The 71,302-nt window shown below is 37.7% G+C and overlaps 4 protein-coding genes across 5 annotated transcripts; 2 read left to right on the forward strand and 2 right to left on the reverse strand.

Annotated features, from left to right (window-relative positions):
* Positions 1 to 4,070: 4,070 nt before the first annotated feature.
* LOC107039932 (nuclear RNA export factor 1) lies at positions 4,071 to 8,197 on the forward strand. The gene has a single exon (XM_015259794.1). The coding sequence runs from the start codon at positions 4,096 to 4,098 to the stop codon at positions 5,761 to 5,763; it is 1,668 nt and encodes a 555-aa protein (XP_015115280.1). The 5' UTR covers positions 4,071 to 4,095; the 3' UTR covers positions 5,764 to 8,197.
* A 758-nt stretch (positions 8,198 to 8,955) lies between these two features.
* On the reverse strand, positions 8,956 to 17,722 carry LOC107039970 (integrator complex subunit 1). The gene is made up of 3 exons (XM_015259849.2): positions 17,502 to 17,722; positions 17,213 to 17,416; positions 8,956 to 15,177 (listed from the first exon to the last, which is right to left on the reverse strand). The coding sequence occupies exons 2-3, from the start codon at positions 17,379 to 17,381 to the stop codon at positions 9,116 to 9,118; spliced, it is 6,231 nt and encodes a 2,076-aa protein (XP_015115335.1). The 5' UTR covers positions 17,382 to 17,416; positions 17,502 to 17,722; the 3' UTR covers positions 8,956 to 9,115.
* A 196-nt stretch (positions 17,723 to 17,918) lies between these two features.
* Positions 17,919 to 24,486, forward strand: LOC107039949 (vesicle-fusing ATPase 1). The gene is made up of 4 exons (XM_015259822.1): positions 17,919 to 18,004; positions 18,271 to 18,359; positions 19,616 to 21,469; positions 23,002 to 24,486. Exons 1-4 carry the CDS (start codon positions 17,993 to 17,995, stop codon positions 23,276 to 23,278), a joined length of 2,232 nt encoding a protein of 743 aa, XP_015115308.1. The 5' UTR covers positions 17,919 to 17,992; the 3' UTR covers positions 23,279 to 24,486.
* Positions 24,487 to 25,317: 831 nt separating this feature from the next.
* Positions 25,318 to 48,264, reverse strand: LOC107039948 (ankyrin repeat domain-containing protein 50). 2 transcript variants are annotated; one of them, XM_015259821.1, is made up of 8 exons: positions 46,314 to 48,264; positions 43,303 to 43,476; positions 43,030 to 43,200; positions 37,995 to 38,306; positions 34,216 to 34,537; positions 33,785 to 34,031; positions 28,853 to 30,229; positions 25,318 to 26,251 (listed from the first exon to the last, which is right to left on the reverse strand). In XM_015259821.1, exons 1-8 carry the CDS (start codon positions 47,925 to 47,927, stop codon positions 26,083 to 26,085), a joined length of 4,386 nt encoding a protein of 1,461 aa, XP_015115307.1. In that variant the 5' UTR covers positions 47,928 to 48,264; the 3' UTR covers positions 25,318 to 26,082. The 2 variants fall into 2 exon arrangements, with proteins under 2 accessions (XP_015115307.1, XP_015115305.1); XM_015259819.1 differs by having other exon boundaries at positions 42,982 to 43,200.
* Positions 48,265 to 71,302: the final 23,038 nt, after the last annotated feature.

A 71,302-nucleotide genomic window follows, 5' to 3' on the forward strand; every position in this document is an offset into this window, starting at 1 on the left:
AAAAAAAATAGAAAAAATTCTGAACTTTTTCATAGAGGGTTTTTAGATTCAGAATGAGTTGTAAAAAGTGGAAATTACAAATATCTGATTTGCTGTGGCAAATTATCTATTAGCTGTCATTTTCCATGGTGGATAACAAAACGCTAACTCCTCATGGGAAGTGACAGCTAGGTATCTCAATTTTCAAAACAGTGGTATGTAGTCATCTGCCATTTTTATGTGACAAAAGTGTGATTAAAAAATTCTCCAAAATATTTCAACTTTTTTCAAAGAGCCTGTTCCGTAATAAATGTCTCTGTGCAGTGTGGGAAAAGATTTACAAAATCAGTCTTCCCCCTGCATGATATTAGGTGACAGGCCGCCATTTGTCACCGTAAATCAGATACATTTTTCAATGCCTTGTTATTCAACTTATTCTGAATATAAATTGAAAATGCTCTGCTCTACGCTGTGCGAAAAAACAACTTTTTAGGCACGCTTTGCGTGCCTAAAACGTCTCTTTTCCACACATTTTGATGAAATAGTATATTTTGTTACGAGTGCGGAAAAGTGTTTTTTGGCTCGTGGGAGGTTTATAGCACGAGCCGAAGGCGAGAAACACTTTTCCCACGAGTATCGAACAATATTTTTCATCACAATGTGTGGAAAAGGGAAGTTACTTTTTCGCACAGCGTGATGAAATAGTATATTTCGTAACGAGTGCAAAAAAGTGTTTTTTGGCGAGTGGGAGGTTTATATCACGAGCCGAAGTCGAGTGATATAATCCCACGAGCTAAAAAACATTTTTTCACGAGTTACGAACAATATTTTTCATCACAATATGGCGGAAATTGGACTTTTAGGCACGCGGAGCGTGCCGAAAAGTTCACTTTTCGTCACAGCGTGATGAAAAATATTGTTCGATACTCGTGGGAAAAGTGTGTTTTGGCTCGTGGGAGATTTATAGCACGAGCCGAAGGCGAGTGCGAGTGCTCTTTTCCGCACTCGTAACGAAATATACTATTTCTACTTTTCTTTCGATTATTCATTCATAATTTTTCAAAACTTCTGCATGATGCAGGACTTAATTGACAATTTCAGATGACGAAAGATGAAAAAAAACCATCGAGATAATGTTCGAAAGATAGTACACCCGGGCCTTAAGACGAAAAATATATTTTTTAGAAGGGCTGAAAACTTATTGTAGTTCTTTTTGGCCTCGATTAGGATAAATATCTCTATTTTGAAACTAGTGGGGACTTTCTGAGTAAATGTAAAATCGATGTATTAAAAGATTCCACCGAAATAGAACTCACATAATGTACTATTTTATTTATTTTTTTGTTAAAGAATTATGAACATAAACATATGTTTATATTCATAATTCTTAATTATCAATTTTGGTAGCTGTATAAACCAACCGGTTTTGTGCTGAATAATATAAAAAAACGACGTTCTATTCGTAATTAACAATTCAATTGCTTAAATCGCTCTAACACCCAAACTATGGGAAATAGACAAAAATTATCCAATGATATTTAATTTTGAATTTGATGATGAATAATGTTTGTCTTTCGTCAGTTTCGCATATCTGTTCAAGATTTTGAGATATGAGCAATGAAAGGATTGTGGGACACAGTAAGAGCACTGTGTCCGGTGCAACTAGTTTATTGCTCATATTTCGGAACCTACAAGAGACGAAAATCACTGTTAGAAAATTACACTTGAAATTTCAAATGAAAAAACTTGAAAGTTTTAACAACGATAAAGTTACATGAACTTTCTGTAGCATTCTATATTGAGAAATCAGTTAATTTCTTGAATATTCAAGTAATTCTCGATTTTCAGGTCCATACGGCACTGAAAAACCCAGATAATATTGAAAATTCAGACAATAACTTCTCTGAATTTTCAATCCATTGAAAATTTAATTGTGGCTGATGTTAAATTTTCACGATGAGTTTGAAAATTCAAGCTTTCATTGAAAAATCAATGATTATTTAACATGAAAAACCCAAATTTCTTGAATTTTCAAGATGGATGAGAAATTTAGCGAACGTTTTGTGACTTTCCATTGTGACTTTCCCATTGTGACTGAAATTTCAGTAAATTATTAACAGTGATTATATCTTATCGATTTCTACACAATTCATCATTTGAAAATTTTTGTTTACCTCTCGTAGTTTAGGTGCTAGGGGGATTTAAACAATTGAAGTATTAATGATAAAGAACGCAGGTTTTTTTAAATAACCGACAAATTCGGAATCAGCAACCCAGAAAACATAAATTCCAAGAGATTCGGCGACTCCGATACAGCTTGATACAAGATTAACTCCAGCGTATGGACTACGGTGCGTAGCCAGCCCATTGAATCATATTTAGAGGAGTCGCAATGCCTAAAATTGATTGAAAATTGTTCACTTGACGAACCGTGATCACATTTTAATGTTTAAAAAAAGAATTGAGCATTGTGCGATCACACGAGTGGTCGCAAGGGGTTAAAATTATTTCATGAAATCAGAAGGGGGTGCCCATTATGGTCTGAACCAATAACTGCCCGACCAATTCCTGTTTTTCTTATTCATTCCGAAAAACCAGAATATTTATAATTAAATAACTGACAAACTTCTGGGTCAATGTCTTCCAAAAATTTGCAATGAATAAAAAAAATTAAATCACATTATTTCGCAAAAAGTAATGGTCTTACTGATGAAAAACCCTCATTTCAATGTTTTGTTGATTCATTAAAAAAGTGAACAACTGCTGAGTCACTGTTTTCAAAAATTTCCTCATGTGTACTTATCAATGGCAATTTAAAAAATTCAAATCACGTCATTTGGTACGAAGAAATCATCCCATTTGTGAAGAAACGTCAATTTTTGACACTTTTTCACGGATTTTTTTGCAAATAACTAAAACACCGATGAGGCGATTGTGCAATCTAATCAGTTCAGGCAATCTAATTAGTTCTCAATTTGATGGAGATGCATCGATTGCAAAAATAAGCAGCGCGACAGAAGCCATTTGACAGATTGCATATGACTGCTGCTCTCCAAGTATTTTTTTATCTTCTGTTTTCATTTCTACCAATTTCATTGGTAGTAGGCTTCTGAATGGATCCTAATGTATGTTTTCAGAAATCCTGATGTGAAAATGAATGTTGAAATATAGATGCGTTAATTTTTTTTCTCAATATTTTTGGTCGATAACCATTAGTAGATTCGATTATTGGTCGAAGAACCATTGGTAAATTCGATTATTATTCGGTAACCGCCCGGTTGTCGATAACCGTTCGATTCTTGGTCGATAACTATTGGTATATTCAATTATTGGTCGATAACCATTGGTAAATTCGATTATTATTCGATAACCGACCGATTGTCGATAACCATTCGATCCTTGGTCGATAACCATTGGTATATTTATTCGATTATTGGTCGATAACCATTGGTATATTCGATTATTATTCGATAACCGACCGGTTGTCGATAACCATTCGATCCTTGGTCGATAACCATTGGTATATTCGATTATTATTCGATAACCGACCGATTGTCGATAACCGTTCGATTCTTGGTCGATAATCATTGGTATATTTATTCGATTATTGGTCGATAACCATTGGTATATTCGATTATTATTAGATAACCAACCGGTTGTCGATAACCATTCGATTCTTGGTCGATAACCATTGGTATATTCGATTATTGGTCGATAACCATTGGTATATTCGATTATTGGTCGATAACCATTGGTATATTCGATTATTATTCGATATCCGACCGATTGTCGATAACCATTCGATTCTTCGTCGATAACCATTGGTATATTTATTCGACCGGTCGGTTATCGACCAAGAATCGAATGGTTATCGACATACTGAACCCGTCGGCACCTGAATCGACCATTGAGCCAGGCATACCAATCCCCTTCCTTACCCTCCCAGCTGATCACAAAGACCCCTGCCCAAAATTCTCTCCACCACGCGTCACCCTGCAGTCCCACTCCCCTCGCACTAGTGTTTCCGTTCACCGAAACTCCAGTGACACTCTCCAAATCGCAGGACAACGAGCCCCATCAATTGCAGGTGATTGCAGGTACACCCCACAATAAAACATGACGAAAAGAGCATCAGCAGCAGTCGCCGCGGCCGCAGCAGCCGCAGCAGCCTCGCAGGATGTCAACTCCACTTGGGAGCCGCTCAGGCTGACCCACCTGAAGCCCTCCTTCAACAGCCAGGAGCTCGCCCTGGCAGCTCGCCAGGACCTCTGGCACAAGTTCATCATCTTCGACGCGGGTAATTACGAAAACGAAGCAGTGATGGACGCCATGATCTCCGCGTGTCGCCCGGAGGTTCTCCTCCCAGTGATGTACAAAATCGAGGACATTCGCAACGGCACATTCCTCTCGAAATGCAGCATAGCAGTGATAGAGTCCCTGGTCCGCCAGGGCCTCCAAATCTGCCTCCCCGACAATAGAATACTGAAGATGGACATTGTCCTGGGGTTCATAAGCATGAACGAGCTGCAGATAAACCCCCACAAGATGATCACCGAGGTCCTGGTGAGCAGGTGGGACTCCCTGAAGAAGGTCCTCAACCTGGACAACTTCAAGACCGACAAGGGCCTGGGGTCCATGTACTGTCCCCTGTCCCTGCCGACAGTCTTCGTCTTCGTGCTGAGGTGCGCGAGAATGAGAATTGGAAACTCTCGGGAGAAATTCGAGAACACTCGACTCCCAGTTCGCGAGCTCAACCTCAAGAACAACAAGCTGTCAGGGGTGATGCTGTACGAAAAGGCCCTCAACTACACTTTAACAAAACTCGATCTGAGCTACAATAAAATTGAGAACGTAGAGTTCCTCAGATACTTCTCAGAATTCAAGATCACTGAACTGTGGCTCGATGGGAATCCCCTGTGCACCATCTACAAGTCCCCGGAGGAGTACATTCAAGCCGTTCGCAAGGTATTTCCACACGTTCAGAAGCTGGATGGAGTCATAATTGATATTGAGCAGAAGCAGGCAATACCGGTGACCCAGCCCTGCTTCCTCCTCGATAATTCGCGATTGAGTCTGGTGAAGCAATTCGTCAGGCATTATTTCACTCTGTTCGATCAGAAGGATCGAAGTGTTCTCAACGGTTTGTACGATGCTAATGCTTATTTTTCTACTACTGTTGGACACATCGCGAACCCTCGGCATCGACAGCTGACGAAGATCATGGCGATCAACAGGAATTTTCTGAAGCTCGTGGACTACTCCAGGGGGTACAAGTACCTGCTCCAAGGGCCTGACCAGATTATCAATACTTTGAGGCGTTTACCACCCACTTATCATGATTACAAGTCCTTTTCTATTGATCTGATGCATCAGGGGGATCACCATCTGGCTGTATCGATCCATGGGGCATTCTTCTATCGAGAGTTTCCCATTTCTCTCATGTTCTCCAGGACTTTTATCATTATTGAGAAGGATGATAATGAGTACAGGATTGTGAATGATCAGTATCACATTCAGAGCGGAAACTCGACGGTGGTGGAGAACAACGACTCGAAATTGAACTTGAATAGTGTACCGTCGTTCGAGCCCACGTATCTCAGTGCTAATGAGAAGGACGATCTTCTTAAATTCTTGTGCAATGTCACTACGATGAATGCACAGTTTTCAGAGCAGTTTTTGGAGAAGAATAATTGGGATCTGCGAGCTGCTATTGTTGCGTTCAAGAAGGCTTACACTGTCAATGATGTACCTCCTGAGGCCTTCAAACAGGGTTACGGATATTGAATGGGATTTAATTTAATCACATGAGGTGGTGAAACTTTGCGCAATGTTTAAGATCGATTTGATGAAGAATATTCCGTTAAAACCACGGCCTAGTGAAATGTAACTATTTTTTATTTCGAAAGCATCCAACGTGATGAATGACAATTTTTTATTAATTTTTCATCATTTTTTTTGAAATTTATCGTTGAGGCGTTATTTTGAAATCGTAGAATGTGACAAATGAAATGATCATTAATTGATTTCATCTTAAAAAATGCCGTTTAAAATAATTTGTGTTTTTATTTCGTCAGATATGGTTGGTAAGATGATCTTGAATTTTTGTGCAGTTTCACTACATGACGGCATAGAAGTAGTAGTTAAGTAATAAAGTAGTTTTTGGAGAAGAATAATTGGAGTCTGCGAGCTTCTATTATTTCTTTCAAGGAAGCTTACAGTGTCAATGATGTACCTCCTGAGGCCTTCGACAGGGTTACGGATATTGAATGGGATTTAATTTAATGACATGAAGTGGTGAAGCTTTGCACAATGTTTAAGATCGATTTGATGTAGAATATGTCGTTAAAACCAGAGTTTGGTGAAATATGATTTCAATTTATCATTGAAATATTCATAACCATTTGGTATGTTGAAAGCATCCAACATGATGAATGAATTAATTTGATTCAGTCGATCATAGAATATTTATCACTTAGTCGTTATTTTGAAATCGTCGGATGTGACAAATGAAATCAGTAGCGAAGTGGTAAAACGGTTTAAGTCTATTTTGACAATTTGCCAGTTTTCAATGAATATCTCAGAATCGAAGGGACATAGCGAAAGTTTTGACACGACCTTTTCTATAGCACTCAATTCTCTCTACAAAAAAGGTCATTACAAAAATTTAGTTATCTGCCTTAGATTCGGAGATATTCCTCGAAAACTCAGATGCGAGCTAAGTCGAATTGAACCATTTTACCACTTCGCTACTGAAATCTTTATCAATTGGTTCTTAATTTTATCTTACAAAAATGCAATTTGGTATAATTTCTGTTTTTATTTCGTGTTTTTATTTTCGTCATAAGGATGATCTTGAATTTTTGTGCAGGTTCACTACATGAAGGAACAAACTTAAGAGTAGTTTTTGGAGAAGAATACACTGTTAATGATGTACCTACCTCCTGAGGCCTTCAAACAGGGTTACGGATATTGAATGGGATTTAATTTAATGACATGAAGTGGTGAAACTTTGCGCAATGTTTAAGATCGATTTGATAAAGAATATTTCGTTAAAACCACAGTTTGTTGAAATATGATTTCAATCTACCATTGAAATATTCATAACTATTTGTTATTTTGAAAGCATCGAACGTGACGAATGAAATGATTTTTTATTAATTTGATTCAGTCGATCATAGAATATTTATGATTGGGATATTTGTGATTATAGTCAATGCGACAAATGAAATAATCCTTAATTGATTTGATCTAAAAAATGCTATTTAGAATAATTTCTGTTTTTATTTAGTGGTTTCTTTCTCGTCGTAAGGATGATCTTGAATTTTTGTGCAGTTTCATTGCATGAAGATGCAGTGTTAAGAGCAGTTTTGTGGAGAAGAATAATTGAAGTCTGCGCGCTGCTATTATTGCCTTCAAGAACGCTTCCACTGTCAGTGATATATTCCCTGAGGTTTTCAAATCGATTGACTGTTTGAAGGAAATAAATTCCAATCACATGAAAGGGTGATACTTTGTACAATATTTAAGATTGATTTGACGTGGAATATTTCATCAAAACCAGAGCTTGGTGAAATATTCATTACTGTTTATTATTTTGACATAATTTTTTGTCAATTTAATTCAACTGTATAATATTCCTGGGTGTAGTCAATATATTCTAATGGATTGCTTATTTTTGAGCCATGAAACGCGACCAATGAGATAATAACCAATTAACTGATATTAAATGAGACGAAAATTGTAATTGTAATTCAACGTTGTGATTGTAATTTCAAATAGGGGCAAGTTCGAGTAAATGAACTTTTGACGTTTTTGTAGTAGTTGTAAAAAGACATAGCTGAATTTTCGAGTAATATCTCTGATTATAAGAGGAATAACGAGATTTTCATAATCATGATGTTTGTAGCTCTACTTTTGCTCTACAAAAGACTTGATATTTAACTACTATTTTAGGTACGATTATTTCTCGAAAACTCAACTAGGTGATAAGCCCATTCACTGTCTAGTTTAATTATAACTGAAAATTGTATATTTTGATGCAATAATTATCTCATCTTATCAAAACCTGGATGGATTATTAACGTGAAAAAACGAAGTGTTTATTTCGCCCCACTCTTGCCTAAGAAGCGTATTTATAATTCCTTCAGGTTTCCCTTTTGGAAATCCTGAATTACCTGTACATATATGTATTGAATAAAACTCAATTTTCTACCAGTGATACAGAAAAATTCAAGCTATAATTTTCTCCCATCATTCCAAGCTTCTGGGTAGTTACTGATCGATTAATTGAATTACGCTTTTGCAGAGTTGCCCACAAGGAACTCTGTGGATTAGTAGAATTAAAGGGAGATTCTAATGATTTCTAAAAGTTCTCCAATTGAGAAATTACATTCATGAGAACTTTTCCATCAGTGTAACCAATTAAAAAAATGTCAATTTACCCACCGAAATAATATTCAAAAAACGCAAAAAATCCAGTTTTTAACTTGAAAAATCCCTTTCGTTCAATTTTTTAAGTTCCATTTTTTAACTTAAAAAATCGAACTTTAAAAAGTGAGTGGATCAATCATGTGGACCAACCATCATAACTTTGAAACTTGACCACAAAAAAATATTTTACATTGATAAAAAAAAGTTCAGAGATTTTGTACTTATCCAAAGGACTTTTTAATTGTAATTTTAAATTTAAAAAATGGTATTTATAATCTAGGTTTCCACCAGAGAAACCCTAGTGTTCCCCTGTGGAGATCTCAACAGTTCCATTATACTATCAATGTAGAACTCCAAAATCGACAATTTCTTCAATGACGTGATTTTCTCCACTGCAACAATCTCTAATTAATTTAGGAAGAGGCTACGAAATTGTTTTTGAATAAAATGCAATTTATCATTTTAATTAAAAAACCCAATAATATCTAATTAATTTAGGAAGGGGCTACGAAATTGAGTTTGAATAAAATGAAATTCATATTTTTAAATAAAAAAAATTGTATTCATAATTTAAGTTTCCATCAGAGAAACCCATAGTCTGTACATATATATATTGAATAAAAATTAATTTTCAACACAGATATATATAAACCCCCGTCATCTTTAACTCTCTCCCTCCGAATTTTCCTACAATCACCAGACTCATTCAGCAGCCTTGCTGCGTGTTCAACAATGCAATGCTCTTATTAATATGTGGAATAGTATTGACATTCGAGTTGACCCCCAATTCGAACACTTTCTGCATGAGCGGCAACGCATGTTCCTGCATGCAGAGAACGATGTCCGGTAGCCTGTCAAGAGCTGACATGAGAACATCAGACCTGGGGCTGTCAAGACACCTCTGAAAAGCCGAGAGAACATTGAGATTCGGTGCAGGTCGATGTTTCAAGGCCCTCGTGATCAGCGTATGAGCCAGAGTCCTGATGTTCCCCTGTGGCGACACCAGAAGTTCCGTTATACTATCAGTAAAGAACTCCAGAATCGACGGTTTCTTCGACGACGTGTGCTCGATCTCCTGAAGTGCCGAGAACACGTCCTCCCCTTGGATCTTGGCCAGTGTGGTGATGAGCCCTGGGTAATGCTCAGGATAATTGGGCTCGACCCTAGTGGTTGGAGGTCCAGTGATGAAAATCTCCTCGCCATTGGTCCCCTCCCGAGGGCCTGGTATCGAAGTTATCAGTGATCTCAAGCTCGTCAGCCCTGGGAAGTACCCCTGCAGCTCCCTCAACGTGGGAATGTGCTTGTGCAGGTACTTGAGAGCCCTCTGGGCCCCATGGGAGATGTACCCCTGCAGCAGACCCACCAGTCTATTCAAAAGTGGCGTCAACAAATGATGATCCTTGTAAGGCCCATAATTCTGGAAGCATTGGAAGTAGTTCTGAAGAGTGTCTTCCAAGGCGTCCCTGTGCTGCTCATTAAACAGATAAGGCTGGAGCAGCTCCAGCAGTCCCATCACCTGAATAAACAAATTCAGATGATGACCAGACCGAAACTCGTTGTACTCCAGGTAGCACCTGCCCATCAACGACGAGGCAAGCATTGGCAGCTGTCGAAGGACCAGAATGGGGTGGACAGCTGCCATTTTCCTCGCACAGAGTTCGAACTCTTGGGACTTTGCTGCCCACGACTTCTGCCTCGGGGTGGCAGCGAGCGCTGTCAGCAGAGAATGGCTCATGGCATCCAGCACTGAGCCAGTCCAGTCTTTGATATTAGCCCCAGCCACGAACTTCTTCTTTTGAGATGGGTTCAAGCACGTGATGACCTTCGGTATCTTCATGTACATGTGCAGGAGGAACTGGTGGGCCATGTCAGACTCGACGGCATTGCTGTCGTACATCATTCTGTCTGCTAGGTAATTCACAACGTCCGACGTGAATTTCTCCTCTGTCGACACACAATGCTGGAGTAGATCGAGCCTAGTCTCCATCTGAGTCAGAGCTACGTTCCTGCTCTGTCTGTCGTGGATAATCACTGCCTCGGCGACGAGGTACGCCACCAGGGTCAGCAGTTGCTTCTCATTCAGGAGGAGAATGTTCTCGGGGACGTAGTGCTTCGGGGTGAACTTGTCACGACCCTGCCACAGCTTTGGATTGCAGGTCAGCGCCCAGAGGAAGTCGAGAACAGCCGTGGGGTCGTAGCCGTCGTCGCACTTGTCCAGTAAATGCCCCACGCACTTCTGCAGAGTCGCCCAGGAAGCCCTGTGGGTCAGCAGAGTCAACAGATAAGGTCTGCAGGCGTGAGAGTTGACGACAGTCTCGTCGATCTTCAGGTGAACCCTGGTCTTCCCAAAGAGTAGCTTCATCTGCAAGGTTGGACAGATGCCGATGAGCTCGGGCTCCACAGAGGCCAGCCAGTCAATCAGGAGGCCTGTCCTGGGCCTCACGAGACCTTCGTTACTGTCATTCACCAGGAGTCTGGCCATTGCCTCCACCAGGAGATCATTCTTCTGCTCTTTCAGGCAAATGTCCAGGAGAATCCTCCCCACACTCTCCAAATTCAGTGGGTCTGTGCTCTCCAGGACACTCCCAGGGTCTCGATTCTTCGTGTAGACAATCAACTCCTTCTTCTTCGGGACTTTCTTCATATGAACATTCGCAAAGTCCCGCAGAATGTGGAGAATCGGGGCCTTGATGTCGCCGATGAGGGAAACTAGGTTCAGGCACATGTTGCGGCCCAGGTCGACGACATGCTGCGATGTTGATGGTTTCTTCAGAGGCAGGAGGATCATCCTCATGAGCGTGCACGAGTACTGAGGCATGTGGACCAGCGACGCCAGGAACTGCTTCACCTGCATTGAACTGAGGACACTGCAGATGTGTTGGATAGCAAGAACGACGGCCCCACTCTCTTTAGGAGACTTCTGAAGGTCCTTGGCGAGGGTCTTGTGGAGTCTTCGATAGGCTTCAGTCTTCTGGCTCATCGGCATGTTCTCGATGAAGAGTTTATTGATGAGGTGAGGCACGTCGGTTTTGATTGGACACTGAATGACTGATTGTTTCTTCACCATTGCACTCTGGGGCAGTGGCTCCTGCAGATTCTCGGTCTTGAGGCCTGGCTCGTCCGGCAATTGAGGCTCCAGCAGCTGGAGGACTTGAACGAACACTAGGCCCCCAGTGGCACCCCTCCGATGCTGGACCTTCACCAACTGCGCCATGTACGTTTTATCGAGAACTGCTTCCTTCACAGAGTCACGATCCAGCTGGACAGCCACGTCCAGCGTGTGAAGTAGTTTGCTCATCGAAGTGACAGGAATCCCAAAGCTCTGGATGAACAGCACCAGCTGTTGGGGCTCGAGGTCTTTCAACGCTGCGTCAACCAGTCTGGGGACATTACTCCTGATCATCCTGAGCTTCAGCCAGTCAGGTATTAGCAGAGCCTCCTCACTGGTGTCCACCAGGAAGGCCTTTGGTGGCTCTCCACTCTCTGGAAACCAAATCTCCAGTAAATCGTTTGATAGTCCTGACTCGTCGAGCACGTCGTACGTCAGGAGGATTATCATGGCGTGAACCACGAGGATGTGCATTGTGCACTCCTCCCCAGTGTTCCATTGGACGAGAATCTGATCCTGACTCTGAGACCAGGTGTAGCCCTCCCCACGAGGCGACCTCGCCTTCTCCAGATAATTACAGAAGATGGATTTGAAGGCTTGGAGGGTCTGCCTGGACTGGGGAGACTCGTTGTCGGGCTCTGGGAGGATGGCCGCTGTGATTGTGCTCCTCTCAACCACCACTTGGGATATCTCATTGGCTAGATCAGTTAATTCAGGGAGATCGTCGTCCTGTGTGTGCTCAGCAAGATACGCCACGTATGCACGAACCAGCTCTGGATTATTCTCGACCTGACAGGCACCTCTCAGTGCCGTTGATACCAGTGGTTTCACTGCTGGAAAGTGGGGGATTGATGGGAGCTTTCGCAGGAGCCAGAGCTCTTTCTCAAGGTCCCCGTCCACCTCCATGCTCTCGTCCTCCAGGGGAATGGATTCCAGGACGAGTTTGAGTCCTGTGATCGCCTGGAGACGATTGTTGCTCTGCTGACTGCTCAATCTCCTCAAGAAGTACTCCAGTACCTCACAGGCGTGCTGCTGATCCTCGTTGGGGTCAGTCAGAAGTTTCTGGAGGTGTGCGAGGAGCTGCTGCTGTCGTGGCTGCTTGTCGACAGCTTGGGCTGTCGTCGAGAGGAGGAATTCGCAGAGACATTGGACAGGCAGTTGACTCAGTGAGCCCTCACTGTTTTGCACCAGGTCAGCCAGCCACGGCATGCTCTGGGAGGAGCTCTGCTGCTGGCGTTGTATGATGTCCAGCAGGAAGTCTGGCTTTCTCGATCGACAGAGCAGGTGGCCCAGTCTCAGGGAGATGTTCACAGACTGCAATTGCTCCAGAACAGCTGGGGGCGGTCGTCTGGCGATCCCAGTGGGATCCATAGTGATCAATTGAGATAACAGAAGACTGTTTGATTCTGATATCTGGACTCTGGTGGAGGCAGCTGCCAGGTGGGACTCGTACTCCAGGATCTCCTGCTTCTCGAGGGTCTCAATCTGCAGCTCCTTCGCTCGTTCCTGCTCTATCACCTCTGGCAGGGCCATCGTCGGTGGGGGATACTGAAAGTGATTCGTTATACACATCTCCATCAGTGTTCGCCAGATGGGATAACGTTTCCATCCAACTGCACCGATTGTCGAGGGGTTATGTGCAGCCAGGATCAGCAGCATTATCCAGCCCTTCCAGTACAAGTTTGAGATCGCTAGGTTTGGGGGGACGTAGCCAGAGGGAATGTTTATGGAGCCTGGGGGCTGGTAGATGCAGAGATTGAAGATCAGTTCGATTATGTCCATTTTTTCGATCTCCAGGGTTGGGAAGGTCTCCGTGGAGTTGGCAGCTGCTCGCTTTATCAACTGATCAGCAATGTCAAGGACCTCCGAGTGGGTCAGGCCATTCTCCTTCGTGAACCCCATGAGAATAATCCTCAGTAGTGTGTTCTGAAGAAGGGGCACGTCGGACACGATCCTCATGAACAGAACTCTCTCCGTCTCTGGGGGCCAGTTGTCGAGCTTGTAGTATTGATCCAACGACTCCAGAAGCATGATCTTTTGGATCGCGTGGAGGATCTCAGTCCTGCCAACTCCGTAAGTCTGCTGTGCTAACGTCTGCAGCCAGGAAGTTGTCTCATACTGAATCGTGGAGACGAGCGTCTGGAACTGATGGAGTAAGGCTGCGTCCTTCTTGTCCCCACGCTGAGACAGAAGTGAGGCTTCTTTTACTTGGGGACTGATCCCCAGGAACATGCAGAGGCACAGGAGATCGATTATCGACACGAACATTCTCTCCTTGAACTCAAAGGTCAGGAGTTGCTGGGACAGCTGGGCTCGCTCAGCCATCAGGGTTCGTGCGAGGGTGATCAGGTTGATGTCGTGACGACAGACACGAACGATTTCTCTGAATAGGGCTCGTAGTGGCCGCAAGAAGTCTTCTCTGTTCATCAGCAAGTCCTGGAAGATCTCGGCTAAGAGCTTTGCTGAGGCCTCTGGAGCTGCCTGGAACATGACACCCAGCATGGGCATGTTGTTGGGGTTCCTGGCATTGGATAACTCGTTGTAGATCGTGTGCTTCAGGATGGTCGACAGGTTCTCAGGGTGCAGACCGATCAGCTCCTTCACTCCATTCAAATACAGGCTGATTACAGCTTTCGTCTTCAGTCTCATCTTCACCAGTTGACTGATTACTTCGACGTCACGCTGGGTGTGCGTTGTGGAGTTGTAGCAGATGTAGATCAAGAGCTCTTGCGCTGGTTTCATCAGTTTAGGATTATGCAGCCACATTTCCAATCTTGGGACTGAGATGTTTCGTATCTCGACGAAGCCGCAGGCTGACGACAGAAGTTTCAGGAAGTTTTTTGTTATTGACTCTGCCTGCTGCTGGCGACGATTTAGCTGCTCTTTCACGGCTTCCAGGACGATGTTCTCGACACTCTCCATGCAGTGGGAGTATCTGGGGCTCACTGTGAACTCCGATTTGTCTTTGTCTCCAGTTAGTTGGATTAGGGAAGTGCCGGAGTCGTCGTCCTCCAGGGTGGAGGGGCTGTGGCAGTCGCGAGGGGCTAGCACTGATAATTCGTGCTGCAGAGCGCTCTTGGGGGGGTGCCTCGTGTTGAATCCAGAGAGGATGTTGTCCACGAAACCCTTGCACTCCTCGTGGTCGATCCAGACTCGCTCGCCGAGGGCGTCGTCGATGTACAGTTTTATGAAAATTTCTGGCCAATTCTTCTTCTCGTGGTAACCCCTCATCAGGAGATTCGCTGCTAGCACTGGGACCAGGGGGTTGCCTTTGTTCTTAGCGAAGTTGTGGGACTGGTCTCGTTTCAGGAGGGAGGATAGTGCGTGGAGGATGCAGTCGTTGGAGAAGATTGAGGGACGGAGCTTCGCGAGGTACATGAGGCCCATGTAGAGGAGGGAGTCTGGCTTGCCTCGTTGGTTCTTCAGGGTTTTTATCACTCCGCAGATGAGACCTATGACCTTGTCACCCTCGTCGTTGTCGCTGGCTTCGAGGACCATTGGGACGAGGTCTGCTGGGTCACAGTCGATGGCCACCACCTCCCAGGCTTCGGCACTGGACATTGGGGGCCGAGGGTGGGGAGCATGAGTACTCAGTTTTGGCTTCTTTGGGGGGATCAGGGATTGCAGCGGCGTTGGGGCTTCTTTCTTTCTGTCTGAACCTGGGGAGGAGATATTGTGGTGATTAGTGGATTGGTTGAATTGACGATGAAGTGAATGGAGGTGGGTGATTATTATTTACATCATTGAGGATATCCAAGTAAAAGTATCTTTTACAGTTTGGTACAGACCATAACATTGATTCAACTATTGTCAATCATCAAATTTGTCAATTAAATTGCGTGAAAAATGTTTTTTTTTAATCATGAATATTCAGAGTCATTCCAATTACACTTTGCACAGAAGTATAATTTTTGTAAAGATTTGCTGTTGATAAATAAATAATTGACATTGTTTAAACTTTTCGATAAATGATTTTTATGGTGGGAAATTGATTGTTTATAAATAATTTATAAAAAATCCTCGTGATTTTCAAAAATTGTAACTTTTTAATTATTTCATCAATCTCTTTCTAAAAGTAGACTAATTTTTTTTTTGGTTTTTAAAATGTTTTTTAACGGTTCAATATCGACATTCAAATTCAGACGTGCAAAGTTTAAATAATAAAATGATTGTAAAATGTCCGGAAAATTTGAGTCAAATGAGGCTCAAATGGAAGCTCTAATTGAAAAAATAACCAAAATACTTGGATATCCTTGAATTGCGTGAGGAAAAGTTAAAAAAATTCATGGATATTCAGCGTCAGTAAAATTACATTTTGCACCAAATTAGTATTTTTTAAATATTCATTGCTTATATATCAATAATTGCAATTGTTTAAATTTTTGGAAACCTTTTTTTAAGTATGAAATCGATTTCTGATAAAATTCTGAATATGAAAAAATTTGTTACAATTTCGAACAAATGTTTTTTATTGTGGACGATGGATCATTTTCAAATTTATAGAAACTGCAATTTTAAAATGTTTTCTAACGGTTCAATATCCAGATTAAAATTTAGACGTGCAAAATTTAAATAATAAAATCATTGTAAAATGTCCGGAAAATTAGAGTCAAATGAGGCTCAAATGGAAGCTCTAATTGAAAAAATAACCAAAATACTTGGATATCCTTAAATTGCATGAGGAAAAGTTAAAAAAATTCATGGATATTCAGCGTCAGTAAAATTACATTTTGCACCAAATTAGTATTTTTCAAATATTCATTGCTTATATATCAATAATTGCAATTGTTTAAATTTTTGGAAACCTTTTTTTAAGTATGAAATCGATTTCTGATAAAATTCTGAATATGAAAAAATTTGTTACAATTTCGAACAAATGTTTTTTATTGTGGACGATGGATCATTTTCAAATTTATAGAAACTGCAATTTTAAAATGTTTTCTAACGGTTCAATATCCAGATTAAAATTTAGACGTGCAAAATTTAAATAATAAAATCATTGTAAAATGTCCGGAAAATTAGAGTCAAATGAGGCCCAAATGGAAGCTCTAATTGAAAAAATAACCAAAATACTTGGATATCCTTAAATTGCATGAGGAAAAGTTAAAAAAATTCATGGATATTCAGCGTCAGTAAAATTACATTTTGCACCAAATTAGTATTTTTCAAACATTCATTGCTTATATATCAATAATTGCAATTGTTTAAATTTTTGGAAACCTTTTTTTAAGTATGAAATCGATTTCTGATAAAATTCTGAATATGAAAAAATTTGTTACAATTTCGAACAAATGTTTTTTATTGTGGACGATGGATCATTTTCAAATTTATAGAAACTGCAATTTTAAAATGTTTTCTAACGGTTCAATATCCAGATTAAAATTTAGACGTGCAAAATTTAAATAATAAAATCATTGTAAAATGTCCGGAAACTTGGAGTCAAATGAGGCTCAAATGATGTTCGACTACAAAAGTAGAAAAGCATTTCGCAGGATCAACACCAATATTACGATAACAACATAATCTGACAAATAATTGAGAACCTCTTAGCACAGTGCAAGAATTCCAGTGGAATTCTCACTTGAGAATTACAATTCTGAGTTATGAGCATTCAAATGCACATAAAAAACATCCGCTTCCCCTCATGCGTCCCCCACAAATTAACGAATCAACCAAATTTTACGTATTTGATACCTGCACTTGAAGCCGACGAGGTGCTAGCTTTCCCATAAATACTCCCTGGCCTCTTCGACTCCAGAGTCTCACTCCTAGACGTTTTGGAGCCAAGTGCAAATAGATCCGGAGGGTGATGAGCTATTTTGCTCTTGGGCCCCCGAGTAATTCCTGACTTGGCCCTGTCCATCCTGCCTACCCCTCCTCACCCAACTATCTTCCAACCTGCAAAGCCAGGAATCAGCTGGTCATCAAACGTTATTCGACCACCCTTTCCTCAAACAACACAAAGAATCAACAGGGTACCTACTCGATGTAATCAATGTAACCTAGACGACTTAACCTCTAAAAAATCATGTAAACATGATCCAACTAAAGACGTTCCAGGGATTCCCTCCGCATCATTTCGTTATAATCGGTCTTCAGATGCAGATCGAAGTGATGTTTCCAGCTCATAGCATGAAAAGTAGATGTATCGATTAATTTCTCGTTCAGTTCGGATCATTCGGATGGAACAGCCTGCCGTGAGAATTGTTATTCCTCTGAAATTGTCTGGCCACTGACACGATCGATAACCATTGGCCCACAATTTCACCAATGCCTTGTCGAGAAAATAGTTAATTGCAACATCGACGATTGGCCGGAAACAGCTGAATGTCGACGCCCATTGTTGGCAACAATCAGCGAATGGACACCTGCGCACTCGACGCAGACTTCAGATCAATGGATTCTGCATTGCAGGTCTGTTCTACACACGAATAAGTACATTTGCACTCTGTGGGATTCTGTCAGGAATTCACGATGGCAGGATTGGTGAGTTTTCACGATTCGTTAGAATTAGAAGGGGATAGTCATAATTATTTTTATCACATCATGTGGGAACAGCTGTGATGACTTAACAAGTTGACTGTTTCACATCATTCGATGATTTGTGGGGAGGCGGTGGCATTCTCGAGTGCTTGAGAGCATGATTGATGTCACTACGTAACTCAATCAATTTTTGTCGATAGTTTTTGAGGTCAGGGGGTATTTTAGAGAGGGAATTCAACGTTTTTGAGGGGTTTTATCGGTTTTTACAGAAAATGAAGGCTGTGAGGTGTCCGACGGACGAATTGAGCTACACCAACTGTGCTGTTCTCAATCCTGCTGATTTTCCAGATAATGTCAAGTGAGTGGATTATTTTTCGTGAGGGAAAGTGAGGATTTCACTCACGAGTTCAGGAGTGAAAGGGTGAAACGTCAGAAAATAAGATTTTTGATATTATGTTTAATGTTGAATTATGTCGGTTATGAGTCGTACAAGAGAAATTGTTAAAAGACATTTTTTATTGGGAATTTCGTTGGCTTAAAAAAATATTTTTAGACATTTTCTTCTAAAATCAGAGTTTCCCAAGATATATTGATTGAAATATTAATTACTATTTGCCATTTTAGAGTCACAAAAGGTAACAAATATCATAATAAACAATAATAAATATAAATATAATAATAGTATTAAGTAATATAATTTAACAGTTTTATCTAAATAATACTAAAAATTGGTAATAGATAATTGATGAGAATCTGAACTGTGTGCATTATTTTCCGTAAGAGACAGTGTGGATTAATTCACGAGTGACACTTCAGAAAAACTATTTCTGACATTATATTGAATATTGAATTATGTCGATTATGAGTCGTACTTGCCGAAAATGTCAAAATATGTTTTGTTAAAAATTTCGTTGGCCTCAACAATGATCTTTACACATTTTCTCCTAAAATCAGTCTTTCCCAAGATATATTAATTGAAATATTAATGACCATTTGTCATTTTAGAGTCACAACAAGTAACAAAAAAATAAAAAACAAAAATACAATAGTATTCATCAATAAAATTCAACAGTTTCTCATAAAAAAATACGAAGAATTGGTAATAGATAATTGATGAGCATCTGAAGTGAGCTGATTATTTTCTTTAAGGGACAGTGCGGATTTATTCAGGGGTGAAAGGGTGAACCGTCAGAAAAAAAAAAAGATTTTCAACATTTTATTGAAAATGGAATCATGTCGATTATCAGAAGCAAGAAATTCTCGCTTTATCGTGAAGTGTTTATGTTCGAGTCATGCACACTCCATCAAATTCTTACATTGTCTGACTCATTATGAATGATTATGTATTACGAATTCTTATCCCATAATGTTAGTTAATTTTCTGTTATTATGTCGATATTTCTACCAGTGCACTCTGCTAAAAATCACCCAAATTGATTCCATACATACCAGAAATAAGAAATCAATAAATAGCAATTATCGTCATTTATTTATCGTCTGAAGTAATCAACTTCAGACAAATCTTTCAAAAACTACTTCTATTCTTGAAAATAGTCTATTGATTTACCATTGAATTAATTATTTCACCAGTAAATATTGATTTTATTTCCCCAGGCACATTGAAGTGACAACTGGGCCAAATCAGCACTTCGTATTCACCGTAAAAAGTCACCCTGAGGTGCCCCATGGAGCCGTGGGCTTCAGTCTGCCCCAGCGAAAGTGGGCGGCCCTTTCCCTCAACCAGGAGATCGATGTTCGTCCCTACCACTTCGATCCCACCTCGGCCTCCGAGTTTCTCTGCACAATTGTCCTAGAAGCTGACTTCCTCCTAAAGACGAAAACAACCCTCGAACCCTACGACACAGAGCTCATGGCCAAGGAATTCCTCCTCCAATTTTCAGGTCAAGCCTTCACAGTTGGCCAACAACTGGCATTTCAATTCCTAGACAAAAAAGTGCTCGGTCTCGTGGTGAAGAATCTCGAGGCAGCGGACATATCAGCGATAAAATCAGGCCAAGAGCCAAAACCAAAGAAAACGAGAATGGGCAGATGCCTGGGTGACACTGTCATTCAATTCGAGAAGGCTGACAACTCGAGTTTAAATCTCATTGGCAAGGCCAAGGGAAAAATGGTGCGCCAATCCATCATAAATCCAGACTGGGACTTTGCTAAAATGGGAATTGGTGGTCTGGACAAAGAGTTCAGTGCGATCTTCAGACGAGCATTTGCCTCACGCGTGTTCCCCCCAGAACTAGTTATGCAACTGGGTTGCAAACACGTCAAAGGTATTTTACTGTATGGACCCCCTGGAACTGGAAAGACGCTGATGGCACGTCAGATTGGAACGATGTTGAATGCACGAGAACCCAAGATCGTGAATGGTCCTCAGATCCTCGACAAGTACGTGGGGGAGAGTGAGGCGAATGTCAGGAGACTGTTCGCTGACGCCGAAGAGGAGGAGAAGAGACTCGGTCCCAACAGTGGACTCCACATAATCATATTCGACGAGATAGATGCCATCTGCAAGTCTCGAGGAAGTGTCGCTGGTAACACTGGGGTTCATGACACAGTTGTGAATCAGTTGCTGGCTAAGATCGATGGTGTTGAGCAGTTGAACAATATTCTAGTCATTGGGATGACGAATCGAAGGGATATGATCGACGAGGCTCTGCTGCGTCCTGGAAGGCTGGAGGTGCAGATGGAGATCAGTTTGCCCGATGAGCATGGCAGGTTTCAGATTTTGAATATTCATACAGGTCGTATGCGCGATCACAAGAAGATTGCAGGGGATGTTGATCTCAAGGAGCTGGCAGTGTTGACGAAGAACTTCAGTGGAGCTGAGCTGGAGGGTCTGGTGAGGGCTGCTCAGAGCACAGCAATGAATAAATTGATCAAGGCATCGAGTAAGGTCGAGGTGGATCCCTCGGCGATGGAGAAACTCATGGTGTCACGAACGGATTTCCTTCTGGCGCTTGAGAATGATGTGAAGCCAGCATTTGGCACAGCAGCTGATGCCCTCGATCATCTTCTTGCCAGGGGCATTCTCAACTGGGGGAGACCTGTTGCGGAGATACTTGCTGATGGCAATCTTTACATTCAGGAGGCCAGGGCCACCGAGGGCTTCGGCCTTGTCTCGGTTCTGCTGGAGGGACCGCCCAACAGTGGGAAGACTGCCCTTGCTGCACAAATTGCTAAGAACTCGGACTTTCCGTTCACCAAAGTTTGCACTCCTGATGATATGGTTGGATTCACTGAAAATGCCAAGTGTCTGTCGATACGCAAAGTGTTTGATGATGCTTATCGCTCGCAGTTGAGTTGTATTCTTGTGGATAACATCGAACGTCTGCTGGATTATGGACCCATTGGACCCAGGTATTCGAATCTCACGCTGCAGGCACTGCTGGTTCTACTTAAGAAACAACCGCCGAAGGGAAAGAAACTTTTGGTGCTGTGCACTACTAGTCGCAGGTGAGTAAAATGATTAGTACGAGTTGAATTTTATTTTTTTGGGGGGAGCAGGATTGAAAAATTTAGCTTGACAGGCGATTTCGCGAGCTTTTCAATGGAAGAAGAAAAAATAATCAAAAAAGTGTGAAACAACTTTAATTCCACATTTGAGATCTTTTATTTTTTGTATGGAGTTTAGAGTTCTTCGGGGAAAAGCGTTACCAAATCAAAAGATTATTAAATTATTGTAAATAGAATTTTTCTGAAGAAAAGTATTTTAATGCTATTGTACCTGTGACGTTATAATGGTAATATCAATCGATTCTGATCTATTTCTGACTTATGTCTATTGAAAATGATGGATAATTTGGCTGAGAGCTTTAGTTATACCTATCAGAGATGTTGAAATATTGTAATTTCTGTCTCAATTGAATTATCGCAACTCATTAGCCTCATTCTTCGATCGTTTGGAGTCTCTAACGAATTCGAATAAAACTTGTAGAGGTGGAATTGGGTTCAGTAAAATAATGAAATTGCTCTTCTTGAATGGTTCGCTAATGTATCGACGGAATTTAACTTTTTTTGAAACTTAGTTGTAACTTAATTGAAGTTTAATTCATATATTAGTTTTTAGAATTTTTTCACATATCGGTTGGCCGATGATAATGAAAATAACTTCCTTTATCCATTCTATCCATTCAATCCATTCAATGACGGAGGAAAAAAATATTCGGATGTCCTTTCGACCGAGTTTAAAGATGAAGTCGATAATAATGTTCGTTGTTTTGGTTTATAGAATAAGTTTTTAAAATTTCATATTGAAAAAATCGGGTTCCGACGATATTAAATTCATTCAAATAAATTGATTTAATATAAATTGATTCGAATTGATTCAATCGAAGTTCAAAATATTCGTTTCAATGCCACTTTCTGCAACTTCAAAGATGATAACAACATCTACATCTGTTGGTTCGATTTATACAATGATTTTGCTATTTTTTAACTGTTTTCTGACGATTTTTTGAAATATCATATTTCAAAATGATTTAATTATGCTAGGAAAAGTGTTTTTTAATGCCATTTTCTGTAGCCGATATAAATAAGTTCAAAAACTAACCCGACTGATTAACAAAGATATTTTATTTAATTTAAAATAATAATATCAAGTGATATACTATCAGAAAGAAAACGCACGTACCCACTTCATTTATTTTGAAAAATCATGGGAACTTTTTAACTACCTATAAAAATAAAAATAAATAAAACAAAAAATGAATAAAATAAAAAAACACGTTCCGAATGGTTTATGATTTAGTTTTCATATCGAGCAATAAAAAAATCGCGTGAGTTGTGCCAACAGGTCATATAATTTTTTCTCAGGGAATAGGAAATGTCCACATTTCGAATAATTCTGAGTCATCTAAGCATAACTCTTTTCGAGACAATTTTTTCCGATAGACAATTTTACAATATTATGCAAAATCCGAATTATATTCCAAACTCGTAACAATAATTTCATCATCCATTGACATTCTCCAACGACGTGTTCACAGGCAAGTCCTCGAAGATATGGAGCTCCTCTCAGCATTCAGCACAATCCTCCACGTCCCCAACTTATCCACCCCCGACCATCTGCTCTCAGTTCTGGAGGAAGTTGAAATATTCACAAAGGAGGAAATAGCCTCCCTCCATGGGCGACTGCAAGGCAAGCGTGTCTTCATTGGAATTAAGAAACTACTGGGTCTGATTGACATGGCACGACAGGTCGAGCCGAGCTACCGAGTTCCCAAATTCCTCTCGAAACTCGAGGAGGAAGGTGGCCTGGAATGAGCGGTTTGAAAGCGAGCGAAAAATTGTACAATTTTGTGTAATTATTTATTCAGAAGAATATCCTATAGTCAATTTACCAAACGTTCCACCAGCAAACGCAAATATGTCACGTAGTAGTTGAGACGATAAAAAAAATGTATTAGAACGGATTAACTGGAGTCAATTCGCGTCAGTCCGATTGGAGGAAAAAATAATAAAACGAATCAGTGATTTTATCAGGTTTATCTAGGTAAATTGTACCCAGTGGAAGTATCGTAGTTCAATGGGCGTACGCCTAACTTATCATCCTGACGCACCTGAGGGAAATCGAAGGAATAATAATACTAATGATGAAACTAGAATTCATTCCGTGACGTCGGTTAGGGCGTCAAATATTTTATTACCATATAATGTTACATTTGACCAATAGTTAATCTCATTATTCGTGCACTGGAACTCGATTACAAATTATATCGTTGATCTTAATTCACTGAAACCGGTTTAACGATCATGTAATGGTGAAGAGAGTTAATGAGTGCAATAAACGATGAATTGTTGGCCGGATAGAAGAAAAAATACAGCTGTCGTAAAGATTTTATGATCGAAGTGAAGATATATTTGCCATATTTTTTCTCTTGCCGTCCGCACGGTCAGGGATTGAAACAGAGTATTTAATATTTGTTGAGATATAGGATCGAAGGAGCAAGCCGGAGCATTATGGAGCCCTAATAGGATTAACAAAAATTAGTACACAAAGTAGTTGAATTCAATTGTCTCATATACTCGTGGGCTTGAACGTGATAGATGCATTTAGAGTAGTATTTTATCAATTTACGTTCAGTCTTGATCTTCAACCGTCATTCCAGCCACTAGGCCTATGCAATTTTGTTACTTAATTTGTGATGGGGGGAATGAATTGTCTTGTTGATTCGTTAATTACGAATTTCTATTTATTGGGGGATGATGGGAGACTCAGGTGGATCGAGCGTTCTATTTATTGAGTGAAACGCTGCTGTTGCGAAAATTAATTAATCACCGCGACTCTCTTGTTCTTGTTCTCGTTCGGTGAATTATTTTGAAGGTATGACGTGGGAAACGTTTCGACGTGCTTGGCTACAGGCACATCGTGGATTGATGCTGTTATTAACGTGACTGCAGTGTACTTTTTCGAGCTGTCTTTAGTGATATTGTCTCTGTGTATAAACAAATATATTTCTGTCTGTTTGAAACTGGTGGTTTTATTCGATATTTACCTTGAGGGGAACCAGAGCTGGGGGAATATTGTTGGAAATATTCGTGGATATTTGTTAAGTTGAATTTTGCAAGTGTGATGAATTAAATGGCATTTGCATTGTTTGATGCAGGAAATTATATTCGAAATCATTCCTATTTTTCATTGATGAATGCGAAATATTGATCGAAATGAATAGTTGATGAGAACCTCTTGAATTATTTTCATTTCATTATTCACGATGAATTTTTTTCATTCCATGAAATTCTTCAATCACAGTAGTTCTTGATATTTAATTGACAATCTTTGAAAACAATAAAATAGATAAGAAATAAAACAAAAACTCTATAGCAGAAAATGTCGATTATTTGGCTTCTTTATTGGAAGATTGAAATAAAAAATTTTACTTGTTTTGGATTATTAATTGAAATATTCATGATTATTTGATATTTAGAAGTTATGAAACATGCGGAATAACTCAATATTCGATGGAGAAAAATGTAATTTGAAATATTTCCATTTCATTTGATGGAATATTCAAACAGAGGAAGTAAACAAAAATCTTTCAACCACAAAAATATTTGCTAAATAATGGAAAACCATTTTTAACAAAGGGCTTGACAAATAAAATGACTACAGAATGACTTGTCCCGTTTCTCTTTTATAGAAATAGTGAAATAGAATAGGTAATTCTATTCTCAGGAGTAAATAAATAATATTTAATCGTCCGAAATAATGATTTTCAGATAATTATTTCCAATAGTCTCCATGCAGCTGTGATTGGAACACAGTTTATTGAAACACAATTTCATAAAACAAATTCATTACATGTAGAATCAATAGTTTAATTTATTTCATTCTCATCATTTATTATTACTATATCACCTACTACAATCTAATAATAAATATGATCATGTCCAGTACATAAATCATATATTTACACAGGCTCATTCATGAATTAGAGGCCATTATTTTACGTATTGTTCAGCATTCGCTCGATTTATTCAGGTTCCTCTAGAAATTGATAATATCTCAGTCATCTCGTTATCATTATTCTTCCAAACTTTTTACATATCTTTACAGTTGTTGAATTTTAATTTAAATCGTTTGTGTGAGCATCACACGCTCTTCGTTAATTCGACCAGTCTTCCGGGGCTCAATCTCAATTATGATTTATTTCTTCAGTATTTGTCACTCATGATGCTAAAAAAATTGTCTTCAAACATTATTATTTTTATAATATAATAGGTATTAGTGAGATCGATTAAGAATTTTTATTAACGTTACATTTATACAAAGTTATTTTTCGATTACTTTACGTCACTATATCTCTACATACATTTCCTATGCCGTTTAATATTTGGTATTGAGTTTATAATATTTTTGTTCTTCGTATTCATCAGTACGATTTTGTCAAGTACATACATTTGTCAGTTATTTTGCTTCCACTTTGCTATCGAGGCAATTTGATTTAGCTCAAATGAAAACGAATTAATTAATCATTTATTGACTTTCACCTTCTTCATTCACTAACTCCGTTGTCTCGCATTATTGTGACATTTTTTTTTCGTTTCGTTCGAGTGGAAATGTTAGTTTAGAGAGGTGTTTCTTTGCGCGTCTCAGCTTTCCACTGGAATCCGTTGACTCGTGTGGTTATTGGCTTGTTTCGGTTTGTTGCATTTTCAAATCCATTTCGAACTCCTGCGACGAGCCTCATTGCAGGATTTGTCACCAAGCCATTTCGTTTTGGTTTTGAATTTGCGCTGGAAATTATAAATGAAAAATTATTAACAGTGAGATCCATTAAATTCTTTGAGGTGCCAAGCGAAATATTTACGACTGGGCTATTTTTAAATAATCAAGTATGGGAAATGAAACATCATTTTTATGATTTCATTCAGAAATTACAAAATAATAAATAAATAAATAAATAAATGCATTTCCCATTATAATAATGGGTCATTTTTTTAATCCAACACACCTAAATCGATGAATAAGATAGTGTTTGTATAGTTTACAGCAGAAAAATACTGTTTGAAATAATTTCTACTTCCAGTTAATCAAAAATTGTGAATGCAATATTATTTAGCTTGACCGGAAAAATATTATATGAAATGAATATTTGGTGATTCTCTGAAATATTTACGTTCCTTTATTATTTATTTATTTCAAGTAGTTTTTTTCTATTCGAGGGAACATTCAAATAGAGCAAAACCATTGGAAACAATGAACGAATTTTGTAGCAGTTTTCAACAAATAACAAACAAAATGAACACCAGACGACAAAAGTCTATTGAGTATTTGCCTCTTTCATTTAAATAGTGAAAGCAAAAAGCTAATACTATCTAATTTTACTTCTTCATCAGAATAAAATAGAAAAGGTCTATTGCACTTCGGTTTCAGAAGCAATAATTAACGAATATTATTCATTTATTAACAATAATCAGCTTGGAATAATCTTTCCAAATAGTATTGCATCCCAAAAATCATTTGAAATCCTATCCCCATTGGCTTTCCGTCAAATACACCCTAAAAAACAAACTTTATTTTGAAACTTTCAACAGTCTCAAGTTGAGACTTCCACGAATTGTAACTTGATGCATTCAAAAGTGTCAATTTCATTCCATGAAGGTCTCAAATAGAAACTTTCGAAACAATTTAATTAATTAATTTTCATTCATCTTAATGGTTTTTGGTTTTCAATTTATGAGTTTGAAAATCGTAAGTTGAAACCTTCAAAAGTTACAAGTTGAGACTTTCAAGGTCTTAAATTAAGACCTTCAAAATTCTCAACTTAATATTTTCAGAAAACTTAAATTGAGATCTCAAAGTTTCTAATTGAAGCTTTCAAAATTCTCAGTATATTCTCAGAGTATATTTTGATACGAGTGCGTAAAAGTCTTTTCATCACGCTGTGACGAAAAGTGAACTTTTTGGCACGCTCCGCGTGCCTAAAAGTCCAATTTCCGCCACATTCTGATGAAAAATATTGTTCGTAACTCGTGAAAAAATGTTTTTTACCTCGTGGGATTATATCACTCGCCTTCGACTCGTGATATAAACCTCCCACTCACCAAAAAACACTTTTTTGCACTCGTTACGAAATATACTATTTCAACGCCACACGAGTAAAAAAACCCATCGCAACAGCCCAGGAACAATATTTTTCTGTAGTGAGTTTCAAGTTTTCGAGTTTGGGAAGTATGTAATACCAATTCCCAGACGAGAAATCGTGAGAAGCAGTACTCGCCTACGGCTTGGAGGCCAACGCCACACGAGGAAAAAAACTCCATCGCAACAGGCCGGAAAAATGCTTTTTTTGACCTCCGAAGGCGAGTATTACCCTCCCAAAGGTGAAAGAACACTTTCTACGAGTGTCGAACTCTATTTTTCGTTACAATGTGTGGAAAGTGGGATTTCGCACACTCGTAGCGTCCGTAAAATTTTGCTTTCCTTACACGTGATGAAATAGTACTTTCGACACAGTGAGGAAGCATATTTTTTCTACGCACAGCGTGTGTAAAGGAGTCTTCACTGAGTGACACCAAAAGAATTTCAAACCTCAAATTAATGCTTTCGAAAATCTTATTTGAAGACCTTTGAAAATTCCAAATAAAGTATCATTTTGTTTTGTGCACTGCAGACTCTATTTAAGGCCCGAGTGTACTATCTTTCGAATGTTATCTGGATTGTTTTTATCTTTCGTAATCCAAAATTATCAATTGAGTGGTACATCATGTAGAAATTCCCAAAAATTATGATATAATGATAAAAAAAATAGAAAAAATTCTAAACTTTTTCAAAGAGCGTTTTTAATTGACAATCAAAATGAGTTGAAAAAAGTGGAAATTATAAATATCTGATTCGCTGTGGAAAATTATCTATTAGCTGTCATTTTCCATGGTGGATAACAAAACACTAGCTCCTCATGGGAAGTGACATCAAGGTATCTCAATTTTCAAAACAGTGGTATGTGGTCATCTGCCATTTTTAGGTGATAAAAGTGTGATTAAAAAATTCTCCAAAATATTACAACTTTTTTCAAAGAGCCTTTTCCGTAATAAATGTCTCTGTCCAGTGTGGGAAAAGATATTGGACCACAAGCCGCCATTTGTCACCGTAAATCAGATACATTTTTCAATTTCTTGTTACTCAAATTATTTTGAATATAAATTAAAAATACTCTTTGAAAAAATTAAGAATTTTTTCTACTTTTTTTGATTATTCATTCAGAATATGTCAAAACTTCTGCATGATGCATGACTTAATTGACAATTTCAGATGACGAAAGATGAAAAAAACATCGAGATAACGTTTAAAAGACAGTACACCCGCGCCTGAAACGAATAATAATTCCACTTTACCTCGATGTAACATGATCAGCCGTATGCTTAACATTTCGTCCCACCCCAGCGCCACTATTCCCCAGAATAATCCTCATATGCGTATCCCTCGTGAAATGCGTATCCGCCGAATTCCTCTTATCATCATGCCCATTCTTCTTATCCTTGATTTTGAGTCCCAGCATCTCATTGGTAAGTTCAAAGGGCTTGGACCCATCATTCTTGTCAATGAACTCAGTTTTAATATCAATCGGCTCATAGATAGCCCCCGTATGATGAAACCCACCGCTCTGAGGCTTGTACTGAATACTCTGATTACCAGTGAGCAGTGAAACCCCCAATTGGCTCTGTATAACACTGGCAGCTGTCTGTGCACTCGGTGGACTAGTATTCGTAGGTGAATACGGAATGAGGCTGTCGCTCAGTGGCGAGTGGGGTGGTGAAGCATAAATGGGAGACTGTGGCTCGCTCTTCAATGGAGACAGGAGTTTGCTCAGTGGTCGACTTTTTACACCCCTCGAGCACTGTTGCAACTGTTGCGTGAAAGATAGGGGTGCTTTGATCACCTGATTGACCATCGGATTTTGGCTGAATTTGCCCTGATCACTCTTAGTCGAGCCCGTTAAATTACTACTCGATTTGCTGTTGCTAGAGTTATTTCCCAGAGACACGCAACTTCGTCTTTTAGTAGAGTCTGGGGACTCAGCTGGACTGTATTGAGTCGAGAGTGGATTGAGAATGGCTGACGAGGGCTTGGTTTCAGCCGTTGAATTAGACGTGACTGATGTTGCAGAACTGCTTCCACCCCCATTTAAAGCGGGTCTCAGACTCCTTTGGTTCGCTGAATGCTCCTCAAGGAGTCTGACAACAGTGTCGTGACCGCTCTTTGCAGCAACTTTAATGGCATTTCTCCCGCAGTGATCGGAGTGACTGGGGTCTGCCCCGTGATTCAAAAGCGCTCGAACGCAGTGCTCGTGCCCCTCTTGGGCAGCAATACCCAGGGCTGTGGCGCCCTGATTGCAAGTGTGATCAGGTGTCGCTCCGTGCTCGAGTAAAATCCTCACGATGGCAGCGTGCCCCTGCCAGGCAGCGGAGTGCAGGGGCGTTCGGTTCTCGTTATCGCAGGCGTTGACACTCGCTGCACCTTCTGTCAGCAACAGTGCCACCATGTCATCGTGTCCCTGCCATGCAGACACGTGCAGGGGTGTTCTACCCTCGGAGTCACGACTCTCAACGTCAGCGTGCGCATGCTCCAGCAGAAATTTTGCCATTGCCAGGCGATTTTCCAGTGCCAGAATGTAGAGGGTACTTCTGCCGTCTGCATCCTTGGCATTAATGTCGGCACTGTGAGCCAATAGCACTCGAACAGTCTCGTAGTGGCCTTCGAGTGCGGCAAGTCTAAATGAGACAATAGGGGATTAGCAAGATTCGTGGCTCGGGGAAAGGCTGTTTGAATTGGTAATTGGTGTCTCAGGGACTTTTCGTAGTTTTTGAGTTAACTCTAGTCTGGTCACTCTACACGACCCAGCGACTTTGGTCACATCGAAAAACGACTGTTTGACGCAATTCAAGCAATCAATTTTTTTTTCATCAACTTTTATTTATTCTTGAGAGTACTGATGAGAATAAGAATTTTCCATTCAGTAGAATGGAAAATTATTGAGAAGTTTTGACGGGAGAAAATTTAGTCAATGGATTAATTGAGAAGAAAATGAAACAGCAAAATTTAAAGTCCAGAACAAGGCCCAGGGGGAGATCCAGAGGGGAAAAAAGGAAAAGGTGATGCTGAATGTGAATCGAATGAAAAAAGAAAAGTTTAATCAGCCTAATCTAATGAAGTGCAGTATAATTATCTGAATTGTAAGACGAATAGAAAATTATTAGGGTAGGGTAGGGCAAAATGGATCAGGAGGGCAAAACGGACCCCTAAGGCAAAACGGACCACTGACAGAAAATTGGTCATTTTTGCTTTTTTTTCTTTCGTTCAAATCAGGAACACTGAATGTGTTGAATTAAAAGTGAGTTTCAGGATCATGACCGTCACAGGGGTTTTATAGATACCAAGTGCCATTGAACCGCAATTTGATCAAATCTACTAATCACCTCCATTCGGAAGCAAAAAACTATCAAAAAAATGAAAAAATTATCAATTTTCTGTTAGTGGTCCGTTTTGCCTTGCAGTCCGTTTTGCCCGACTGGTCGGTTTTGCCCTAGCCTCCCTATTCTCATCAGTACTCCCAATAATAAAAAAAGTTAATAAACAAAAGCTGATGAAAAAAAATTTTTTTTGCTTGAATTACATCAAATATTCGGTTTTCGGCTATTTCATTTGATCCCACTCTCCTCTAGACTTTAAGAATATCCAAGGACTTTGGCAATTTTTTCTCCAGTGAAATGCTTTTTACTTGTGTAGTCGAACATCAGAGCTTTCATTTGAGTCCCATTTGACCCTAAGTTTCCGGACATTTTAGAATTATTTTATTATTTAAACTTTGCAGGTCTGAATTTGAATTTTGATATTGAACTGTTAGAAAATATTTTAAAAATGTGAAAAAAAGGTAGAAAGTTTGGAGGAAACTTTTGGGGGAAGATTCATGAACTAATTTAAAAAGTGAAATTTTTGAAAATTATGAACATTTTCTACAAATAATTTGGAAACAATTAATCAATTTTCCACAATAAAAATCATTTGTTCGGAATCGACATTCTTACTGCTATTTAGATGGAATATGACGGTCACATAAGATGTGAAAAAGACCTCTTGTTCTCGCTTCCAAACATTCACAATTCAAAGCAACTGAAAAGATTAGCCTTTTTATGATTGCGGCTCTAGAGTATAGGGACTGCTCTGTATGCAATGAGAGAGAGACTTGTATGTAAGTAATAATAAGAAGAAGAGGAGGAAGAAAGGATGTAAATATACTCTTTCTTGGTCTTATCACTCGATCTTAGCAATATTTAATAATGTCTTTTTACTTCCGTTCTCACAGTTAATATGGCTGTCAATCGTTTTTTATTGTATTTTTACCCCCCCCCCCCCTTGATCCCGTGTAACGTGAGTGCTATTTTAATGGGACAAAATGAAACAGTGAAAACATGGGGCAAAATCGCACAGTCGAAAAACTATTGTTTGGGGCAATTCAAGCAAAAAAAATTGTTTATCAACTATTTTTTTTATCACCTTTTGTTTATTATTGGAAATACAGATGAGAATAATAATTTTCCCTTCAATAGAATGGAAAATTATTAAGAAGTTTTGACAGGGGAAGATTTTGTCAATGGATTAATTGAAAAGAAAATGAAACAGCAAAATTGAAAGTCCAGAGGAAGACCCAGGAAGAGACCCAGTGGGGGAAAAAGAAAAATATGATGCTGAATTTCAATCGAATGAAAAAAGAGAAGTGTAACCTCCCGAATCTAATCAATTGAATTATAGATGAAATATTCCATATTACTTGAAAAGAGAACTGTGGATAAAATTAGTGAAAATTATGAGGGGAGGTTGGGGTAAAATGGACACTTTTGACGTTTTTTAAAAATGTTAATGACAGGGTGAAATGGTGATGAAATTCAATTTTTTTTCTTTCATTGCAAAGAACTTTCGTTTCCCTTTGTAATGGGCCTAAGCTGAGCTCAATTGATAAATTGTGTACGTCCACGTGAACAGGGCCCACTTTGTCGCATTTATTTTGCGATGTTTCACGTTTTTGTGTTCACACCTGCCATTTAAACCAATGTTAAACTGATTTTTTGATCTTGTATACCGACGTCATTTTTCATACTATCGTCTTAATTTTGGGCTCAAAATGTGAGGAATCTCACAAAGATTATCGGAATATACGTAACTCCAAACCGACAAAGTGGGCCCTTTTCATGTAGATGCCCACAATTTGTTTCTGAGTTATGAGTAATTTTAAAAAAGTCCAAAGTGTCCATTTTACCCCATCCTCCCCTAATATTGTCGTCTCAATATAAGAGATATACTCTTTGCGAAAAAAGGCCAAAGTGTAGGGCAGCTAGGTCAATTTTAGGTCATTTGTAAGAAGCCTGCGAGCATTTTTGGTTTTGTTTTCTTGTTCGTATTCTCAGACATTGTTTCAGCTGTTAAACTCATTTAAGGATTTTATAATAGCGACGCTAGTCGTTCAAGAGCTTTGACAAAAATTTAAAAAATTTAAAAATTAAAAAACTTTAAAATCTTTAAAATTGAAAAATAAGATTTTTTACTGTGATATAAAAAATACAGTACCCTGCAATTACTAAGTGCAAACGTTGTATCTATATATCTAGAACTTGTGCCAAGCACAACTAAATTGAATGTAATTTACTTTGACCTAATTTAGTTTAATAATTTTTAAGTGTAATTCTCTGTCGGGGTTTCATTGTAGGGATGGGAACAAAATGTAACGGCCCGAGAGGGTATACATATGATGAAATAAATAAATATAAGAGATATATGAAAAACCTTCGAGAGTTTCGAATGAGGAGAGAACCTAGACTCAGCGATGACGAGTTCTTAATTGGCTGCTGGAGAGTCAGGGGACAAGCTGACTAGTGGACGTTGAGATCGAGATCTAACAGGGGAATGGGATTCATCTGTGAAGGTAGTCGATATCCTACATAGAGGTTTCGAATATCAGTGATTTTTTCGCACCACGTATTCTTTCTGCCGAATAGAAAGTTATTATTCTCATCAGTAATCCCAATAATAAAAAAAGTAGACAAAATTTTTTTTTGCTTGAATTGCGGATAATACTAATTTTTCGGCTGTTTCATTTTGCCCTACTCTCCCCTAGGCACGTAATTAAAATTAAAACAAAATAAGAATTTTCATGGAATAGCTGTGGTGAAATTCCGATTGAGATTATTACGCCGGAGTGAGCGGAAATATTGGAAGCTAAAAAGAGACGTGTGAATATGGGGCGGGGGGCGATGGGTCTTTCGAATCTATACCTCAAAGCGGTTTTGCCGTCGTGTGCATGCTGATCGATGGGTGCTCCGTGCTGCATCAAGAGTCTCTCGACAAGGGCTGTGTGTCCCTCTTGCGCGGCCAGCATTAATGCCCCCTTTCCATCATTATCAACGTCATCTACTTTGGCACCAGCCTCGAGTAATGCCTCACATACATCCAAATGTCCCTCGAATGCGGCGTAATGCAAGGGAGTCCAGCCAGAATTATCTCTGTGCTGTTCATCGAGACCTGTTTTAAAATAACAATAACAGTTGAAAACATTTTTATCCTTTAGAAAAAGGAAATGATCATTAAAATGAAAAAATCCATTGTTCTTTCCTCATTACTAAACTTTTCTTTGTTGTCAGGGGGAAAAAACGTAATGATGTCATTTTAATTAATGGGTGAATTACAGGGGAAAAAAAAGTCTTGCCTCTATCAAGCAGCTGTTTCACAACGTCAGTGCCCCCTTGAGCTGCAGCGACGCTTAACACCGTTCTTCCTTCATTATCTATACTGTCGACATAACAGCCCCAGAACAATAGCAATGCGACAACGGAGCCATGACCCATACTGGCTGCCGCCCACAGCGGTGTTCTTCCTGTCGCGTCGCAATGATCAACATCGGCTTCGTATTCGAGGAGCAATTCGCAAACATCTCGGTGACCTTCGAATGCTGCGACGAGGAGGGGCGTCATGCCATCCTTGTCTTGGTGGTCAACTGCTGCACCTCGCTCAAGTAATATCGTAACCACCTGGAAGAGGCGATGGGTTCTTAAGGACATCCAAGTATCTTTTACACTTCGGTACAGACCGCACTATATATTCAGCCATTCTCAATCGCCAAATTTGTCAATTAAATTGTGTGGGAAAATTTTGAATAAAAAAAAACTATGAATATTCAGCGTCATTCAAATTTCATTTTGCACAGAATCATTATTTTTTTTTAATACTCGTTTATAAATAAATAATTGAAATTGTTTAAACTTTGGGAAATCCTATTTTTATAGGCATGAAATTGATTTCTAGTAAAATTCTGAATATGAATAAATTTGTTACAATTTCGAAGAAACGAATTTCAAGAATCGTTCATAACTAAATGAAAAATTACCACGTTGTTGTTCAACCGCTGTAATTATAGTAATAAAAACACCTTCCTGGGGTCATTATAAGGCCATAAACATGAACTGTTTGTCTTTACAGATGAATGGTTAGGGTTTGAAGACTGAGAAAATGGATTAGATTACATAATGATAAAAGATAAAGCTTCCTTCTATATTATGGGTGCATAATGGCCCCAGGAAGGTGTTTTTTATTAAATGAAAAATCATTTCTAATGACTAAAAATATTACCAATCGATCTCCATAATTTTCTGATTTCTTTTCATGAAAAAATTCCAGATAATGAATTCATTTTTTTACATTTCAGGTCAAAATATTTTTGTTAGAAATAAATTGCGCAAGAATTATTCTCAGGGTAAAACATTGATTGCTTATGAATTATTCAGATCTTTTATTATTTCATAAATCTTCCTCAAATAGGAGGCTTTCTGATTTTTTCTAAATCCGAAGTGTTTACTAAGAGCTTACGCATATTATAGCGGGATGGTAAAAAATGCAGAGAAAATTGTAATGCAAATTCAGGCCTGAGTTTTTTACAACTTGAATCTACTCACGAGTTTTCGAGTGGATGATGAAACCGTTAAAGTTTTAAAATGTAACATGGGCTCTTATGGAAACATGCGCTTTTGAAAAAAAAAACGAAAAATGCTTGAACTTCTGTCAACTATTAGTTTTGGAGTTCGCATGAATATGTTTTGAATTTTCAGAATGTTGTGTGAATGAGGAGGTCATCAGTCATGAAACCTGGTGTTAAAATTGAAAATTTTCGTGAAATCTTGCGAATTCTCATTAATAAATCGCATCAGAAATCTCACTGTAATTTCATTAGAATATGCAGAGAAAGGGATGTCAACCCCCATGGAAAAACATATAAAAAATATATATAATATAGGCCAATTTAATATATTCTTTGAATATATATACGATTGATATAAAATATATATGGAACATATATTAATTTCTATTTTATACGGGAGGGTCAGGTTAAATGGGACGTGTTGAGATGTTTTTCAATTGTCAATATCTTCATTTATAAGTGAAGATATCAGACAATTAGAGACGATCGCGAAACGTCCCATTTTGCCCGACTCTCCCCGATAACTTTTATATATAAATCAGGCCAATTCCATATATAACATACACTGAGAGAAAAATATAATTCTTCTGACTATATTCCATCACCATCGAATTATAGTCAAAAAGTCCTCAACAATTTTTCATGGGTTACGGTAACTATGGCCGGAGAAGTAATTACTACAATGGAATGTAGTCATTGCAACTATTTTATAGTTCTCCTCACGATAGATTTGTCGTGGTTACTTTTGAACTTTGGTTAGTTTAACTGCATTTTGATTTGCAAAAATTACGCTTCTGAAGTTACTATAATGTTATGTGCCGCATACAAAAAAAATCGTATCGTTCACGAAAATGCCTCAACTATTTTCGTATTGTAAATCAAACTTCAGATTTTTCTCTCAGTGTATACAATTTTCAGAATACATATTTCTCCGTATGGGAGCTGTTCTAAATCTTCATGCTGTACTCTAATCCCTTGAAAGTATATAAAATTTCTCCTAGTGTCTTCGAGATTATTTGAAATTCTCTGAAATTCTTTGGAATCTCCTGAAAACCCAAAAAACGCAAGTTTCTCCGGAGTGATTATCCCTCATGTGTGAGTTGTCTCTAATCAACTAATTAAAATTTATGAAAGAATTGCGAGGGGCTGGGAACTTCTGAAATCATGGTGTCACATGCCACTAAAATCAATTTGCAGTCACGTCGGAAATCAATGAAATCGCTGGCATCATTGAAATCACCGAAACCTCATGATTTCAAACTGTGAAGTCATTTCGTGACATCATTGCAGTCAATAAAATCAAAGAAATCAGTATATGCATGTGACCGACGTCCAAGTCTCATTTTACATCCACAAAGCAAAATCATTATCATTATTTTTCTTGCGAATATCTTGGTATCCTATCCTCCTATCGCAAAACGGAGAAAGGAAATCGATCTCGAAATATCTCGAAAATCTCGACTAGGCGTAAGCGTAAGACTGAAACCGATGCGCCGCTACGTCCCAAGTAGCACAGTTCTGAAGGGTATCTGCAAGTATACCAAAAAGGCTGTCTAATGTCTGTCCAAAAAGGTAACTTGTGTCTAGAAGTTACCTAGAAGTTAACTAAAAGTTATCGTATGACTGCAAGATACCTTTCGGACAAACATTAGTCAGCCCTTTTGGTATACTTTCAGATATCTTTCGCAAGGTTTGCTACTTGGGGTGAGGAGAGGAGAGGGCGCGTGCGTAGCACGCGCCGCCGATCTCGTATTATGAAAAAAGATTCAGATACGTTACTGCCGCAGCCAATGACGGCTCAAGGCTATATCGACATCAAACAGTATCAAAAGTCTATTTCACCTCCAACTTTTGATGATAAGGGGAACTTGACAATTGACCAAAGAATTTTGAGAGAAGTAATTGTTCGCTAATATTTCGTGACAATAAATTCAATAGTTCTGATGAATAATTCTTTGGCATCAATCATTATTTCGGTTCGGTGAGATTTCAATGATTTCAATGAGCAGAAGTCATTGACTTCAGTTGGATGAAATCGATGAAATCATGGTAAGTCATGAAATCACCGATAATTATGCTTGAAATCGCTGAAATCATAAATCCAATGAAATCATTGAAATCATTAACGTAATCAAGTGAAATTGACTGCATTTAGCAGTCATGGTGTCACTCGATCTTGGAGTTCCCAGCCCCTCGAAGAATTGGAACTTTTAGTTGTCGTAGAAGGAATTGTGATGCCGGCGACATCATAAGCTGTAGAGACGCGAGTCAAAAATCCTCTCATTTCTAATGAAATACCCCTCACGTCTTACGACACATGTTTGGAGCCATGTCTCCTCAATAGCTCTTGATATATGCACGTTCACGTAAACAAACCGCTTGATATTTACACACAGTCCGACACTGTTGACCAAGCCCGCATCATCATTATGCGTTACCACAAACGCTTAATGTCAAAGGTGTAGTTAAAGATGTACTCATTTCCTCCATTCGGTTCGTTGATTTTCACTGACCTTTGCATAACCGTGGTTCGAGGGTACACAGAGTGCGGCGACACTGAGCGCAGTCCTCCCATCGCTGTCAGCATGATCGATCTTGGCACCAAAGTCCAACAGATGCTCAACAATTTCACTGTGGCCCATGTAAGCTGCGGCTATCAGTGCGGTTCTACCCTCGTCGTCAGTTCTATTGACATCGGCACCGTGTTGAAGTAACGCCTTTACAATGTCCTCGTGACCACCCCAGGCTGCAGCGCGAAGTGCTGTCCGCTGATCCCAATCGGCGCAGTCAACCATTGCACCGTATTCCAGTAGCATTTCGACGACCTTGAGGGGAAATTCATTGTGAGTTTTGGTGGGGGTTTCGACAGGGAAGTGGTGGAACATTATGAATCAATTGAAAAAATGTTGTGACTTTGGGGGAAAATATGGGAAAATGATTTTTCCCATATTTTTCCCCAAAGGGAAAAACTTTTCGTATGATTGCAACCCTCGCCTTTGGCTCGGTCTGCTAACTCATTTTCGCCAGGAAAGTTGTTTTCGACCTTATGCGCTAAGAAAAAGATCGACATAATATCACAAAAATCATTCCTTGAGCGGGAAACATCGCATATATATTTCATCAATTTATGGTAGGTTTCAGACAAGAAATCGGTGATCTTCGGGTTAAGGATGAAGTTACTGAATGAAAAGGTGATGTCTTTTTTCGATATGAGATAATATTCCTTAAAAGACAAGAATAGTTTGACAGAGGGAAAAGAAGATATTGCTTCCCTTCGAACTAAAAGGGATTGAGCGTAAGCGGCGGTTATATTTTTTAAATATCTGGAGGTTTTCCACCGCGTAAACTCTCTATTCATTCAATATGAAAGTCATGATCATGATTTATGATTCACTGAATCAAAGCTTTTAATATTTTTAGTCATTTTCTCATCTTCTGACACGAAAAAACCGATTTCATGTGGCAAGAAATTCTCACTTTATCATGAAAAGTTCATGTTCAAGTTTTGAACACTTGACCGAAATCTGACATTGTCTGACACATTATCCGGAATTCTTATCTCAAGAAATTTATCCTCAAGAGGTAAGATATTTGGCGCAAGAAATTAGTTTTGTGATATTATGACGATATTTCTCTCAGTGTGACGAAATCCACTATTTCATCACTTGTGCACAAAGTGAAATTTTACGCACGCTCCGGTTACACGAAAAAATAATATACCTGAATTCAGTATATTTGATACCGAAATGAAGAATATGCATTAACCTGAATCAAGAATAAAATATACTTGATTCAAGTGCATTATTCTTGATTCAAGTATATAATATACTCGATTCAAGTATATTATTCTTGATTCGAGTATATAATATACTGGATTCAACTGCATTATTCTTGATTCTAGTAATTAATTTTACTGCAAGATAGTATGACCTTTAAGGCCTTTGACATTCTCTTCCTATAGTAATGCCAGTGACACTAGCTGAGAGTAATAAAAAAGAGCTTATCAGGATGTAAGCTGTCGTAACCTATCCTAATATATTATAGCTTTTGCTACCCCTACAAGCTTACAAAACGAAGATTTTGTATAGGTACATTGCAAAGGGGAGTTGACGACTGTTGTCTAACGACTGTTCATCATATTTCTTGATTAAAACCCGGTGGCTTGGCGCAGTGGGTAAGTTCGTTACCTCACATGCGAAAGGTTCCGAGTTCAAATCCCGGCCGGGTAGAATGGTACGATCTAACCATGTAAAGTCTTGATCATCATCGCAGTATATCCTAACCGGGTTGAAGCGATGTAAAATAACGATAAAAAAAAACATTTCTTGATTCTAGTATAAAATATACTTGATTCAAGTATATTTTATACTCGAATGAAGGATGAGTGTTTCAATTCGAGGATGATTATTTTGTGTCAGCCCGGATTGCACCAAGCGCTCTCAAGTGTAATATAAGGGTCAGGCATCAAGGGTGAAAGGATCAAAAAGTGGAGGTCGAAACTGGCCTTCGACTCGGGTGGTAATTCCGCACGTGAGTATAAGGGTCCTTTATTTCACCTCCCCGTATAGAAAAAAATATAAGCCAAAACTTATAAGTGAGATATAGTGATTTTGCCGGAATTATATCTTGAATATATCCGCCTTGTATACCACGTATATGCTAGGTATACCCGGTCGCATATATGTACACACATATATCCAATATATATCTCAAATATTGCATTTTTTGCCGGAAAGTATACCACATATAAGCGGATATAAGTGACATATATTTCTGTATATATATTTTTCCATGTGGGTCCTGTGGTTAGAACCGTACTTTTCATCACGCTGTGACGAAAAGTGAACTTTTCGGCACGCTCCGCGTGCCTAAAAGTCCAATTTCCGCCACATTGTGATGAAAAATATTGTTCGCAACTTGTGAAAAAATGTTTTTTAGCTCGTGGGATTATATCACTCGCCCTCGGCTCGTGATATAAACCTCCCACTCGCCAAAAAACACTTTTTTGCACTCGTTACGAAATATACTATTTCGCCCTGGCGTAGGCGCAAAATCAGATTACCCTGCTGCGAAGCGTACTTTGCGCCCGCCGGGACGAAAATAGTATATTTCAGGGCGAGCAAAAAATCCCGCACAATTGCACACGCGGAGCGTGCGTAAAATTTCATTTTGCACACAAACGATGAAAAATAGCATGTGCACCTCGGGCAGTGAAATTATGACTTTCCGCCCTTGGTAGACAATACTCTATTCTGATCCTGGGGCGGGTAGCGCTCGCCGAAGGCGAGTGTTATAAATGTGTAGTGTGTATTGATCGTTGTATATGGCTACATTTCTGATTCGCGAAATTCGTACGAAAGATTCAACGATATTTGTCGTTTTGGCTATTCAATATTCACGGGTCAAAAAACACCTTTACGTACTCGAAATATAGCATTTCTTCCGCCAACAACAACTCCCATTTCCAGCACTCGTATACGGATTGTGGTCACTGGAAATGTTTGTTCGATGCAAACGAAAACAATAGCTATTTGCATCAAATGGCTGCATTTTTGGTTCGAGAAATTCGTATGAATGATTCAACGGCGTCTGTCGTTTCGGCTATTCAATATTCAAATGCACGAAATGAATTTTGAAATAGAATTACATCGACGGTACGCTAGCAAAGTTTCATTGAATATCAATCCCTTACATGATTGAGTCATTAAGACAAATTTCAGAATTGAGTGTTGAAGAAAAAATAATTCTCCTACAAGTCATACTTTTACCAAAAATATTAACCTTTGATGATTACCGACTCAAAAATATTTTATGCTGAAAAATTCTAGAGTACTATAAGATGGAAAATTTATGTCGTAAGGATAGATTTCATTGTTAAAAAAATCAATATTTCTTGTGCAAGCAACTCTTATTTCCAGCACTCGCATATCTATTTTGGTCTCTGAAAATGGTTATTCAATGCAAAAAAAAACTAATAACTATTTGCATCAAATGGTTACATTTTTGGTTCCAGAAATTCGTGTGAAAGATTCAACGATATTTGTCGTTTCAGCTATTCAATATTCAAATACACGAATCGAATTTTGGGATAGAATTACATCGACGATATGATAGAAACGTTTCATTGATTTTCAATCCCCTACATGATTGAGCTTAAGACGAGTAAGACAGATTAAGACAAATTTCAGAATTGAGTGTTGAAGAAAAAATAATTCTCCTACAAGTCCTACTTTTACCAAAAAAATTACACTTTGATGACCGACTCACAGATATTTTATGCTGAAAAATTCAAAGATTACTACAAGACTGAAAATTTATGTCGCAAAAACAGACTTTATTACTCAAAAAATCAATATTTTTTGTGCAAGCAACTCTTATTTCCAGCACTCGCATACCTAGTTTGGTCTCTCAAAATGGTTATTCAATGCAGAAAAAAAACTAATAACTATTCGCATCAAATTTTTGGTTCGAGAAATTGGTATGAAAGATTCAACGATATTTGTCGTTTCAGCTATTCAATATTCAAATTCACAAACCGCGTTTTGAAATAGAATTACATCGACGATATGATAGCAACATTCCATTGAATATCAATCCCCTACATAAGTGAGCCATTAGCACTCCGTTGGTCGCACAAGTTACGAACGCCGTTGGTCGCGCCGTAAGCACTGCGCCGCACGAGCATAAATCGACATGACGATAAATTTGAAAGATCTAAACTTGAAAAATTTGAAAAAAATCAAGAATGATCTAAATCGTATACTTGAAGAAGTCCTGTGAGATTTTTTATGTTCAGCGTTACCCTCAATTATATATTGAAGCTCAAAGTTGCCATGTTTTTCTGAAAATTCGCCTTATACACAGTCGAAGGCCCGGAGTTTCGGAATAAAAATTTGATAGGGCTTTAAGACACTTCAAAATAAGATATCAAATTTTTCTGAGATTTTACTGCAGTGTAATTCAAAAAATCGGAAAAAGTGCGACCAACGGAGTGTTAACATATTAGATTTCATTGTTAAGAAAATTGCCATTTCTTGTACAAGCAACAACTCCAGCACTCGTATACCTATTTTGGTCTGTGCAAATATTTATTAGCTGCAAAAATACCAAATAGCTATTTGCATCAAACGGTTGAATTTTTGATTCGAGACATTCGTATGAATGATTCAATAACATTTGTTTGTCCGTTCGGCTATTCAATATTCAAATACACGAAATGAATTTTGAGATAGAATCACATCGACGGTACGACAGCAACGTTATAGAGAATTTCAATTTTTCAGATGAGTGAGCAATTAACACAAATATCGGACTTGATATTAAGATTTATCAGTTCCCTAGTGATCTCTCATTGTTCCCCAACACTTGTCAGCTATCTAAAAGGATTCACCTAATGACGTACACAGGATGAGGACAGATAATTAGTAAACTAAGGAATAAAAATAAAAAGTGTTAATCACAGAAGATAAAAATGGAGAAAAAAATAATAATCACACTAACTACATCGGAGTCTGTTTTTGTTGAAGAAATGGTTGGCTGTGAATGTACCTGGGTATGTCCGCCCCAGGCTGCTGCTCTCAGTGCAGTCCAACCGTCGCAATCTGCATGGTCGGCACTGGCACCTGCGGCCAGTAGTACTCTTACAACGTCTGTATATCCGTGTCTCGCTGCTAGATTCAAAGGTGTCTGGCCGTGACGGTCTGTTGCCTCTAGCTTCGCCTACGGTGCGTACATCAAGACAAATTAAAAATTCCCGGAAATGATTCCACTTCAAAATGTGCATTTTTTTTTCTCCTCAAAAATACGGAATTAACTTTCTACCTGAGGACAAGCAGCCAGAGCAAGCTCGAGGAGCGATGCATTCCCGTCGGCTGCCAGAGTATGAAGTACTGTACGACCACAGGAGTCTGCCTGGTTTATGTCTCCACTTTCACCGAGTAATTCAGTCAGAGGTTCTCCAGGGGATTCATCTATGGGGCTCACGTCCTGCGAGACCTGCGAACAGATATCGTGAATAGATATTTCTTGTTATCGAGGCTCTCCTTGGGGAATGAAATTTATGGAAACTGAGGGAACAAAAAATCAATTGCAATTGTGGGGATTTTTCGCATACTTTCGATTCGTTACTTTCTATTCCGCAAGAATTCATTCCTGAAAATTACAGTAGCTCAATCATAAGTACTGTTCGATGGTTTATTCAGATTTTATTAGAAAGTTTGTGGTTTATGTTTTTTTTTGGGGAGTGGGAAACTTTAATAAGCTAAGTTCGAAATGCTTGTTGATTGTGAATTTATCCAGAGGGTAAATGGAACGAGAGAAAACCCATTTAGGAAAACAAACCTAATTTTTTTGAGCCAAATGTGTAATTTCTTGAAGACAAATCGCCCGGGACAATAATTGCGACAATAATGCCGGAGGATGAGTCAGACTGACTTGTACATGAACATTCCGTGATGAAGCGAAGATTATTTGGCTCATGAAGTCATTTTTCTGTGTCAGAACATGAGAAAATAGCTAAAAATACTAAAAGCGCAATCGCAATTAGTTGAGAAGAAAAAATAATCTCATCTTTGTATTTCAGATTCCTTCATGCTTTGAGAATCTCATTTCACGTCGTAAAAGAATATTAATTTTCCGTTCAGTATCTTTATCACAAAGAATAGATCAAATATGTGTTATTTTCCTAGCGCAAAAAATTGTTTTCGTGATTGCAGGTCTTTTTCCATTTCACTTTTTCCCAGAAAACATTGTAGAATATTTCGAAATTTGAGGGAATTAGTAGCGGAATTTTTCTGAGGGCCTGTTTTATAGAGAAAAATTAGGTCTACAAAAAATATGACAAAAATTTCGCTGACCCTTCTAAAACCTTTGAACCATTCCACTTTTCCACAACTGAAATCGATATTATGCAAAGATTTGCTTCGTTTTCTCCCATTTAGTCTCTTTCTCAAATAAAAATATAAAAGAAATACAAAATTTAACACTATGAATGAATGAATCACCTAATGATCTATTTACTTGATCAACTTTTTTGTCATCATTCCCAAGAATTTGCATAATTGACAATTTATTATTTTTTTCACAATACTGTGCTGTATACGTTATGAGTCTTATTATTGGCTAATGCTGTCGAACTCAAATAAGCTAATATTCATCATCCCTGTCATAAACCAATCAAATTTTCCATCTTCGGTTTGCATTCTTTCATATTTTTCCAATACATTTTATCAAAATGCAATAGTAGAAACCCAATATGTGGGCATTTTTGGAGTATTAAGGAAAAAAGTAGGCAATTTTCGCATTCCCTCTGATTAAAATGGCATGATCAAAATAATAAATGTCGATATATAATAATAATGTACATGTATTTCACCGTTATGTGGAAAAAATCAATTTAAAAATTTTCTAGAGGCACTGAAGAATCGACTTTTTCATCTTCTTCATAATGATCTCTTCCTGCATTTTTCTCATGTTCTTGCACTGAAATTAGCTCATAGAATTGAAAAATGTTGGTATAACTTAATTTTTTTAAATGAGCTTTCATAATATCCGGAGAGATGATATAATAGTCTGTTTTTGAATAGTCTGTGATGATAGTCTGTTTTTGACTTGTGGGAGGTGTGTAGCATTCAAATGTAAAATTATAAGGCAATTGTAGTGAAATTTCCGGAAATGTAGATGGACTGGATGAAATGAAAACATCCATTCATTATCGATCCAGTTGTGATTAAAAATGAATTAAACGATGTAGTTTAATAAACTAAACGATGCTGAGTCTCTTCAAAGCTACCTCAATAAACAATGTCTTCGTTTTGTATAACTTTTGGGCTAGTATAAGTAAGAAGCTTGGTACTTAATTTTTCAGCCAATCTATGTTAACTCGGTCACAGAATGTCAACCTTTCTTACCTTTGTACAAGATATTTTATCTAAACAAAGTAATGAACTGAACTGAACTGATGGACATGGGAACTGTGGATATAGATCTGTGATATAAATGTGAGAAAGGACTGACTAAAACTAGTAGCAAAAATGTGATAATAGCCCAAAATTATAAAGCTGAAACTAGCGAAAGATTCGACAGCAGAAGATTTGTCTCAGGCGAATCTAGGGGTGTACAAATATTTTTAAGTAATGTACACACTCTTTGCATTAAAAAAACATTTGTACATATGATTATTTGACTCTCCTACACTTAAATATCCCCTAAATTGAATTTTCCGCTGACGAATGTTCTACTAGTTTCAGCTTTTTCCCAAAATTAAATATATAGACTATATTATATTGGATTATATGGAATGAAGTTGAAATAAAATACAATAAGATGACAATATCACCGACAGGAGAAAGAAGACGAATGGCCAGTATGAATGTGAAACAAAAAGCGTTTTTGTACCATCAAAGAAACTAACCCGAGTGGAAATTTTAGTCAGGTGTTGATCAGACACTGATCAGATTACCTTACCAGATTCTGATCAGATATGTAACGCTATAATTTTTGATTTTCCACTAGGGTTTCGCCGCCTACCATCATTAGGCATTAATTAAATTTTAATTTTTTTTTCTGAGAGAAAAAATTAGTAACTTCCTAGCCGGGAATCGAACTCGGGAGCTCCCAATGTCGCGTCGGGTGCTCTTATCATCTGAGATACCAGGACACTTACGAATTTCACCCTCAAATTGAATCATACCCGACTGGAAATTTTAGTCAGGTCTTGAGCAGACACTGATCAGGTTACCCTATCAGATTCTGATCAGATATGTAACGCTATAATTTTGGATTTTCCACTAGAGAAATTAAATTGAAAATTGAATAATTATGCAACACTTTACCTGACTAGAAGAAACAGGATCCTTAGAAGGCTCATCCTCGACAACCTTTTCACTGGGTTTGGCCCCCGAATCAATAAGCAGCCTCAACAACTTGGAATCCTGCCTCGGCCACATCAAGCACTCCGGACTATCCAAATAGCACTCGTCAATGGGAACTCTGCTCCCAATCATCCACAAAGTCTGAAGAGTATGAGCATCCAAGTTGCACAAGTTCCCCCCCACATTGGTAAGCGATCTCTGCAGATGTTGCCCGAGCACGCAGATCTCATCGGCCGTGAGTTCAGGCCCACGAAGAGTATAATGCCCCGCCAACATGGCATGCCCCTCAGTCGCTGAGCAGAGGTACTTTTGTGTGCAATGCTTGACATCCAAAAGCCATTCCGCAAAGCTATGATGAAACAACATCAGTGCACCAGCCCGTGACACAGAAATAACTCGCCTCAACAGGTGAAGCCTACGATTGAAGTCCTCAATCGTAATAGTTGAGTGCGCTGTTTTCACGCACTTGTACAGTATCTCCTGGGTGATGGGCAATTTAGCAGCCAATATAACATTGAGCAGTGGCTGAACTTTGGCAAATTGCTTTCTACTGAATAGTCTCTGACACAGCCACAGATAGAGTCCATTTAATGTACCAGGTATCTCTCTGACCTCCCGGAGAACAATAAAATTCTCCGCAACACCATCTAAAACCTTCTCGAGATACAGAAAGCAACCGTTGCTCTTGATGTGCAACTGATTCAGCATCTCCGCAGTGTCCCTGGAGATGTGCTGTCTCAATGCAACTTCCTCATCCAGCCTGGCCAGAATATATTGCTGTACATCACGTACAACCTGATTCTTTCTCAAATCATCTAGAGATATTTTACGAAATCCCGTGAACATTCTGGAGATCGTTTTACTCTGTCGTCTAGCTGTACAGACGAGCAACAGCCACTGAGGGAAAAGGTGATGATGATTGGCGAGTAATTCAGCTATTGTTCTACTGACATTGTCATTCTCACGTCGTGAATCTCTCGTGCCAGTCTGGGGTGGATTGAGTATTTGTCCCTCGTCGATGGAATCGACGAGTAGAAAGAGACAGTTTTTAGGCGGCTCCACCTCTAGGAGAGGAAACAAGAGAGCTTTTTTGAGGGCATCGTCGGGATCCCTGTCCAATACGTCGTGCTGCAGAGCCGCGTGAATGTCAGGATCAGTCCTGAGCTTCTCGGCGTAAGCCTCCGCCACAGCCTCTTTCGACGATGACGGCGCAGATATTGTACTCGTTGGCGGTGATGTCGGGGATGACAAGTGAATTCCATCTGTGCTTGCTTGTAAAATTTGGGCCACCAGTGATCTGACAAATTGAGCTGGCGAAAGAGAGGCTTCGCTCCGCGCCTGACAAAAATGTCTTGCTAAGAGCCTTCGGTTCAGTGACCTCTGGTGTCTTGAACTCGCTGATGTCGAGGGCCAGGCGAGCTCAGCGCAGAGAGCTGTTTTGCCACTTCCTGGGCCACCGACAATCAGAGCACCACATGTTTTGGAGGCTGGACGCTGCTCCAGACAGTGGGACAACTTCATAAATGCCCATTCTCTGCAGAAGAATCGTTTCTTCTCGATTACTGGTGCCGCCATAGTTGATTCGAGTCTGGTTTGTCTCAGATTTGTCTACAAATTATCTAGTAATTTTTTTAGTTATGGAATAGTTGAACAGACTGGCTGGCTCATCTTATCCTTGACCCCTGGAATTTCAAATAAAGCCGTTCTTGTCGGTTGAATGAAAAAACTGACAAGAAGAGTCTATTTTGGCGTCGGTGGGTTCGGCTGAACTAAGAAAAATATGTGATGTCGTCCGGAGCACGGCGCTCTGAGCCCCAGGGGGCTCTGCAGTTTCCTCGGCCTCCATTCAGTTCTCTCATCGCCTCGTACTTGACATCCTGCTGGATTTTTGGCACTGCATTCTCACTGGTGAACTCTCCTGTAACAGAGGGGAAAATAAAAATGTATTATCGGATGGATGGTAATACCACTGGGAAATATTTTACTCGGACTTGTATTTCTATCCGGAGTTATGGGGGGATCAAATCGTACATATACACGTGTATTGGAAAGATATTTGGTGTTGAGCTGGGTCTGCAGACACGGAAATTTCGCTCTGGGGACGGGCGACGGAGCTTTTGGATTTCACGTTCGATAGTTTGGCTGAATACTCTGATAGGAAAAAGGAATGTACACATTTGAGACGTTGAATGAAATTGTTTTGTAATTTTGCAGAAAATTGAGTTGGACTGAATTTTGAAAGAAAATTAATGTACGTTGTTAAAAAATTTTGGATGACGTTTCCGGAATACTTCTTGAAAATGTTGAACAAGTGACAGTTTCACGGAAATTTCAAGAAATTTCATCATTTACAATTCATTATTTGACCAAAAAATTAATGAATTGCAAATTTCAGCTCAACTATTTCAAGAAAATGAGTAGAAACTCAATTCATGGGAAATGCAGCGTTCTTAACTTCGGAATATTCATGTTGTTATTGAAAATTCAAGTAATTTTGAGAATTCGAAATTCTCTTGAGTTTTCAGAGAACTTTGAAATTTCATTATTTATTTCCTCCTGAATTGAATTTAATGTCAACAGTCCATGACATTTTGATTTTTTTCTAACAGCGAAATTTGTCTCATTTAATGAATAAAAAAACGTATTTCTATTTTTGTAATTATTATTTCCAATCAGAATAAACCAAAAGGTTTGAATGCTCTGAACAAGAATAAAAAAATTACTGGAATTTTGTGCTCCCTCGGTGCGGAGCAGACAAAAGCTAGGGGGTGAGGACCTTGTGAGATCAGACCGCTGATAGAAACAACTATTGGTTAGAATTTTCATAATCGATCTTCTGGATGGATAAATATCTGTAATAATCTGTAATAATCGTGGGGACTAGGCGAATTTCACAGTCACGATGGCACACGTGGAATTATATGCCGAGGGGCACAAGAAGAGGGAGAGAAGCCGAAATTACGATGCTGGATAGGGGTTGTATGGAACGATGATAAACCAGTTTCGCTAATGAGAAGCGGAGATGTAGATAGCAAGTCTACCCTACATCCACTTGGTAATCTTGGCGCTTCCTGTCCTCCCACAACTCTCGACTTTTTACGATTTCCATTTCTTTTCTCGCGGCCTTTTATGGCAATTCCGGGAGATTTGGAAGTTTGAAGAAAAAAATGAAGTTTCATAGACAGTTAACTATTAATTTTCAGGACAGTGACAGTGAATGCGATTTAGGGGGAAAAATCATGAAATTTCAGGTTTCACGGAAAATTCAGTAAAATTTCAGAATTTTAAGCAGCATAAAGACGAGAATCCCTTAATTGATTTAAATTTCCAATTTAATATGAATATTCAGTGCCCCATTATATTCAATTTTCAGTGAAATCTGAAATTTCATGATTGTTTTCCTCCTAAATCGCATTCAGTGTTACTAACCTGAAAATTCAAGAATATATTTACCGGAATTTTCTGCTTTTCTATTCATGTTCAGGGAAAAATGGAACTGAAATTCACAGTTCTCTTTAATTTTTCCACGAAATTCAGAATTTTCAATGACGAAATTCTTTAAAATTTTAGTGATTATTAAATTCAATAAAAAATTTCCGAAAAGAGTACCGGAGATTTTAGGTAAAAATTTTTAACAGTGCATAAAAAAATCGTATACAGATATTTTATAAGACAAGGGTGATTCTATATAGAATTCTATAGTTTCGCCGTGTAGGGGAGGTTGGGGTAAAACGGACACTTGACTTTTTTTTAAATGTTAATGAGAGGTTGAAATGTTGATAAAATTTAATTTTTTTTTCATTACAAAGAACAATTCTTTCCCTTTGTAACGAGCCTAAACTGAGCTCAATTGATAGATTTTTTTCTGAGTTATGAATAATTTTGAAAAGATTTGAAGTGTCCATTTTACCCCACCCACCCCTATAGATTTTTAATTTTCTACCAACATTTCCACGCTTTCATATGTTTAATCCTTTTTATTTATTATTTTTATTAACTAGGGGGCTACGCCCGCTGCTGGATTCGCTCGTCAACCCCCATTTGACCCCCAAATAGCCCCATATTAGCCCTAAGATTGTCATTTTTACTTCAGTGGCCCTTAACCTGACACTTGTAACCCTTAATTTGACCCTCGTGCCCTTTACTCGGACCCTTAATTTTGTAGTCTTAATTTCGAGTACTAAATTTTCATCACCAGAAGTCGATTTGGATTTTTATAATTTGGGAGAGCACCTGATGCATAGTTCGAAGGTGCCGGGTTCAAATCCCGGTCTGGACTATCCATTTTTTTCAGTAAAAAATTTTCTGGTTATTCATATGGATAATAATCCCGGTTCCGCTCCTACCTCATCGAAACCCCATCCAATCATTTCCTATGACGTCACAAAAGATGTGGAGCGCTATATAAATTTCTTTCTTTCATGTAAAAGAGATCGGAAAATTTTACAAGTTCCAATTTTTATAGGAATTCCCATAGACATTTTGTGCTTAGTTATCTAACTATTTCGATTCAGGAAATATCGTCATTGAAAATCCTCAATTTGATGAAAAAATCGATGGAAACCGTAAATTTTTATTCAAATTATTCCATAAAAAACGATAGAAATCAGAAATTCGAGACACTTATATCCTTAAATTTTCGAATCAATTGTAAAGTCGCTGTATTTTGGTTCTGAATATTGGTGTTTTGATTAAAAATTCAAAAAAACAGGGAAATTCTCTATTTCTTGCTGTTAAGAATTTTGAAATTCCATTGGATTTTCACTTAATTTTGAAATTTCACGATTTCATGATTTCAATCTCATGACTCCCACCCCCAATGTGGACGTCAGCATAAGAAAGGTCCAATTTACCGATTCTAGTTGCCGAGATATTTACGTTTTTGTCTTCACAACTCCCATTTAAAGAAATGTTAAATAATTTTTTTAGTCTTTTGTAGAGACGTTATTCTTCACTTTATCACAGTAGTTTAGGTTTTAACATTTGCGAAATGTTATCAATATTATGGACGTATACATAACTTCATATCGCCAAATTGGGCTCGTTCCATCCGGACTATGAGGCAGATAAATCTTTTGATTGCGGGAATTTTCTGGAATTGTAACGTCTCTTCAACTGGAGGAGTAATACGTGTAAGTTTTCGTGAATAAAAAAAAATGTTGAGAACGATGCATTTCTCGAGTTATTCTCTGTACAAATTTACGTTAGTCCGTTCCTAGTTTTTCTGCCGACGTCGTCCCCGTGTAAACATCGGAAAAATGCGCGCGCGACGGCTGAAAATTAGGTTTCGGCGCACAATTTTCCCGTGCAAACAGAGCAAAATTTTCACTAATACTGTCTGAACATTCACGCGGAATAAAGTAATTTTTAGAGAAGAAAATCAACGGGATGGTATGAGAAAAATGAAGGAAAATTATTCGCTGGAACAATTACGTTATACAAAGGGAAAAATTAATTCTCTGCCGCACAGTTTTCCTTGATTTCAAATAAAAATGCCTGAAATACACGTTCGTTCGCCGATTTTTTTTTATTGTACAAGGAATTTTACGTGTTTTTTTTCCCAGTAGTCGATTACGTTTCAGAACATAATTTTTACGTTCTTTTCATTGCTTTTTCTCTGAAACTAGAGCATCTTGTGCGCTTCGTGCGCTATAAATATACCCATTTAGTCTTATATATTTTTTTCCAATAAAAATACATTCATTCCTTGTGAATGGTTGAAGAATACATGGAATGGATATCCCTGTTGTTGCAATGGGTAATTTATTGAAATTACCAAATTCATTGGCCAATTGCAAATTGTAGCAATTGTTGAAATTTCTTGGGCATAACTATACTTATAGCGATAGAAATAATTCTAGTTAGCGATGTTTATAGGTATAATTATACATATATTTGTGTATAGTTATAATTATAGTTATAGTGATCAATACAGTAGCGAAGTGGTCAAATGGTTTAAGTCGATTTTGGCTATTGGCCACTTTTCAATGAATATCTCGAAATCTAAGGGAGATAGCAAAATTTTTCTCTCAACTTTTTTAGTAGCACTCAATTCGCTCTACAAAAAAGGTTATTATGAACATTTCGCTGTCTCTCTTAAATTCAGAAATATTTCTGGAAAACTCAAGTAAAGACTAAATTGACTTAAAGCGTTTGACCACTTTGCTACTGAATAGTTATAGTTATTTATAACCACGGGGAAAAAATATATTTGTATCAAGTATATTTTATTCTTGTTTCGAGTATACAATATACTTGATTCAAGTATATTTTATACTCAATTCAGGTATTTATAACTATACACTGTTAAAAATTTTCGTCTGAATTTTCCGTGTCAAATCCCGCAAATATTTATCATGTTTAATTTCCACTAAAACTTAAGGAAATCTCGTAATTGAAAAAGCAAATATTCCATCGATTTTCAGTTTGAATTATCAAAAAATCAACAGAATACTTGATTTTTCAGTTCCATCATTCCATGAAAATTCGGAAAAATCATGAAAATTCAAGGAAAAATTGAAAATTCAAACCATTTTATTTCCGAATATTCAGGTTTCATTGGAAATGCAATCAATCTTTAAGATTTCTGTCTCATTTCCATTGAAAACTCACGAATTTCCTGGAATTCTGAGTAAAACTTGAAATTTTATAACCATTCTCACCCTAAATCGGATTCAATGACTCTTTCATGAGAATTCCTACTAGATTTGCCTTGAAATTTCAAAAAATTTCCAACAGTGTAGTTATGGTTATAGTAATACCAATGAATAAAGTTAAATTATAGTCAAATAGATCGGTAACAGAAAACGTTCCATGAAGTTTTTTTTAAAGAAAAGGGGCTTTTCACAGCGCGGATACTGAAATAAGATGGAGGAAAAGGACGAATTAAGAGAATGGAGTAAAACTTGAGTAAAATTCTGAGTAAAATTTGCAATTTTATCAGCATTTTCCCCCTAAATTAAATTCAATGCCACTTTCATGCGAATTCCTACTAGATTTTCCCTGAAATTTCAAAAAATTTCTAACAGTGTAGTTATGGTTATAGTAATACCAATGAATAAAGTTAAATTATAACCAAATAGATCGGTAACAGAAAACGTTACATGAATTTTTTTAAAAGGAAAGGGACATGTCGCAATACGGATATTGAAATAAGATGGAGGAAAAGAGAAACTGAGAGAATGAAGAAGAGGACATGAAAGAATCCCGCTTGCAATACTCGAGATAATTACTGAATTTTGAACAGCATGTCCGAGGGAAGGCTTTTCGTCGCGGTGCGGTAGCTCCCATTGACTGTTTACCCGAACGAATTGGCAGGTACAGCGAGGTATGGTGCATTTCAGTAGATATATGTTCTGCTGCAGCTGGAGAGGTACATAATAAGGTGTGTGGCAAATTGATGCGCAATACCACCAGTACTCCCTTGATTTCCCTAATGACTATAACGAGACTCGTGAAGTTACACTGTTACGGATATACCGGTATTTTTACTTCACTGGGTCTTAGCGCTGTTTGGAGAGGCGGTTTAATTTTGCTCATGCAAATATTAAAGTTTCATTAGTAATTTCTCCAAGGTTCATTCTAATTCACCGAACATCAGATTATCTTCATCTACGAAACCAATATTGTGAGACAAAAATGTTGAGGAAAATTGAAAAGTTTAAATTCAAAATTAAAAAGTTGAAATTAGAAATTAAGTTTAGTTACAAAAATTATGAGAAATGTTGAGAAAAAATCACTGAACGTTGTACCGTAAAATTTCCCTGAAGACGCATTAATTCAGAGCACTAGAGTCTCTCCAAATTCCATGCAAATTTTTGGCTGAAATTTCAGATACAATTTTTCTAAACTTTTATCACATTATAGTCCTTCTGAAATTGCAAGGAATTTCGTCATTGAAAATCCAAAATTCTATGGAAAAATCAATGGAAATTGTAAATTTCTGTTTCATGAAAATTAATAGAAATCAGAAAAATGCATATAAATATATCCTTTAATTTTCAATTAATTGAAAATTCAGTCCAACTTAGTACTGAATATTCCTGTTTTGATAGAAAATTCAACTGATTTGAGGAATTATCGTCTTTGTACTGCTCAAAAATAGTCAATTTCTAAAAATTTTCAGTGCAATTTCATGATGTCTTTCCCCCTAAATCGAATTTAATATCAATATTCTGAAAATTACTAGTCAACTGTAAATTAATTCCCAAATATTACAAACTTCAATCAAAATTGGAACTAATTTTTTGTCTCAGCCTATAATTAACTCCTCTACTAATTCATCAATCAGCCTCCCCCACCCCCTCCAAAAACCATGAAACTCCTCGAACCTCCAAAGATAATATGCAAGATAGACGAATTGAGCAAGTTGTTGCTCCCTGAATAATGAAAACCATACATCATGATTGAAGGGTCTTTGAGAGTCCCTCACTCCGAAATCGAGGCATCCTTCACCTTGTCTTAACGAATGGATTTTTCTATACCACCGAATCTCGAGGATTTACCCTCCAATGACTCTCTCCAAGACCCCTCCAAAGTTACAAAAAATTGAAATCTTCCCGATCCCGAAACTTCAAGGGGAGATGGCTCTTTCGTTCCTCGAACAATGAGCGACTGGAAATATTCTCGTTCCGCTGCTCAAAAACGGTGAATTTTTTAAATTTCCAGTGAAATTTCATGATATTTTCCCCCTCAAATCGAATTTACTGTCAATATTCTGAAAATTACTAGTCAACTGCAAATTAACTCCCAAATACTTCAAACATCAATCGAAATTGGAACTAAATTTCTGCGTCAGCCTATAATTAACTCCTCTACTAATTTCATCAATCAGTCTCCCCCACCCCCTCCAAAAACCATGAAACTCCTCGAACCTCCAAAGATAATATGCAAGACAGACGAATTGAGCAAGTTGTTGCTCCCTGAGTAATGAAAACCATACATCATGATTGAAGGGTCTTTGAGAGTCCCTCACTCCGAAATCGAGGCATCCTTCACCCTGTCTTAACGAATGGATCTCCCTATACCACCGAATCTCGACGATTTACCCTCCAATGACTCTCTCTAAGACCCCTCCAAGGTTACAAAGAATTGAAATCTTCCCGATCCCGAAACTTCAAGGGGAGATGGCTCTTTCGTTCCTCGAACAATGAAAGACCCCGAGTCACAAAAGAAAGCGCAAAGAAAAGACAAAAAACGATTGGATATTAAAACGTCAGCAAAATAATAGTGACAGTGCCTTCCTCCTGGACGATTGAAAATTACCATTTGAAATGATAATGCAGAGGGTTCGAGTGTCTTGGTTTCTACCTCAGTCTAGACATAATGACGGTAGCCCCTCGAATCTGAGCAGTTCCAAGTGTTTAATAAAGTTGGCTGTACCTGAGGGAACGAGGGAAAAGGGGGTACAGCCTATCCGCCAAGGCATAATTCTGTTCTGTCTCTCGTTTTCCCCTCAACAAGCGCGACGACGTCGATGAGTAGCCGTAGCGTCAAGTGAACTCGATTAATTATGCATCGAAAGTTCAATGCCTCCAGGAATTCAGGGATTAATTAATTACTTTTATTTAATTAATTTCCAGGGGCGAGGGATATTGATTGACTCGACTTTTAATAACGAGAAATACACTGGGAAAAATAGGAGAGGTCTCAAACAAGTCTTACTCGTGCCAAAAAACTCGTTTGTTAAAAATTATCAAAAAAGGATTTTTTGTGCCAAACATGTGAAGCGTGCGCCGAGACGGAAAATTTTTATTGTAAAAATAGATTGAGCTTTGGCAAACAAATTTTACTCTCTGTGCAAGCAAGAAATGTCATTTCTAGCACTACACTGAGAGAAAAACGACAAAGTTCTCAAGTAAGTCTTACTTGTGCCAAGAAAATAGTTTATTGAAAATTATCAAAAAAGGATTTTTTGTGCCAAATATGCAGAGAGTGCGTTGGAATGAAAAATTTTTGTCGCAAAAATAGATTTAGTAGGTCAAAAAAATTGCATTCTTTGTACACGCAACACGGAGAGAAATATTCAATAAAAATTACCAGAAAAAAGACGTAAAAATTACGTTTCGCAAGGTAATCTGGGAGCGAAGTAAAATTCAATAAAAAGTGTCAATCGTCACGTAAATTCTACGATCTGTTCCGTAAAAATTACTCATCCATCCGACGCCTCACGGCTAGCCATGAGTTACCGTGAGGGGGAGATTTTAATAACACGTTCCGTAATTTTTCCGGAACTTTTCGTAAAAATTCTTAAACATCCAAGAATTTTCATGTTCTGAGGCATAATAAGTCTTGAAGTTTCTGTTAGATTTTACAACTTCCAGAAAAATTACTTGATTTTTTCGTATTTTTTCGGTGACAGACCCGAAAATTTACTGAACGTTTCAGATTTATTCTCTTATATTCCTATAGAAATTCACTGAAAACAATTCTCACTTACGAATTACGTGAAATGTTCCGTAATTTTTCTTGAATATTTCTCTCCGTGAAGAAATGTCATTTTTAGCACTACTCCGTTATTCGATACTCCCATACGTATTTTGCTCAAGAAAAATCTTTGTTTTATGCGAAACAAGGGATAGTAGTTTTTCGGTTCGGCTGTCTGATAATCACAGACAAGAAATGAACCCTTAAATAAAACAATAATAATGATATGATAGCAATCTTGTAACTTAGGGATAAAATATTTGTTGATAAATTTTCCTTTATATGAGATATTTTCATCCTGAAAAGGCACCGTCTGGTGTGAAATATCCGCCTCTTGAGCCAAATATTTCGTAGCTGTCGAAAGCAGAGCAATTATTCATGCTTGAGACTTTCAAATTCGAACCAAACAAATTCTTTTCAACATTTTCAACTAGCGATTTTGTTGGCCCAAACAAGACTTGTTTGACAACATGTTTGCTTTTCTCTCAGTGTACTTCTTACAAAATCTAGTCAATTAAAAATTAAATATTCGTATCAATTTATGTTAAGAATTGTTATATTAAGAACTGTCGTTGAATTACTTTTAGATTAATAGCGGATGGAAACTTTTTGTAATATTTTAATTGCACAATTTCAATTTTTTTTCAATATTTATGGCCGTCCGGATGAACAGCACCCACACTGTCGATACGGATATATGTATACTCCGATATTATTGATGACATTGCGCGCATTTGCACCCAAAAATGACCCAGATAGCGTCGAAAATTACGTCACCAGAGAAGATGAAAAACATTATTTAACACTGAATGGGAATTTGCTTGGGAACAATGGAAAAATTTAATAACAATATTCAAGACATAACAAAGAAGATAAGTATTATATGATAAAGCCCATTAAATAAAATCTTCAATGCTATTCCATGTTTCCTCCTGGTTGAATAAAATAGTATTCAGTTGTTCAAATTAATGATGTCAAATGGTATCACATCTTGAAAAACGATTCAAAATCTCGTTCTTCATAAAATTTTCTCCAAAAATCACAAAAAAATACTCATTCTGGTTCAATAGTCTCGGAAATCTAAATAAAAACAAATGGCAAATTGTTTTCGTCACAACATAGTCAAAATCATTTGCTAATAAATTAGCAATTTGCTTCCGAATAGAATTTCCTCGATTCGGAAGCAACATTTTCATAAATGAAATGACTTTTGTTCAACACAGGTCATTTCTTTTAAATTTACCGTGAAATTTCTGTCCTTCTTCAATGACATCACTCAGCAACCTTCGACCTCATCAACTTCTCAAACAAGAAAAATGATCCCCAACATCGTCCATCCGAAGATAAATATTTTACGAAGGCATATAATCCCGATTAGTCGTGGTCGTTTCAGCCAGATAGAAAACAGTACCTTCAGAATAGACGTAGTTGAACACGTTCCACAAACTAATCGGGTCCTGACCCTCCGACATAACACGAGCTCGTTTCAATCTTGGCTTAACTTGCACAATTCGCCAAATACGGCGTTTACTAGCGGATGGTTTATGAGCCAATGCTGGATTATACAAGCAGCATCCCTGAAGCCTCCCGCAGCTACTCAATCGCACGTACCTCGTTATCCACTATTCCCTCCAAATGAAATTGGTATATAATACCATTCTTGAATCAAAATCTCTTTATCCACTCGTGACCATGTAATCTGTCGTGCAGCATTTTACAAGACCACGGGATGTTATATTTACCAGTAACGAAACCAACTTGTCTTCCCTTTTTTGTCGTTCACTGAGAGGCCAATCTGGAATCTTCCAGGGAGTCGTGCATAATTCATTGTATTTCTTGATATTAAGAGTCGAGTCAATCAATATCATTCGCTGGTGGAAATTAATTAAATCAGAGGGATCAGTTATTTCTTGAATTCATCGAGGCACTGAACTGACGATGCATAATTAATCGAGTTCACTAGACACTGGAGGTATTTGATATAATTTTTTGATGCAGTTTTATTTCATTATTTGAAATAGGTTTTTAGGTGAATACCAATCTTCCAATCACCACGCTATTTTCTTAACTAACGGAAATTATTGAAAACAATGAATGGATTTAAAATGACGTATTTATAAAGATGCACTGTTGGAAATTTTTTGAAATTTTATGGAATATATGATAGTAATTCTCATGAGAGTGACATTGAATCGGATTTAAGGAAAAAACGGTCATGAAATTTTAAGTTTTAGTTGGGATTCAAGGAAATTCATGAGTTCAGCGGGAGTGAGATGGAAATTTCACCACTTGATTGAATTTCCAGTGGAACATAAATATTCAGAAATAAAATGACATGAATTTTCAATTTTTCCCTGAATTTTCCTGATTCTTCGGAGTTTTCACCGAATAATTGAAATAAAAAATCAAGTATTTTATTGATTTCCAGATCATCTGAATAGAAAATCAATGGAATATTTGATTTTTCAATGACAAGATTTCCTGAAATTTCAGTGGAACTTGAACACGATAAAAAGTTCCGGAATTTGGCACGAAAAATTCAGACGAAAAGTTTTAACAGTGTATGACTGATCCGCCTCTTGAGCCAAATATTTTGATGTTGTTGAAAGCAGCGTAATTAGTTTGGAAATTCAAGCTTTCATTGAAAAATCAATGATTGTTTAACCTGAAAGAACCCAATTTCCTTGAATATTCAAGATGAATGAGAAATTTAGTGAACGCTTTCATTTGAAATTGAATTCAACCTCACAAAATCGAAAATTTAGATGACGCTGTGACTGAAACTTCAAGAAATTTCTATCAGTGTGAAAACCAAAACATTTCCCTCTCCGTATACCCGAGAAATTATTTTCCCTGCAATCGGTCCCCACCAACGCAACAAGAAATTGAACATGATAAAGATTTCCGGGAATAGACACGGAAAATTCAAACAAAAATTTTTAACAGTGTACGTGATGTTTAATTTTCATGATGAATTTGGAAATTCAATCTTTCATTGAAAAATCAATGACGGCTTAACCTGAAAAAACCCAATTTTCTTGAATTTTCAAGACGAATCCGAAATTTAGTGAACGCTTTCATTTGAAATTGAATTCAACGTCACAACATAGAAAATTCAGGTGCGCTGTCACTGAAATTTCAAGAAATTTCTATCGTTGTGAAATTCAAAACATTTTCCTCTCTGTGAACCCGAGAAATTATTTTCCCTGCAATCGGTCCCCACCGCAACAAGAAATTGAACATGATAAAGATTTCCGGGAATAGACACGGAAAATTTAAACAAAATTTTTTAACAGTGTATGTAATGTTTAATTTTCATGATGAATTTGGAAATTCAATCTTTCATTGAAAAATCAATGACGGCTTAACCTGAGAAAACCCAATTTTCTTGAATTTTCAAGACGAATCCAAAATTTAGTGAACGCTTTCATTTGAAATTGAATTCAACGTCACAACATAGAAAATTCAGGTGCGCTGTCACTGAAATTTCAAGAAATTTCTATCGTTGTGAAATTCAAAACATTTTCCTCTCTGTGAACCCGAGAAATTATTTTCCCTGCAATCGGTCCCCACCGCAACAAGAAATTGAACATGATAAAGATTTCCGGGAATAGACACGGAAAATTTAAACAAAATTTTTTAACAGTGTATGTAATGTTTAATTTTCATGATGAATTTGGAAATTCAATCTTTCATTGAAAAATCAATGACGGCTTAACCAGAGAAAATCCAATTTTCTTGAATTTTCAAGACGAATCCGAAATTTAGTGAACGCTTTCATTTGAAATTGAATTCAACGTCGCAACATAGAAAATTCAGATGATTGTACCTGAAATTTCAAGAAATTTCTATCAACGTAAAACCCAAAACATTTTCCTCTCCGTGTACCCGAGAAATTATTTTCCCTGCAATCGATCCCCACCACCGCAACAATATTTGAATCTCGAGAAAAGTATCTTCCGAGAGTCTGACGTACCACTCGTGACTATAAGAACCTCCTAAAGGGACGAGAAGCATAGGGTAGTCGGTCGGAGAGTTCTGAGTGGTTCTCGATACGCCGAGTCGTCTTACCCGTAAGAAATGGTGGAAATAAGAGGACCGAGGAAGGAAACTCCGTGAAGGGACGACCTGAAGGGCCCCTTTCCCCACTCTCGAATGTTTCGATTTCTCTCTTCCGTGAGCGCCACAACAATTTATCCAAATTGACTGCATTACGCTCCCATTGAGTGGACAATAAGTGAAACAGGGTCGAGTGCGACCCCATTTGTTTCCACGAGTTGTCCGCGTGTTACGTATTGTCCATTATAGCACAACTCGCCGGGGATATGATGATTATAATGCCCGGTGACTTGAAACGCGCTCGGTCTCGGGTGGGATGAGAGTGTAGAGTTTCCCCGGGCTCCACACAGTGTGCGGTGCATTCACTCACGTGAAGAGTATACACTTACACCCGTATGCATTATACGCGTGCACTGCTTCCGGTCACTGCGTACATTAATCGACACCTCGACTCGTTACGCTTAGAATGCGCGAGTGGACTTGTGCACCACCTCATACACAGCTGGTTTTTATTTTCTCCCTGAAGTTATGCTGAGGTGTTCCTGGACACGGCGAGCATTAGTCGTATGCAATTTGAAATTGAAGAATGGATATTCTAGAAATTTGAGATGGGTAGAAGATTGATGAAATAATTAGAATTTTTTTCCAAAATTTACACCAAAACTATTCCAACCGTTTCCATTCATCTTCAAAAAACTCCAACTTCTTCGGCCATTAATGGTCATAGCGGGAACTCTAATGAAAAGAAATAAAGGAAAGAATCCAAAGGAAAAATATGGAAAACTAATTTTTTTACACGTTTTCTTCTCACTTTATGCACAAGTGATGGAAAAAAATTATTCTGATTTATTCAATGAAACATTGAATTCACTTTAAAATAGATCATCACAGAAATTCGATTCGGAAGCAAATTGTTAATTTATGAGTAAAAATATCTTGACCATATCGGCTCAAGAGAAATTTTCCACTTGTTTCCCCGTAAATCAAATTTAATGTCGCTCTCCTAAAAATTACTCCTGAACTGTAAATCAGTAGCGAAGTGGTAAACCGGTACAAGTAAATTTTGACTATTGGCCAGTTTTCAATAATATCTTAGAATCTAAGGGAGATAGTAAATTCTTTATTATAACCTTTTATGTAAAGCCGATTGAGAGCTACAACAAATGTATAATTACGAAAATTTCGCTATCTCCCTTAGAATCGGAAATATTCCTCAGAAACTCAACTGGGAGATAAATTGACTTAAATCGTTTTACCACTTCGTTACTGAACTGAAATTTCAATTTTTTTTCTAACAGCGCAGCTAAAATTGTTGTTCTTTCGTATACTCTCCCGGGTTTTTACGATTTGTTCCCTTCCCACCCCCAAACCCTTGTACCGCATTCGCCGAGGGCCAAGGAAAAACGGCACTTGAGGGAAAAATTGGTACTCGAAATTAAGATTCTACAATTAAGCGTCACAAGGGCAAAATAAGGGTCAGGAGGATCAAAATAATAGATGTGAAGGTCAGAGGAAGGGTCATAAGGGTCACGAGAGGTTAGAATAAGGGTCACGAGGGTCAGACTAAGGATCAAGAGGATTAGAATAAGGGTCACGAGGGTCAGATTCAGGGTCATGAATGTCAGAATACGGCTCGTAAGGGTCAGATTAAGGGTCATGAAAGGTACAATGAGGGTCACGAGGATCAGGTTATGGGACACAAGGGTCACGAAAGGTATAATGAGGGTCAGAATGAGGGTCACAAGGATCAGATTATGGGTCACAAGGGTCAGACTAAAGATGATGGGGTTACATGGGGGTTGACGAGCGAAGCAAACAGGGGGCGCAGCCCCCTAGTCTCTAATGTTCTCCATTTCACTTCCATATTTCATTCCTTCAAATAACAAAAAAATTCCATGCAAAACCAGAATTGCCCCACTCATTTGTGATTCACCCGCGATATCGGGGCATTGTTCATTAAAAAAATGCCCCTTACACGTAACCACCACTAAACTGGAATTCTGGCTCAGCAATGGGTTAACTCGATAAGATCTCACTCGGAAGAAAAAAAAGTCCTGGAACCTGCGGCTGACATGTATATAAGCTCCAAGGAAACTCGAGTGGCAAACAATGGAAACTCGGACATCCACCGGGTACCTATCGCGGACAAAGTTTTGCGCTTATGTTTTACGACTCCATGCTATTTACCCATAGTTTCAACTAAGATGCTTTTTCATTGTGTCACATGCATGCGGTTTTCCCGTTCTTTCCGCGACTAGGAACATTGGGTACGGGTTTAACGAGGTTTTCGTGTCCTTCGTTTTACGATTTACATCAGAGTGAAAGAATGGTAGTCACGGTGAGGAAATTCTCACTTCTTTCATGTAATTCCTTGTATAAATGGGGTTCATGCAAATTTCTCATTCGCTACAGGAGCATCGGGGAGATCTGCGTGCCTCAATGTGCCTTTTGTTCTCGACCTAATTATATTATGTATTCTAAATGCTGAATTACGTAAGAGAGGATTCAAAGGACAGACTACTACGACGGCACGTGCGACCGCATTGCGCGTCTTTCGATGGGCCCTCGAAGCCAGTCTAAAGGTAAAATAAATAAAAAACAGATAATTATTGGCGAATTTGTGCTGAGGGACCTGGGCCTATCTCCGCGCCGGGGGGAACAATCTCAGAATCGATGGTTCAACCAGAAAAAGGCAGCATGAGAAATAAAAGAAGCGCCTGCGGTCGATTGGGCTTCGGGAGGAAATGGGAGATACGTGAAGGGAAAGATAATTGGATTGAGTGATACAATTTTTGGGGGGTGTGTACAGCTGTTCGGTGAATATTTGGTGATTTATTTGCGAATGATTCTTGCGGCATGGGTTGATTTCATTGAACGGGAGAACTGTGAACGGTAATTTGTTAATTGGGGTTTGAATGGATTTTTTTCAGCGGGCGAAGATGGGAATGAAATGAAAGATGGGAGATACACGGCTTGAAAATTTTTTGACTGGAATTCTTTGGACACTTTTCGGGAGTTTTTATCGAGTTGAAAAATAATGGAAATTAGGAAAATACAGATAAATATATTCTCGGAGGATTGAAAACGGAAATTCGTTAAGGAATCTAAATACTTTGGCTATTGTCTGTCCAGTGTAAGTTTCCGGATATTTTATAATGATTTTATTATCTAAACTTTGCAGGTCTGAATTTGAATCGGGATATTAAACCATTAGAAAACATTTTAAAAATCTGAAAAAAAATTGAAAGTCTACTTTTGGAGGAAGATCAATGGAATAATTAGAAAATTGGAATTTATGAAAATTTCAAACACTTTTTATAATTAATTTATAAATAATCAATTTTCCACCATAAACATCATTTGTTCGGAATCGTAACAAATTTATTAATATTCAGAATTTTACCAGAAATCGATTTTGCGCCTAAAAAAATGAGTTTTCCGGAAGTTAAAAAAATTGTAATGATTCATTTATAAACAACGAATGTTTAAAAAATAATAATTCTGTCCAAAATGCAATTTGAATGATGTTGAATATTCTTTTTTTTTCAAATTTTTCTCAATTTAATTGACAAATTTAATGATTGAAAATGGTTGAATCTATAATGTGTGGTCTGTAAAAGATACTTACTTAGATATTCTTAGATATTCTTAAGTGGGATTTGAACGGATTTTTCCGCTGGGGAAGATGAGAATAAAGTGTAAGATAGGAGATATACCACTAAAATTTTGACTGGAATTCATTGTACACTTCTCGGAATTTTTTATCAAATTGCACAGAAATTTCGAAAAATTCCGTCGATGAAAATTCATCAGGCGATGAAAAACTCGATGGAAAAATAGTAGAAATCAGGAAAATGCATCAGATAAATACATTCTTGAACAATTATGAACGGTAACTCGTTAATTCGGGTTTCAATGTATTTTTTCAGCCGTCGAAAATAAAAATAAAGTAATCAATGGGGGATATACTTTTAAACATGTAAGCAATTTTTGAATGAATGTTTTGTGCATTCATCAAAAGGGTTCCTCGAATTCAAAAAATTTTTCATCACTGAAAATTCAGAATTCAATACCAAAATCACTGGAAACTGTCAATTACCGTTTAACTATTTCATAACAGTTAGTGGAAAGCATAAAAATTAATAAAGCATAGGAATTTATTCAATTATGTTCTCAATTATCCATTTATTGGAAACTCGTCGTTTCGATACTGAATATTCATGTTTTTATGAAATATTCAGTAGTAATACCACTAGTGCTTCAAAAATATCCGGTGAATTTTGAAGCACGAGTGATATTTGACGGATTATTTTTCCACTCGGATTTTGGCTAAGCAGAGTGCAGTGAACAGCATCCGGATACATTTACAACCCACCTTTTTGTTTATCTGTCACAAAGAATATTAAACGTGAAATGCGTTGAAAGATGAGAAACATTTGAAAAGCTACTAGTGAATTTCCGTCGGAAATTTTTTAGAAATTTCCGAAATGAAACTGTTTGACAGCCTTAAATACTGCGCTCTGACTGGCTGAAATCAGAGTGAGAAAAATAATCAACCAAATTGGGAAATTTTCGTCGTTCTCCCGTTCAAAGAAGTGAGATTCCATTGATTTGAATCGGAATATTGACCCCGATTAAAGAATTCAATGACAAAACGACAAGTCAGCGAAACAAAGTCGACTCGACTTACTCTAGAAGGCGATCATATGTCAAAATGAGGGCAAAACAATTCCCGAAAATCCACGTTATGCAAGTAATTACATTCCAACATTATTGCAAGATGACTACATTGACATCTTCCGATAACCAATCAAAATTAAACACCTTGAAATGGCCACGCATCGTCCATTCATTTTTTTCCGGGTTTTAATTGAAACTTTCCTCAGTCAACGGATCGATCTTTCCGGTGCATAAGAGCATAATAAGTCGCGATTGGACAAAGAGGAAGGTTTTATTCACATTTTGGTGCAATCTCCTTGTGTGTTGTGAAAATTAATTGTAAAATTAATTCAAACTTTACGATGACTTCAAATATCTGTAAATCAAGTGAATTCAAAATTAGTGGAAGAAAGTCTACTTCCATAAGTTGGTAACACGCAAAGTAAACAGAAACTAGTAAATTCTCGGGCTTGTGTGAAACTCGGAACAGAATGGGCTCAAGAATCTACACGGATGAATCTAAAGTCAAGTAGAAGACAGATATTGATAAACACCGAGTGGCAACTGTGGAAAAACCTTCTAAAACTGTTGAAATTATAACAATATTTTGGAATTATAAGTGATCTAAAACAGGAAATTAGTGAGTACAAGAATTACCTTGAATCAATTCTCCGAACCTATCCACATGGAGAGAAATTTTCTAGAAAAATTCTAGTACGAGTATTGAAAAAAATCACAATCCACCGGCTGTGAAAAATTCTAGTGCTGTTAAGGTAAAATTTCTCGGTATTTCTGGTAACATTTCTGGGGACTTCTGTGAAATTTTCACCGAAATACGGGGAAAAATTCACGTTTTCCGCAATAAAATTTCTAGTGCTTGCACTGGATTTTTTTTCTGCCCGTCACTTTGCGCCTCTTTTCCCGTGCTAGCACTAAAATTTTTTTAAAAAATTTCTCTCCGTGCAGAAGCAAGATAAAATTATTGTTTTAATTCAAAATTAAAGAGGTAAAGTATTACTTCATGCTTTTCCATTTACGTGAAAATATTGTGTTCGACATGTCTTGTAAAATTCCAATAACTCTTATCTTGTAAAATTGATAAATATATCTGAAAGTCACGATTAATTCTCTTTGTTTTCCACTGAAAACTTCATTTAAATTCATTATAAAGCAAAAACAATTCATTTTTAAATCCTATTTATTTTGAAATTTTGTTTTTAAATTCTTCTTAAGAATAACAGAGATAGAATATTGAATGATACATCTTCTTTTGTTAATCTCCACGTATTTGTTGTGGAGATGATTTAAATGTATCTCGAAACTTATCCTTCGACGCTGGACAGCGTCTCCGAACATAAAAAAGTATCGAAAACTATTTTATTTTACATAAAATAGAGTTCTGCTAAAATTCTGAGAATTGAAAAAATTTCTACGATTGACGAAATTTCAACTAAAAAAAGACTCTTAATCCTTCCACTAATGATAGAAATTAAGAATTGATAGTTCATTATCATCTCCAAAAATTGTAATTTGTCAATCATTTTAACGGTAGAGGGGAGATTGAATGAAAGCTGCGATATTCTATTCATTATTTTACTTTCTTACTCATTATTTTATTATTATTGAATTTTTCAAATTTTGCTTTATGTCGTTATTTTTTCCGATACCACATTTGGTTAAGAATCCTAATTGGCATTGGGAAAAATCATTGAATGAAAAAGAAACCTCCAAGGTTCAGTGCACAGCTGGTCTAATTAATAACTTGATATACCCAGTGTGTGAGTCATTCACTTGACAGAGTCAACGAGACTCTTCAGTCGTTCTAAATTCTACAGCCCATAAAAGGAATTTAGAGCGAATGAAAAACGCCAAAGAAGCATGAAAATCTATTTTATAGCCGTACTGATACCAATGGATTTCTCACTCAATTCGGCTTTGACTTATCACAAAATCTCAAATAAGAGGGTCACGGTAGCTGGGACAATTGAGGCAATAACAATACTCGGTTGAACACAATGAAGATGACAATGAAACAGACATAATGGAGTTGATGCATCCGCTGAAAGCCTGGGAATGTTGAGGACTATCAAAGTTCTCTCGCTCATTTGTTTTCAGAAGACTGAGATGCCACGTGCAATTCTGTGTTTGCGTTCAATCTCGGAGGTAGAGGAAACTTAATTTGAATAATCAATTGAAATATTCATGTGTATTCACAATTTACAAGTCATTAAATGTAAAATAGTATATTTCGTAACGAGTGCAAAAAAGTGTTTTTTGGCGAGTGGGAGGTTTATATCACGAGCCGAAGGCGAGTGATACAATCCCACGAGCTAAAAAACATTTTTTCACGAGTTACGAACAATATTTTTCGTCACAATGTGGTGAAAATTGGATTTTTAGGCACGCGGAGCGTGCCGAAAAGTTCACTTTTCGTCCCAGCGTGATGAAATAGTATATTGTGTTACAAATGCGTAAAGATCCACTTTTTCGCACGCACGCGTAACACATCCTATTTTTTGTGATATCTGACAAGTTCACTGTTCGGAACGGTAGTGGGAGTAAAGTGGTTGGTTTTGTGCACGAAGTACTTTACGCACGACCTTTCAACTTTACGCACGGCGTGCGTAAAACAAGCACTTTACGCACACTAAACGGTTTCGAAAAGTGCACTTTTCAGGCAGGAATCATAAAAATGAAATTTTACGCATGCTTCGCGTGCGCTAAAGCCCACTTTCCATACACTGTGGTAAAAAACAGGGATTCCTATCAATATTAAATTTCTGTAATATTACAGGGATGTGACCCTTCATTATTGAAGGTTTAAAAAATGTTGATTCAATTTTTCAAATAATATTATATTAATGATCTGATTTTTTTACGAATAATGATATATTTAAAATTTGTTAATATGAAACTGTAAATTTACTACTAAATGAATAATTCGAATTTCTTGAAAGGGGATTTTCGATTACGCAAGTAATCGTCAATCTTCCTACCTCAAATTATTGATTGATATAATAGTTGAAAATTTGAATATTTGAATTGATGATATTTAAGTACTCAAAAATTTCAAGAGCGATGTTATCTAATTAAGGGTTACAATATTAACCGTAATAAAATATTACAAATTTGGCTATCCCTGGTGAAAAATAGGGTTCGACACTCGTAGGAAGTGTTTTCTAAACAGCCCTAACGGTTCAAAATACACTGTGAGAAAATTACACTTGAAATTTCAAGTAAAAAAGCTTGAGATATTTAACAACGACAAAGTTACATGAAATTTCTGTAGAATTCTTCATTGACGAATCAGTTAATTTCTTGAATATTCAAGTAATTCTCGATTTTCAGGTACATACAGCACTTAACCCTACTCTGGTCACCTGACGGGAAAATGCGACTTTAGTCACCTTCGCGGGAGAGTGCCGCCGTGTTATTTAGGTTCCAGCGTTGTCGAATCCACTCTACACTTCCCGGGCGCGTTTAGCGAGTTCCCAGCAACATCGCGCAACAGGAAATTTCATTTAACACGGAAAAAAATTGTTCACCTGTTGGAAATATTTTTTTTTTTTTCAAGAATTAAGGATACAATATTGAAAAAAAATACTAGAATTTTCCATATACTTCAACTGACGAATTCAATTTTTCTCAAATTTTTCCGGTCAACCAGTCGATGGCAAGGTAAATAAAACGACGTGTTGCGGCAATTCCCTCGCATGGTGACCAGTCTAGGGTTAAAAACCTTGAAAATTTCGAAAATTCAGGCAAGAACTTCTCTGAATTTTCAATCTATTGAAAATTGAATTGTATGTGATGTTCAATTTTCACGATGAGTTTGAAAATTCAAGCTTCCATTGAAAAATCAATAATCATTTAACATGAAAAACCCAATTTTCTTGAATTTTCAAGATGAATGAGAAATTTAGTGAACGTTTTCAATTGAAATTGAATTCAAACTCACAACATTGAAAATTCAGATGACATTGTGACTGAAATTTCAATAAATTTCTAACAGTGTAGTACATGATGACAAGGATTATAATCACATGAATCGGGTAATACTTTCATCGCCGCGTGACATACAATATATTATGTAGGGTTATCTAGGATTAATAATCAAATGTCAAATTCGCTCCTAAGTAACTGTACACTGATAGAATGATTCATTTATTCCAAACGAGAGTCGTTAACTATTAACAAATGGTAGAGTTGAATATGACCAAATGAATATTCGTTAATAGTTAACGAATGGTTCACTTGAATGGCGAAAGTCAAGTCAAACAAAGCTTCTCAAATATGCATTCGTTAACTATTAACGAATGAACATTTGGTGGGACCGAATAGACCCTAACCTTCAACCAAAATCCATTCGTTAATAATAACTAATCCGTTCTATCAGTGTATTTCAGATGCACAGAAAAAATCGAAAAATAAATACCTGAAATTTTTCAGTTACAAATAACATCAAAAACATTTTCGGACACGAATTGCAGTTGAAATTGTCAGGCATCAGTCAAACACTCACAAATTTTCAATCATTGAGACATTTTTTGCAACCTGACACTTTAAATTCAGACAGCTTTCAACCCCCCAGTTTTTGCAGTGTAGTTACTCAAATGGTACTGCACCCAGAAACCATTTGAAATGCCATTCCCATGGAATTTTCATGAAATAGACCCCAGCTCGGTTCAGACCTCATCATCGGTGATTCAATAATCATCCTCCACCGAGTTACATCGACCCTCTCGTTATCGTGTGAATGCATCACCGCCTGGTGCCTCTTCCTGCAGATAGCGATAGAAGAGTGCCTCGGGGACACATAAATGTGATCGCTCATTCGTCCCTTTAAATATTGAAATTACCGAGTATTAGACTGCGATACCAATCTGTCCACCTCCGCATGCCCAATGGTTGTATAACTGATATACACCTGTGTAATAACGCCTGCGTATGTATGTTTCAATTATATTTCAAACTGGCTCTCAGCGATTTTGCATGGAGATTAAAAACATGTCTCGCTTGGGTTCCACTCTTCGGATTATATAAATTCCGTATGGGATATGTAAAATAAATCTGTATATATATCACGGGAGATATATCTGATGGATAGAAGGGACGTGTGGCCAGGTACATAGTCACATTCATTGGATCCAATCGAACGGATCAATCGGAATCGGATTGTCATTTTTGAGAATTTGATTTTTTTTTCTCCAACGCAATTTCAGTTCTTGTGAAGAGTTTACTTTTCTTCATTCGAATAATGAAAAATCTATCGTTTGCATTTTATAGAGAGTGTAAAGAATAACTGACATTTTTATTGAATTTATTAGAAAATGGGAGAATTTTCTTCGACAAAAAGAAACAGCATTTTTTGCGAAAATAATAAATGTCGAATATACGAGATGTCTAAGTGACAAAGCAGAAGAAAATCAAATTTATGCCATTCGTGAAAGAGGAAACGTGAAAGAAATTGGAATTCCTGAGATTCATGGAAGTAAATGTGGATGTTCGCATGAAAAAGCCCCTCTTTGTCGATATGGAGTTGTGAATACTCCGACATTATTGATAAAATTCCACACATTTTGAGCCCAAAATGACCCCGATAGTGTGAATAAAGATGTCGCTACATGTATGAAAAAATCGTATAGAAATTCTATAGGATTTCCGTATATGATATTTAAATATTTCTATACGAAACCGACTGTAATGGTTAGGTGGGTGCACTGAGAGAAAAAATTATTCCTGCCAAGGATTGATATTCTCGTCAGAAGATAATATTTTTTCAGAACGAATTTTTCCAGGACAGTCAT

This window comes from Diachasma alloeum, unplaced genomic scaffold (assembly GCF_001412515.2).
Source record: "Diachasma alloeum isolate Michigan unplaced genomic scaffold, Dall2.0 Dall_scaffold_00313, whole genome shotgun sequence".
In the NCBI taxonomy this organism is placed as follows: domain Eukaryota; kingdom Metazoa; phylum Arthropoda; class Insecta; order Hymenoptera; family Braconidae; genus Diachasma; species Diachasma alloeum.

Coding starts and splice junctions, on each gene's coding strand:
- LOC107039970 (XM_015259849.2), bottom strand. CDS start 17,381: ATGGACAGGGCCAAGTCAGGAATTACTCGGGGGCCCAAGAGCAAAATA. Junction 15,178..17,212: donor CTCGTCGGCTTCAAGTGCAG/GTATCAAATACG, acceptor TCTCCTCCCCAG/GTTCAGACAGAAAGAAAGAA.
- LOC107039948 (XM_015259819.1), bottom strand. CDS start 47,927: ATGGCGGCACCAGTAATCGAGAAGAAACGATTCTTCTGCAGAGAATGG. Junction 43,477..46,313: donor ATCCTGTTTCTTCTAGTCAG/GTAAAGTGTTGC, acceptor ATCTGTTCGCAG/GTCTCGCAGGACGTGAGCCC. Junction 34,032..34,215: donor GAAACAGCTGCTTGATAGAG/GCAAGACTTTTT, acceptor ATTTTAAAACAG/GTCTCGATGAACAGCACAGA.
- LOC107039932 (XM_015259794.1), top strand. CDS start 4,096: ATGACGAAAAGAGCATCAGCAGCAGTCGCCGCGGCCGCAGCAGCCGCA.
- LOC107039949 (XM_015259822.1), top strand. Junction 18,360..19,615: donor GATTTTCCAGATAATGTCAA/GTGAGTGGATTA, acceptor TTATTTCCCCAG/GCACATTGAAGTGACAACTG. Junction 21,470..23,001: donor CTGTGCACTACTAGTCGCAG/GTGAGTAAAATG, acceptor ACGTGTTCACAG/GCAAGTCCTCGAAGATATGG.